The sequence below is a fragment of the Chanodichthys erythropterus genome, chromosome 17, assembly GCF_024489055.1.
Source record: "Chanodichthys erythropterus isolate Z2021 chromosome 17, ASM2448905v1, whole genome shotgun sequence".
In the NCBI taxonomy this organism is placed as follows: domain Eukaryota; kingdom Metazoa; phylum Chordata; class Actinopteri; order Cypriniformes; family Xenocyprididae; genus Chanodichthys; species Chanodichthys erythropterus.
In genome coordinates, this window is record NC_090237.1 from 12,859,204 (window position 1) to 12,931,292 (window position 72,089).

The 72,089-nt window shown below is 36.4% G+C and overlaps 2 protein-coding genes across 2 annotated transcripts; one reads left to right on the forward strand and one right to left on the reverse strand.

Moving 5' to 3' along the window:
- Window positions 1–24,367: 24,367 nt before the first annotated feature.
- On the reverse strand, window positions 24,368–37,698 carry LOC137004560 (A disintegrin and metalloproteinase with thrombospondin motifs 15). Its single transcript, XM_067364995.1, has 8 exons — window positions 36,775–37,698; window positions 34,090–34,222; window positions 32,046–32,213; window positions 31,630–31,913; window positions 30,928–31,105; window positions 30,671–30,846; window positions 28,202–28,377; window positions 24,368–26,471 (listed from the first exon to the last, which is right to left on the reverse strand). Exons 1-8 carry the CDS (start codon window positions 37,696–37,698, stop codon window positions 25,700–25,702), a joined length of 2,811 nt encoding a protein of 936 aa, XP_067221096.1. The 3' UTR covers window positions 24,368–25,699.
- Window positions 37,699–40,957: 3,259 nt separating this feature from the next.
- Window positions 40,958–55,372, forward strand: LOC137004622 (A disintegrin and metalloproteinase with thrombospondin motifs 8). The gene is made up of 9 exons (XM_067365117.1): window positions 40,958–41,908; window positions 43,738–43,977; window positions 45,212–45,344; window positions 45,425–45,592; window positions 50,122–50,414; window positions 50,833–51,019; window positions 51,094–51,266; window positions 53,015–53,190; window positions 53,274–55,372. The coding sequence occupies exons 1-9, from the start codon at window positions 41,216–41,218 to the stop codon at window positions 54,004–54,006; spliced, it is 2,796 nt and encodes a 931-aa protein (XP_067221218.1). The 5' UTR covers window positions 40,958–41,215; the 3' UTR covers window positions 54,007–55,372.
- The last annotated feature ends 16,717 nt before the right edge of the window (window positions 55,373–72,089 follow it).

Here is a 72,089-nt window from a genome sequence, read left to right on the forward strand (position 1 = left end):
TATTTTTTTACATGCACAGTTGAACGTACAGCCTTGCAAAATATACTTCACTTGACTTGTACACAGGCATTCAACGCATGACCAGATTTGAGAAATCTCTCGCCACGAGTTACAACCCATGTAAATATATTTATATTCTTTCATGCTAGAGTTGTACAAATTAGGGTACTCTTTAACCTCTTTGCACAATCTGTCGTCTATGTAGGCCTTGGTTGTCGCTGTAGCTTGCATGTGCTCCGGTCTGTTCTGTTTTTGAAGGTTTTCTTCGACTACCTTGTGAATCGACGCCCCCAGGGCACAGTTGCCACCTTGTGGATAAACTAATTAAATGATGACGAAATTCGCATAACGCGCACTGTACGCTGACCCTCGCATACGTGTAAAAAGTGAAGTATACTTTTGTCTTAAGAAAGTATCTCAGGTTTGGAGTAAATGTCTGTCACTAAGGGTGAGTAAATGATGACAGAATTTTTGGGGAATTTTTCAACTGTCCCTTTAAGTTGATATTTATGTATTACTGTAAATGAGACATACTTTTGTTTGAACAGCAAGACCACAAATTATTAGAATTTCCACTCTTGCATTGAGTGTTCGTGCATTTTGGGGGCAGAGCAAAATGCTGTTCTGCTGAACTTTCTATTGCTCAAAGAAACATATTATGTGTTATGCTTCCACAAAAATATTGAGCTGCAGTAATGAGAAAATTAATTCAAATCTGCATACTAGAATGATTTCTGAAGGATCATGTGACACTGAAGACTGGATTAATCATGCTTAAAATTCAGCTTTGCATCACAGGAATAATATACAGTACAGTCCAAAAATTTGGAACCACTAAGATTTTTAATGTTTTTAAAAGAAGTTTCGTCTGCTCACCAAGGCTACATTTATGTAATTAAAAATACAGTAAAAACTGTATTATTGTGAAATATTATTACAATTTAAAATAACTGTTTTCTATTTGAATATATTTCACAGAGTAATTTATTCCTGTGATGGCAAAGCTGAATTTTCAGCATCATTACTCCAGTCTTCAGTGTCACATGATCCTTCAGAAATCATTCTAATATGCTGATCTGCTGCTCAAGAAACATTTAATGTGTACAATTGTACAAAATATTTGTGTACAATATTTTTTTCAGGGTTATTTGATGAATAGAAAGTTCAAAAGAACAGTGTTTATCTGAAATCTAATCTTTTGTAACATTATAAATGTATTTACTGCCACTTTTGATTGATTTAATGCATCCTTGCTGAATAAAAGTATTCATTTCTTTAATTTCTTTTCAAAAAAATTAAAATAAAAATTCTTACTGACCCCAAACTTTTGAACGGTAGTGTATAATGCTACAGAAGCTTTGTATTTCAGATAAATGCTGTTCTTTTGAACTTTCTATTCATCAAGGAATCCTGAAAAAAAAAGTACACAACTGTTTTCAACATTGAAAATAATCATAAATGTTTCTTGAGCAGCAGATCAGCATATTAGAATGATTTCTGAAGGATCATGTGACACTGAAGACTGGAGTAACGATGCTGAAAATTCAGCTTTGCATCAGAGGAATAAATTACTTTGTCAAATATATTTAAATAGTACACAATTATTTTAAATTGTAATAATTAAAAATTAAATTTTTTACTGTATTTTTAATTAAATAAAAAAATGTAGCCTTGGTGAGCAGACGAAACTTCTTTTAAAAACATTAAAAATCTTAGTGGTTCCAAACTTTTGGACTGTACTGTACATTTTAAAATAGAAAACAGTTATTTTAAATTGTAATAATATCTCACAATATTACGATAATTAATATTATTTTGATTAAATAAATGCACCCTTTATGAGCATAAGAGACTTCTCTCAAAAACAATAACAATCTTACCAAACGATAGTGTATAATAAAATTAAATGATCATTATATAAATTCTTCGAATCTGTGCAGAACATTGGTAACATTTGTGGTTGACACTTCTCAATAACTACGGCCTGATGTTGCAGAAGATCACATTTATATGCACACAGGAAGGAATGACAGCATGACTGTGATTTAATTCACATACAGCATGATATGTGATTCACTTTCACAGGCTGATTATGCAGTGGATGTTCCATTGACTCATTCTGTTGGCAGTCCAATGCATTTGTGATTTCTGGAATGGAAATCCCCATTTCAGCCCAGTACAAAATATATGAATTTATTCGGCTTACCCATATAGTCACAATTACAGGTCTATAATTCTATAACTTTTTGTGGCTGATAATTAAACATTTTATACTCCTACTTAGCTCTGTAACCTTTAAATTTAATTTTGTCACTCCAAATTATCTTTCGCAGTTAAAAACAAGGGAGTAAGAGGTCATTTCAGGAACCTTATTTTAGATTCATAATTAATGTGCATATGTGTGGTTCATTTAACAATGTCAAAATCTTGAAAAAACATCCAGCTACAATCTAGCTTAAATAGACCACTTTACCTGAACAAAACCGTTAGTGGAAAACACATTTGTGATAACATCATTGCTGGAGCGCTTGAAAATTGGCTTGATCTCTGTTAAAAATGAAACTCATATAGAACGCCCGAACCACTGCTATAAAATCTAACCGCACATCCCCTGCTACCTTCACTGTGAGCTTGATCTGAGCCAACACAAGACTACATGTGCAAAAGTAGTACTACGTCCTTCCTTATAGACCAAGGAAAAGAGAAGGAATGGGAATATGACCTTGCAAATCAGCTAAGAACACAGCTGAGTAGCAGAAGTAGTGTAAATGAGAACTTGTCTTATGTAATGCTATATGATTTTGTTTCTGCTTAACAACTCAATTTGCGTTGTCTCACATCATGCTGATACAATCTTCAGGAATGTATGTCACCAAGATGGATTACAAGCAGTCATGCATGAATATGTTATGTATGGCGTTTCATTCCAGGATTTGTGAAAATCATACGGTCAGAGAACTGGAATTTCCATAAGCCAGTGAAAATCAGATCAAACAGAAACCTTTTGGCAATGCAGCTTAAATGGCAATCAAGCCTAACCAGTAACAGTCATTTATTGCTGCAGAACTGAATCAGTTAATTTCATTGCATTTCTTTCCATAAATGTTAGACTAATGTTTTGTAAAATGTAATGTTTTGTTTTCAAAAATGAAAATTTGATGTTTATCTGCTTACCCTCAGGGCATCCAAGATGTAGGTGAGTGTTTCTTCAGTAAAAACAAATGATGATTTTTAACTCCAACCGTTGCGGTCTGTCAGCCGTATAATGCGTGTCAATGGGAATTCCATCTATAAGAGTAAAAAAACACATGCACAGACAAATCCAAATGAGACCCTGCAGCTTGTGACATTGATGTCCTAAGGCACGAAACAATCGGTTTGTGTGAGAAACCGAACAGTATTTATATAATTTTTTACCTCTAATACACAACTATGTCCAACTGCCTTCCACATCCGGTTGGTGAGGTCAGAAAACGCGTTCTGATGACGGAAGTGATCTCTCGCGCTTTGTTTCGTTTCGTGTCTTAGGACATCAATGTGTCGTCACGAGCCGCAGGGTTGCATTTGGATTTGTCTGTGCATGTTTTTCTTACTCTTACAGACGAAGTTCCCATTGACATGCATTATGCGACTGACAGACTGCAACGGTTGGAGTTAAAAATCATCATTTGTGTTCTACTGAAGAAACAAAGTCACCTACATCTTGGATGCCCTGGGGGTAAGCAGATAAACATCAAATTTTCATTTTTGGGTGAACTATCCCTTTAAGTGTTTATGTAATCTTGATCGAATTACAAAAGTTTTAAACCACCCCTTACAATCCGAATGAAATTTTTATCGGATTTGGCCAATTCATTCCGATTGACATGGACTGTGCTACTAGTCCGATTACAAATTACAAATGTAAATGCAGCTAATGTTTAGTCCTGGCAGAATAGATCTGCTACTATTGCTGCTGCTGCTGCAGAGCAAGTACGGGACTTGATATAGCCAATACTTACACAACATGCTGCTGTGAGCATGTAAGACATGCTGCTGCTGCACAATAGTTACCCATAGCAGATCTATACAGGTGGAGCTGGGGAAGGTGGAGGGTTTCTGAAAATTGCGCTGCAAACTGCTACAGCAAATACTGCCAAGTATTTGAAAGTGGAGCAGCGAGCTCATTGGCTGCTGATACAGCTGTGCCCTATATAAAATGATGTGATTGCAAACAGATTGAGTTCAGCCTGTGCCATCATGACAAGACTTTGTGTGTATCAGGGTTTCCACAAAAATATTAAGGAGCACAACTGTTTTCAACATTGATAATAATAAGAAATGATTCTTAAGCACCAGATCAGAGTATTAGAATGATATCTGAAGGATAATGTGAAAATTACAAGAAATAGTTTATTTTTAAAATACATTCAAATAGAAAACCATTGAGACCGAAGCAGAATTACACTGAACATACACTTTTTTTTTTTTGATGTTGTAAATAAGACATAGATTGTTGGAGTATGTTAGAAAGAAATTCTATTTCGGTCTTACTACATCAAAATTTTACATTTATTTCAGTGTTTTACTTTCCTTTCTTTTTAATTATTTGCAAAATTTGCTAGCAAATCCTACAGCAAATTTGTTTCAGTGTATGTATGGTCTAGGATTTTTTTTTAATTTTTAGATTTAGCATTTTAGAAATTCTAAAGATTTTCTTACCTTACAGAGTTACACAAAATTATGATTTTTTGATTGCCGGAATACAATTATTACAGGATAAATATATTTTATTTAGTAGACGTAAAAGGAGTTTCTTTGAATGAGACATCATTTGATATTTTTATGTCAGTTTATTCACATCTGCCCAACTCTAACATGAGATGAAATTTGTATTATAGTTTACAATAATTAATATTAAATGTAATTAAGTTTAAATGGATAGTTAACCCAAAAATAAAAAAATGTAATCATTTACTCACCCTCATGTTTAAAAAAAAAAAAAACCTGTATGAGTTTCTTTGTTCTGTTGAACACAAAAGAAGATATTTTGAAGATTGTTGGTAATGAGACAATTGCTGGTCTCCATTGACTTCCGTAGTAAGAAAAGAAAAATACTATAAATGTCAGTGGGGCTCTTCAAATCTTTGGTTACCAATGCTCTTCAAAATATTTTCTTTTGCGTTCAACAAAACACAGAAACTCATGAGGGTGAGTAAATGATGACAAATTTTTCATATTTGCTTTAATAGTAATTAGATAACACAAAGTTTAGAGTAATCTTTGTATGGTCTCTATGTATATAGAAACCATACAAAGATGCATACTGTACCTGAGGGCAGTCAGATAATACCTTAGTAAATATTTCCTGCATCTTAAAGGATTATGGTCTGAAAGGGATGTCAGTCATAGAGACAAGGCATCCTCAGGTCTCATGGTGGACAGATCAGAACATTTTCACTCTCTCAGGCTTTCAGAGTTCAGCTGTTTTTCAAAGTTTGGCCTTCTCAGCCTGTTGGGCCTTGTTTGAGTTGAGTTCAGGGGCCTTTGTGTTTACTGAACACAGAGGTATTCTGAGCATGAGCTGGCAGAAGAATCCATCTCTCATTCCTGGAGTCTGCAGCTCAATGACTGTTTAGAATTACTTGAGCGTTGAAAAAATGCTTTCTCCCTTTCCTTATCTATAAATATCATCAGAAAATGGCAGATACAGTGTAAGAGCTGACAAATTGATTGATTAATTATATAAATGCAGGTCTCAAGAGTCAGTTTAATGTTAGTCTATGGTTATACTGTACCTAACCTAGAAAGAATGTCCCTAGAATTCCTAGAAAACAAAAAACAGATGAGGAGGAATCATACAATAATGTTAGGGGAATATTCTGTGTTTGCTGGGATGGTCAACCCACACCAAACAGCTAGATGTTAAAAATGTCCATCAGATACAACTCTTCTGATAAGGTTTTGCTGCAAATAAAAATACATTTGAATTTTTTTTATAAACTAGTTGATATAATATAATGGCTTAGCAAAGTAGTTCTCGCTAAACTGCACAAAGCTGCTGTGTAGAAGTCAGTCATGAATGAGGCTCAGTTTGCCGGAATGAAGAACAGTGGGTTGTACCATAAAATTAGCTCAAATGAACAGTAAAGTTGTCACAATCAGACTTACATTCTGCAGGTTGGTATAGTTTGTAAATGGCAGCTGTTTACCATAAAAGTTAATACTTTTTCTCTCCCATGTGGGTCATGATCTTAACAGCCAATATTTGGTAGTGAGGTAATTGAGGATCAATGCTTTGGCTTTCACAGTGTAATCAGCTCCATGTGCTGTTATGGATATGTGCTATGTTGGATTAATTCCAAATACAAAGGCACACGTTCCTGTTCTTTCAGTCATGGTCATGTGTAACGTATGCAAGAGAGTAAATGTGAAATGTGCGCTTATGATGAGGGATGAGCAGTGAACCCTCTTGGTAAATTTAAATAAAAATTTTGAAAGAAAACCAGCTGCATTATTATAAAAATCTTGAAGCTGCTGAAATTCCACATTTCGAGACTAGAACTCTGTCTCATTTCAAAATAAACAAAACACAGGTACATCTTCTCCCATTAGAATTAAGATGAGGTCATGATGATATTATTCCCACAATGAGCACTTTGTTTTTGGTCTCTTTTGTTTAGGAGTTGATGTGCACTGAGGGTCTCTGGCATGTCACTCCTCACACTGAAGCGTAACCAAATCACTGAAGTCGACACACTGAAAAAAGAAGACATCCCAGAATCAGTATTTACAATAACTGCATGCAAGCACTATGGTTACAGACTAGGAGAAAGGACTTATTGTTTTGGCTCTGAGCAGGTGTGTTTCGCAGCAAATGGTTTGTACGACATGTCTTGCATTCAGTTATTTGTGGGTTGCAGATTATCCATGTTATCGACATCCACATCTGCATCAAAAAATCTATCTATCTACCTGTATGTTTCTGTTGTTCTACACTGTAAAAAAGAACTGTTGGTTTAACTTAAAAAAGTAAGTTACCTGGTTCATTGAAATTAAAAATTTTAATTTAAAACAATGAAGGCTATTGGTTTAGTCAACAGTAACTAAAAATATTATGTTGTCTGAACCAAATTAATTATCTAAGTTGATTTGACAAAAGAAAAAATGTTGTGATAACAAATCATGAAAATAATTGTTTACAATGTATCTATTATATCTGTGGTTCTATTTGTATCATTGTATCTATAGTTCTATTTATCATTCCATCTGTGGTTCTATAGTTCTGTTTATCGGCCTATCCACCTTATTCCTACGCCCCATGACACTTTGTGCAAATTACACTGTGTGCAGAATTATTAGGCAAGTTGATTTTCTGATCATATTTTTTTTCCAAGCACATTTTACCAATTCCAATCCACATCAATCTTAATAACTACTATTTATATTGTTTTTAATCATTTATAAGTGATATATAATTGTTCATGAAGGCTGGAAATGAAGAATGCCCTATATTCAGGTGTGCAGAATTATTAGGCAGGTTTTCTTTTACAGATAAAATGAGCCAAAAAAGAGATTTAATTCAGACTGAAAAGTCAAAAATTATTAAATACTCATGAGAAGGACGCAATACTAATGTAATACTAGAAATTGCAAAGTTAAAGCATGACCATTGGACAGTGAAATGCTCATTGGGTCAGCGGGGTCATACAAACACAGCTGGAGAAGAAAAGACACGTTAACTGCAAAATAATTAAGAATTAAGGTGAAGAATTAAGTGTGAAACCATCAGGAACCCTTTAGTCTCCAGCGCCACCATTTCCCAGAAATGAAACCTACCTGGAGTCTTCAGAAGTGTGAGGTGTCAGGATCTCAGAGACTTAGGTTAGGTGAAGAATCCTAAAAAGCGACCTGCTCTTAATAAGAATCACAAGCTGAAGTGTTATAAAGTACATGAAGACTGGGTTTTTATAGGCCTTATAGACAGACAGCTTGAGAGTGACTCCTGAAGGACCAGCACCACATCCTCTTGTACCACTGTTTGAAGAATTTATCTTCCAGAATCTGGCAGTAAGGTGTGGGAGTTCACTTTTAGTCCATCTCTTATCCTGAAATGTCCATCTTGCAGAGATGGACTAAATGATCTTCCAAAACTTACTGCCAGATTTTGGAAGATAAATTCTTCTTTTTCATACTATTACAGTGGATTGCAAAGGGAAAAAAGAAAAGAATGCAGCGACTGAAAAGAGCTCTTGCCATAGATATTCTAGTTATAACATGTTACGTTAAAATACCAAGCGTTACGTTATTCTCATGATGTCTGAAAATAAAACATGAAGGAAAATCGTCAGCTCATTCAGTCAAACTGACGGATAAGCTTTATTTGTAGGGTAACATTAAGTCTTTTTGAATAGAAGTTCACCAAACCGGAAGTGCCACTTATAATTCAAAATGCAGTGGGCTCATCAGGAATAAGGTGCACTCTAAAAAATGTTTGGTTAAAAACAACCCAAGTTTGGTTGAAAATGGACAAACCCAGCAATTGGGTTGTTTTAACCCAGTGGTTGGGTTAAATGTTTGCCCAACCTGCTGGGTAGTTTTATTTAACCCAACTACTGATTAAAAATGACTATATGGCTGGCTTAAAATGAATCCAAAATAGGTGATAAATTAAAAATCAAACACATAATTACCAGAGGCAACAATGATAATCAAAAGGTGTACATTTATTAATAAGCAATTTAATAAATGTTTATTGTTTATTGTTCATTATCTTATTAATAAATGCTAATTTACTAAACATATTAATAAATGTTAATTTCCAGCATATTTTGGGTTCATTTTAAGCAAGCAATACAGTAATTTTTATACAACAGTTGAGTTAAATAAAACTACCCAGCACGTTGGGCAAACATTTAACCCAACCACTGGGTTAAAACAACCCAATTGCTGGGTTTGTCCATTTTCAACCCAACTTGGGTTGTTTTTAACCCAGCATTTGTGGATAAAACGTATGGATACAGCAAGTCTACATACAGAATCAGGCACAGGCAACATTTTTATGACTTGTTCCAAGCAATTTATCAAGCGCTGGTGCATGATTGATCACAAAAGCTGTCTTTTGGAAATAACTGCAGTTCTAAATAGACTAGCATGTAGAAACAGTTTCTTGAGTGGTTGAAATGAGTGATTCCAGTTCATCTTAGGCATGTAGTGGCCAGGTAAGACCCAGCAGTGCTAACAGATAGATGACAAGATTAATAACTGCTTTACATGTCTTACATACAATATTCATATTCTTTGACATTATTACCAAGTTTTGAACTAGAAACCCTTGCATGTTGCGTATATTATGTATAGGCCTACTGTGTATTCCCATTGGCATCTCCACACTGCACATGCACTGTATATATTTAGCACAAATAAGAATCAGAATAATCAAAAACAGACAGTGATTTTGGACGTAATGCCCTGAAAAACAGTTTGAATAGATGCCAAAGTTTGCAGCGAGTGTAAACACTGTGTGTATGGAGGAATGAGAAACAGGTGATTGTAATTAACTGCTGGGTTTGGAGGTCCAGTGAGAAAGTCCTTTGGTGGGGAACTGAGTGAATAGTAGGTCAGAATGTGAGTGATTCCTGGCGCTGAAATCCTGTATCTCCTGGGTCTTCCTCTGGGTTTAGTATTGTAGTAGATTGTTGAATGGCTCTGGAACAAATAGGATTACCATCAACAGCTGTGACATGAGCAGGCTGAAGCAAAGAAGTTGTTGAAATGTGTAGTTGTTGAAACCTGGTCAAGTGTCAGTGGAATTTCTGGCTGCTCTTGAGTTTCTTAGTGCTGCAGTGGTAAACTTTTGTGATACTCAGTAAATCTTACCTGCTACAGATAAGTTTTGTGAGTTGATGTAGAAAAAAGTACTCATCAAAGTTTTTTCTTTGGAATAGAATCAAGACACATACTGCGGTTTCCACATAAATTGCTTGAAGGATGATGTTTAAATGTATATAATGATCAAACTGACATCATATACATACTTTTTTGGGTCATTTTAGATCATTTTGATCAAATTGGGTTCTTGGAGAACCATCGTCTCATATAGTATTCTTTACTAGTCGTTCTGTCAGATTGGGAGAAATAAAAGATCTGAGAATTTTTATTATGTTCATAAGTCCAGATATTAGTCCAACTATAAAAGATAACATTTAAATTTTTGCCTCACGTTAATTGGAAACAGCTGAGAATGATTGACTGCTGTTTTGTTGACAGTGTTTCTAGAAGACATTGCTCTGAGAAAATTGCTGTATTTTCTTTGAACTGTTGCTTGATCCATTTTTCGGAAAAGTCTTCAATCTCACTCAGATGAAAACTAAGAATCCACAACCAGAGATTTATTTACAGTTAAGCTAAACAAAATCCAGAATCCAGCACACATTAGTGTAATAAACTACGCATGAATCAGAATAAACAAAACAGACAGTAACCAGGAAATGACATGCTGAACAGTAGATTAGTAGATAGTAGATTAAAGCACATTATAATCATTCAATTAGCGAGTCTTTGGAAGTACACAAATGTATCAGTAACAAAGCATCCATTGAGAAGCAGCTTGTATCTAATTGTTTCTCAGGTTTCCAAAAGTCTTTCTGGCCTTTTCTTCAGAAATTAGTGTGAGTTCTCGGAAAATCTGATTCTCAAATTATCCTACAATCTCAAAAAAACAAGCCAAGTTTCCACATACAGTCCATGTGACAATTCCTGGTATCTTAGTTCAAATGAAAACGTCTTGATAATGCTTAAAGTCAAATTGAGTTATTTATATGGGATAATATTTAAACTATTATTGACTCATAATAGTATAAAAATTGCATTGTCTTTTGTTGTGAACTCCTTTACAGTTTGTTCACAGTGTAGGCTGTGTTTACATTAAACTGTTTACTCCAAAACATACATCAAGCCAAATCTAGAGGAATGTCAGCAGAATGCCATCATGGAGGTCTGTGTGTTTCCTCCGAGCACCTGACTTAAAATGAAAAGTGTGGTAAGGAGCACAGATGGATATCCCACAGACATATTTGTGTTTCTCTTGAAGCGATTAGCCTTTTATCCCTGTTGATGCATTGGGAGCAGCTGAACTTTGTAGTTTCATAATAGTAATGTAAGCTGAAGGGTTGCAGGCTGTAGTCATATTGCAACAGTGTGCCATTTACCTCAATCTGTCTCAAAAAGTGTTTATACTGAGGTTGAATAACTGTTATTTCAATGCCTAAAGTGAAACACATACATTTAGTTTTAACTATGTGAGATTGTTTGTCTTGTCATAGATACTGCGGTATGAAAAGCAGTGTTAAACGGAGGGTCAGAAGGACATGGGGATGCTTGCAGAGGGGAGTTCACCGAAAAATAAAAATTCAAATTCATGTCCTTCCAAGTTTGTTTGACTTTAAAAAATAGAAAGTTTGAAGATTGTGTTGGCTGCTCTTCTCCATGTAGTTATAATCAATGTGAACTGATGCTGGATTAATTTAAAAACTATAATAATTAGCTTCCGGCAGATGGCTGTACACATTTATGCCAAAAGAGTAACCTCTGCGAATCGTGTAGCCGCAATCTATGAAAAGCACAGATGGGAGTTGAAAGTACTGTGAATGATCTATTGACAACGCGCAAATTCGATGTCATGTCAGGCACAAAATCGGTTAAGACATGCTTTTTTGGGGGGTGGTAAATAATGGCGCTAATACCACTAAATGGGCCGATGCAAACCTTAGTAAATCACATTGCATGATTCATTTAAATACTCTCCACTCATAAATTTAATGGTCTGACAGAGAAACTCCTACGAATGAATATGCAATAGGGTCAGCTGGAAAAATAACTGTGTCCATGCCTTTTCATCGCTTATTTCTTACTGCGTATCTTTAGTAAATCAGTGACAATAATTTTTATTGCCAAAAGAGGGTTTGTGCTAGTGCAAGCTGTTTGTCTTCTGAAGCAACACAATAGTTTAGTGTGATGAAAAGGCTGAAATTAAGTCTTTATTTTCTGAAAATCTTAGGGTAATTCAACTTAAATGTTCTTTTGCACTCAAGTAGTCCATCAAAATAGAGATTTACTGCATCTGTTTTTCACAAGCATGACAATAGAAGTTTATCCCGTGTTTGACTATTCAAACAGATACTGTTTGTTAGATGTTCCATCAAATACTTGGTTCATGAGTGCTTTGGACTGATGAGTTGAGACAGCTGAGATATGTGTGGTGTTAGATGCTGATTTCCCTTGGCTATAATCCGTAAAGGAGAATATGGGATTTCAGACAGAGCAAATGCTGGAAAACAAGAATCCATCATTTAGACATCAAAAATCCTCTTGGCTTCAAAAGAGATCAGAAGATATTGGCTCAGCCTGGTGGTGTTGAAAACACATCCATACAGCTGAAAATAAAGGGTATAGCTGTGGCTTTTATGTTTAGTGTTAAAGTGGCTCATGAATGATATGGACCACTGGGGTGACTAATTATCCTATTACTAAGCACAACCATCCAGGTCTCAAGAGTGCTCTTTACTCTTCTGTATTACCAATACATGCAGAAAAATTAAAGAACTGATGTAGCGACTTCTCTGAACTATAGCATGTTTCGAAATGCCTTTTAAATTTGTTTAGCCCTGCATAATCCTTTAACCGCGATTATAATGACAAACTTTAAAGTGTTTATGTTATATTAGCTGATCTGTCTCAATGAAGACACACAGCTGGTAAGCAAATGAGGGGGAGAAGTTGTGACTTATGGTCTGAGAATGTCAGCCCTTGTGAAAAATTAAGTGTGCTTAGTTGTATTGAACGTGCACTTGTAGTGTGCTTCAAATCTTAGTTTTTTTTTGGGTTTTTTAAACGTACTTGTTTTTTTATTGGCAAAATTTGAACAGCTTATGAAACTAAAAAAAACAAGACTTTCTCCAACTTCCTAGGTTGTCCATAAAAGCCTGTATACTGATTTTTTTTTAAATATATATATCTCCCAAGAGCATCTCTTCCGTTCTGTGACACATGAAATGAATGCTTATGTTCAAGATAATGGCGAAAGAGCTATTCTGTATTGTAATGTCAATGTGTCATGCAAAGAGAAGGGATTCATTTAAACTATTGTCTCAAATATACTTTATATTCAAAGTATTATAACAGTGTACACCGTAAACCCGGCTAACTCAAAAAAATTGAGGTAATAAGTTACATCAAATTTTTTTAGTTATGATGTTCCCAATTTTAAGTAAGCAGAACTATCAAGTTTTGAGTTTGTAGTACTCCTGCATGAAAATTGCTCCTAACTTGAAGTACTGAGTTAGCTAACTCATACATTTTGATAGCAATTAACATAAAAGATTTAGTTAATTCATGTTTTTTATCTTGAGTTCGAGCAAATCAAATGAGTTATTTACTTCACTGTAAGCCCTAAGAAAAGTTAGTTAGTCTAAATTAAAAGAAATGAGTTCATACAACTCAAAACACTGAAACAGTTCAATTTAACTTAAAATATGTCAGTGCTGTGAACTCAAAAGAAAGTTCTAAATAATTGAACTATTTTGTTTAATTTAAGTTTGTCCTACTCAAACCAATTAAGTATTTTGATTGTGTTAGGGTTTACAGTGTAATTTTAATTACCATCTCCCGACATGATGCCAGTGAATTGCAGAGATCGTGCAAAGATATCCACATCGCTATCATCTGATGCTTTCTTAACTGCTGTTTTCTCAGTTCTGTCATTTTTGTTTTGTGTTTATTTTATTATCGTGAGGAAAGTGCACAGCACATATTTACATATTCATCTAAACATCATTCTCAGCAGCATGGACGGCGTCTGGATGTTTGTTAACTGTATATTGCTGTAAATGTAGCTTCTTTGACAACCCCCGTAGGGTTGTCAGGTTTTCACAACAAAACCCGCCCAATTGCTACTCAAAATTAGTCCAAAACTAGCCAGTCGCATTTCAGGAGGGTCCCACGGCAAAAATCACTTTCCGAGTGTAAAATCCACGCTTTTGGTGGGTTTCCTCTGGTAAAATTTGCATTCCAGGGACTAAATATCATGTTATTTGGGGTCGCTTCAACCCGCGGACATGAAAAACAACCCGCGGCAACAGTGTAATAGTGTAAAACACTGCTTTGCCATGAGTAAATGGGGGCCTTGAATCAAGTTCTGTCTCTTGTTTGTTACGTACAATTGCAAGCATGCGCAATAAGTTTCTGGGTGCAGTTCACTTAACAGCCACCAGTGTCGCTAATAACAAGGGTTTCTGATTTCTACATAAGTGTACACTTTAATGACTGTTAAGTACACTTTTTAAGTGCACTTTGTTATAATGTCAAATTAGAAGTTTTACTTTAAAGTACATTTTAAATCATTGTTTAAAAAATCGTTTGTCAAGCTTTAAAGAAGTGCACTTATTTTGATGTGCTGATTAATATACTAAAGTGCAAGCAAAGTTCTTGATTATTATTTTAAGTGTAGTGTGGTATTTGATATAACATTTTAAAGTTAATATATTTTAGATATACTAAACTGCAACTTCATCATTTCAAATGTGTCTTTATGACACAAATTTCAATAGAAATAACATATTTTAGTTTGCTATAAATGCTTATCAGTACATTTGGCAGTACACTGTAGCCATGTTTCAAAGACAATAGAAGAAATTATGAATATAACAATGTACTTAAGTCCTTCTTAAGTGTGTCAAGAAAACACTAAGTTCAACTAATTGCATTTAATATAAATTTCAACAATAGTGTGTTTTCATTTAATTGTAAATAACATGCATTTAATTCCAAAAAGTCCAAAAACATTACATTCAGTTCTTTTACAGTATATTATTTCCTCAGTAAGTACTCTTTTTTTTAAGTATGTAAAGTATGTAGTGTACTTTGTCATAACTTTGTCAAATTTTAACTATAGATAAATGAACTTCATTGTTGTTTGTAAATGGAAACCACAGCGTTTACACAAATTTTGAAGGTCAGCATGGGAAAATATTGCTGGGAAGTGTTCTGGGAATGTTATAGGTGCATACTGGATCCGTGCCGGTACTCATCTCACAGGGATTGTATTAATGTACTTGGGCATATTTGAATCCAAGTATGTGTACCATGAATGTGCTGGGAATGTGGTGGGAGTGCAGTGTAAGTCAATAAAAAAAATTTGAAACAAATGTTAATTTCTACCAAACTAAAAGCATTGAAGTTACAACTAAATATTACTGTATATAGTTTTTTTATTAGGAATGCTTTGAAAAGCTGCAGGTTAAGCAAGTGAGATGTTGTCATGCTAACAATCTGGTTTTTGTCTGACATTTAACTCACTTCTTATAGTTTTTGTGTTAACATTGATGCATAGCCCAAAACATTGCCGTGATTAAGTCTTCCCTGAAACCACACACACCTACTTGAACACATGCAATATTGGTTTCTTTAGTGTGGATGGCCTCTTAAATTTTACTACTCCCGCGGGGTACTGAATAATACAGGTCACCTACATCAGAGAAATCCGCTGCAGCGAAGACAAATACAACTCTGTGGAGCCGATGAAGTTAAGCTGTTGTGCAAGAGCTATGATTTGAGCAGGAAAGCGTCTCGAGGCCTCAGGACATGCATTACCTCATGCACTGACAAACCATTGATTGAGAACACTGACAAAACACAAGGCGTACCTGACACAGGTGTATGATTTGTAACCTTCTGAAACTGCAGATAAGCCCACTGAAAGATGTCAATGAGTAATGTGAAAGTTTTTCTTTCTTTTTTTGTTTGTTTGTTAAATATTTGTTTGTTTCAGAATACCATTTATAATAAAACTCGGTTGTGAATATACATAATTATAAGTAACCATTTTCAAATAATTTCAAATTAGATATAACCAAAAATTGATTTGTGGTTCGGTGAAGGAGTCACTGAGTGATTCAAACCACTAACTCATGAGCAAGTTCATAAATGAGCAATTTCATAAATCTTTGTGATTGACTCATTAAAAAGAACCAGTTCATAAGAGTCATTTGTTTGTGAAACAGACATATTGTGCTGTGTTCATTGCTGCATACAGGAAATTTGGCCGTGCATTCTAAAAATGTAATCAATCAACGTGATGTCATTAGTATTTGTATGTTTTTTTTACGTAAAGTGTGGTTCTTTTAGGCCTACTTGCGTTTCCATAGACACTGAAACGTACAATATTGATGTATTGACAGCACTAAAACAGATGAAGAACCTTACAGGTTGCATGAAAAAATTGCTTCAAGAAGTCTATCCAAACATACAAAAATGTATGTTTTGTACCTGTAAATGTTACATATTAATAAATACGTGTTAACAATTGCTAAATTAATTGATATCACATCTAGAGATGACATGCAGAACTGCATATGGACAGGATTTAAGTTGAAATCCATGGTGCAATTTTAAAAAAAATTTTTTTAGCAAATTTGGGGAATATGAGACCTTATTCTTGTTATCTGCTTTGGGAAACAGATATGCAAGGACTACAAGGAATCTAGCTACATTTTATAAATGTAGTGAATGGTATGTTATATGGTATGGTATATTATTATTAGAGGTTCAAGTTGTAGAGTCGTAGTCTAAGTCGTAGAGACTTAAAACTTTGAGGGCTGGTAGTACTACAACATCAGCAAGCCTTGCACGATCGGCCAGACAGGGGTGCGAAATTGAAATTGAAATTGAAATTGAAAAAAAAAATCAATTCACGGTCCCTAAGGGGTGCCAAAACGTTCAAAGTGGCCGGAGCCACTTTTACTAAAATAGCTATAACTCTTGAACGGACTGAGATACTTTCACCAAACTCAGCAGACCTATGTAAGAGCTCATTCTGTGGTCGCGTGAAAAAGGATGCTGCGACTGGCCACTTGGTAGTACTATAACAGCAAAAAAAATCATGAAAATAGCTAAAACTACTTCACCGTTTGTCCGATTGACTTGAAAATTGGCATGCAGTGCCTTTGTCCGAGGTGCCATGATTGTCTATGAGGGCATTGATGTATCTCAAAAAACATGTTGGTCATCGGCCAATGAATTTTGAGCAGCTATCAGACAAGGTTAACAGAGGCCGCTCCGAACGAAATTCGCTGGGCTTGTTTGACTCATGACCCTAGAGGCCTGTGAGAAATTCAAAAGAAATCGGCTACTGGAGGCGCCTTCACATTTTTCACGTGCGTAAAGGATTGTGTATCACGTGATTTTTCACAAATGCCCACGACATTTGTACCATATGGTAGAACTCATTCTGAGCTGCTTTGCCTCTAGGAATGCCGCTGTCCATCGAATTGTTCGTTAAGTAATTGAGATTAATTCAAAAACCAACTTTGGTGAACTAGTCCTAGTTTTTTGGCTTAACCTTGTTAATTGTTAAAAAGCTTTAAAAACCATATATTTCCTATGGTAAATTTCCTGTATTGGCTGTAAATGGTCCATTTTCCATCTATGATCGAGATGTTTACAGGCTTGCTAAATAAAAAAATACCATTTTACGAACCCCGATAATTGCTGCTCGCAGCTACATTTATTATTATTATTATTAAAAAGCAGAAAAGAACATTTAAAGAAAACTAGATAACACACTCATGCCCCTTATTTGTAAGTTCTTTTTTTAAAGCATCTGCATGTTCAGTAAGTCCTTCATGTTTTCACATATGAAGTGCTTTAAATTTGCATCACCGAATTGTTCTTTGGGTTGAAGATGTAAAGATGACCATGTGCTGTCTGTGACCCAACATATCACTAATTAAGTATATTTTCCCATACTCAGCAGAGCCATCTGGCTTCATTCACAGAACAAGGGCACTATGGGAAGGGAGTGTTATCAAACAGCAGGAGAGATCAGTTTGCTGGATTCCTTCTTAATAAGGCGTCTCTCGACCATATTGTTAAAATCAGTTGAAGGGTGAAAGCCACATGATTTCATTACTCCCATCCAGTCATGGCAGAGCAAGTGTCTGGTAAATTGCCTCTTCTGCCAACACAGATCTTGGTTCACTACCTCTCTTTACACTGCACTCTTATCAGAGCCTGTGTCTGTACAGCGTGTGAGGAGAGGGGGGTAATCGGCCACTTGTCAACTTGCCATGCACACACAGCAAATTAAGATTTAACCCTTGCTGTTCTCTCTTGTGTGATTAATTCAGGCACATAAACAAGCAGGCCTGACCATTGAGGAACTGTGCCTTTGTTTTGATGCAGTTGTTGCCCTGATTAGCTACTCTGGAGGCCATTCATTATGTAATTGTGCGTATAATTTAATGCACATGTGAGTTAATATCCTATTTTGATGAAGAACTACTGCTGTCAGTTTGAAAAAGGCCAAGCATCAGTGGAGACAGTCCAAGGGATCAAAGCTTTGGCATTGATTGTGGATTCCTGGCATCCACTGGTTCCATCTTCTTAAGATAACAAAAGGCAGTTTTGTTGTGTAAGGGCAAGAAAGACCGGCTGGCCAGAGAAGCAGCCATGGTTCACATCTTCAGATCATTGCTGGAAGAGAAGCACAGGATCCACTGTGGATGATCCCTCCTGACATTTAAAAATATATCTGAAACCTCCCTCAGTTCAGGCTAATCAAAATATTGTATTTCTTGCTCACTAAAACATTTTGAAATAAAAAAGAAATGTAAAAGTCTGTTATACACACTTTACAGAGGTTTTCAAAAAAGGTTCTTAATATTTTTGGTTTTTGGAGCACGCCTTGTTAAAAAAAAATAAGTACACTTTAGCATACTTTTAAGAAGGCATTATACTTTAAAAGAATATACTTAAAGGTTTAGTTCACCCAAAAATGAAAATTCTGTCATTAATTACTCACACTAATGTCGTTCCAAACCAGAAGACCTTCTTTCATCTTCAGAACACAAATGAAGATATTTTTAATAAAATCTGAGAGCTTTCTGTCCCTCCATTGACAGCTACATAACTACCACTTTGACTCTTCAAAAAGTTCATAAAGAGATCGTAAAACTAATCCAAATGAATTGAGCGTAATTGAAGGTAGTGCTTTTGACTAAAGAGACTTGATTGCTTTATATGATGAACAGAAGATGTTTGATGCACGAGAACAAACCTCTTGCAGAAGCTCAAATGGCTGCATATGAGAATGAATCTCATTGGTTCTCACGTCAAGCAAACATGCTTGGTCTTCAGTTTAATGATGTGTGAGTTGATGAATGTTTATATGTGAATAAAAGCCTAAATTCAGTCTGTTCATCATATAAAGCGATCGAGTCTCTTCAGAAAAATTGGACTAAACCACTCAATTCATATGGATTAGTTTTACGATCTCTTTATGAACTTTTTTAAGAGTCAAAGCGGAAGTTATGTAGCAATTTTGTAGAAATTTTACGTTCTCAGACCATTCTCAGAACATCCCCACTGGTGTTAAAGATGTTAAAGATGCTAGTAACGTTCCCAGAACGTTCAGAGAAGGTCACGACGTGGAGTTCTTTGAAGGTTTGGGGAACGTTATTTGGTGGACCTTCAGGGAATATTCAGGACGTTCTGGGAATGTTTAGGGGACTGTTACTGTAGGACATTCTGTTAACTTCCCAAATGTCCTCTTTGTAACGTTCTTGCGCGACCATAAAATAACCAAAATACAGCGTCCCCCTAAACTCATATCGGGAACGTTATTAAATGATCAATAGAGGACCGTGTGGGAACGTTCAGTTAATGTCCCAAATGTCCTCACTGTAACATTCTTATGTGACCATAAAATAACCAAAATGGAATGTCCCCCTAAAGTCATATAAGGAACCTTAAACTGCAGCACTTTCATTACCAAAAGAGGACGTTTTAGGAACGTCCCGAATGTTCTGTAAAGGTTCGGAAATTTTGTCACTTTTAAGCAATGTTGCACAAGGTCCTGAGAACGTCACCTTCTACGTGGGGTCAGTGGAGGGACAGAAAGCTCTCAGATTTCATAAAAAAGATTTGTTTTCCGAAGATGAACGAAAGTCTTATGGTTTTGGAACGACATGAGGGAAATATATTTTTAAGATACTATAAGAGCACACTGAAAACAATTAAGCACACTTTTTCACATAGGAGCCCATAAAAACATGGTTTTAGTTTTAGTTTCAGTTGACTATAATAATCCTGCATCTCTGGTTCCGTCAGTATTTTACATTAGAAACCTCTTTCATCCTAGCGCTCACTATTTCCACTTACACTTTCAATATATCAACTATTATTTCCTTCTCCACCGCAACAGTAAATTTAGTTGTCAACAACAGGTGCCATTTGCTTCAAATTCAGCCTGGGCAAATGATGATGGCTGCACAATTTGAGGGTATTTCTGTGTTGATGATCAGGGAGTGCCTGTGATCTCACCAGTTGCAGTTCTCTGTACCTTGCTCTGATGTCTCTAAGGTTTCACACACATTAGGCACAACCCTTATTTTGATGTGCGTTATACCTTTTCACCATAGCAACTTAAATCTGCAGTAACCCTGGAAAATCCCTAGTTATGCCCACTAACTAATGCAGAGGGTGAGGTCGATGTGGTGTTTTTGCCATGTTTTACTTTCCAAATAAGTATTTGCAATTGCTTGTGATGGAATATTGAAGAATTTTGTAGAATACCCTATCCGGACAACATTGGACCACATTTACGTTCATTGTATGGAAGAAAAATAAATAAATAAATAAATGGACACATTCCTCAAAATATCTTCTTTTATGTTCTACAGAAGAAAAGATTTCATACAGGTTTGGAACAACTTGAGTAAATGATAACTCGTTTTTTGGGTGTACTGTCCCTTTAAGATACAGCTAAATGGATTGTTTACATATATGAAAATGTAAAAGTTAACTTAAAAGAAAAAAATAAATAAATGAGCTTATCTGAAAAAAATTTTGGGGCTTCCCTCACACAGCAGTGGCCTCATTGGCAGCTTCATGTAATCTCTAGAATTAGCATTTGAGCTTTGGATCATTTTAAACATAAACGGTTTAATGTAGTGGAGATTTCTTTGCCGTTTTTTTACAGTCCAACAGCTCATTATGTAGGACCCCCGTAACAGAAGGTCCTGTTCATTTTCTAAGCTTGAACTCTCAAATGACCTTGTAAAAGCAGTGTCTCGAATGACGTGGATTTAAAACAGCTCTCTGAAACAGGCAAGTGAAGCCAAAGAAAGAAATGTGGCCCCTTGGTTCATGGAGCTTTTTTTTCTTCTGCTTAACTATTGCTGGCCGCCTTCACGCTTGGCTTTTGATTTGTATGGTGGTCCGAACAAAGAATTAATGGGTAACAATAGGTTAAAAGCTTACAATAAGGATACGTCATCCGCTAACATTCACTGAATGTGTGAAAGTAGACATAGTGAGTTCATTTTAAAATCACCATCAAGTTTTCATTTCAAGGATTTATGAGACTGAATGCACAACAGATACAGATACTGACTAGTTTGACAAAAAATCCTTTGAAATTCTGTCTAATATTTGCCACATAATCACTCACTTTAAAATGGATCCAAACTTCCTTGTGCCATCTTGAAGCATTAACTTCAGCAACGCTGATCATATAGATTTTCATGGGTGTTCTCAAAGTTCAAGAGCAGTCGAGGTCAATCCTGTGGAACAATAGATCCAAAGCAGCTGAGAGTTTTAATATCGTGAGGTTGAACTGTTTGGATAGGAGAGTTACCATTTTTATTGCATTTCAGTCAAACATGGATAAACCTTGAAGTTTATTTCAATGCATTAATGTTTTCCAGATTCATCAAGCTAAATAAAAGTGCATGAAGAGTTTTCTGGATTAGTTAAGTACTAAATAAATGCTTTAAATCTTGTCGTCATGCACATGACTATTAAATGGATTGTGTGTACTGCTGAAAAACGTTGACTATTTTTTTTCTCTGTAGGTGTTGAACGTAATCCTCATTATTTGACCTGAAATGTGAAGCTGTTAGACTCTTTTATTACAGCTATGCTGTGTGTGTGTGTGTGTGTGTGTGTCTGCATCATGAAGTAAGAATAATATTTATTAGTAGTTCATACGACCACATGGAAACCCATTTGCTCCCTCGCATCCAATATCTTCAGCTGTAAAAATGTTGCTTTTGCCGTCAGTGGAAAAATAATTTGTTTTCACTAATGACACCACATTCGCATCATTTACAAAATTATTCAGACTGAAATGTTCACTGTTGGAAAAGTTTAGAATATTTTTATTTTAACTAAGAATTTATTTAGTTGTTGTTTTGATTATATTTCATGTATAATGTAAATTTTATATATTTAAATTACAATGTAAAGAACATAATTTCATTATAAAATGTATGTTTAAGGCTGGAAGCTTACGCTGCTATTTTAACCAATAATCGGAACAAAATACAACTGAAGGATGACGTGAATAATTCAGTTATTTATCTGACTCTAATAAAGTTGTTATTATTCTTTAACCTCTTTAAAAGTAAAGGAAAACGTCTCAGGTTACAGATGTAACCCCTGTTCCCTGAGTAAGGGAACGAGACGCTACGTCAATGATGTGATGGGTTCCCATCACGTCATTGACGTAGCGTCGATAGTTCCCACAAAAGGGAACATAGGATTTAACCTGATCATTTAGTTAACGAAAGTTACAATTACTTTAGCTTTCAACTTTACCAGTGGTAAAAGGAAAGATTCTCAAAGCCTTGAAAGCAGACTATGGCAAAATTATTAATAATTTATTTATAAGCTGTCAGATGAGACCAACCATGACATAGTTACATGTTAAAACACACAAGCAGATAAATAGTATGTATTATGAAAGCATGTGTATCCCTGGCAAGCGACTTTGCCTCCCCAGACAGAACCATCCTGTATCTGGATTTTCCCAGCAGTCCTCAATCTGCATACTGATTGCACCAGATATAGGCATTAGCATACTGTGATAATGATGGGCATTGTGCCATGTTTAATTCAAAAGAGTACCTTTAAAGGGACTATTGATATACTAGGTCAGTAAAGAGTTGCACAAATATTTGCTGCAGGCCTACAAAGGTGTGCATTTAGTTGTTTTAATTTGTAAAAACTATATTTTATTTATAATATAAATAATATTTAAATTAAAATATGCAGTAGTATATAATTTCAGTTAACCTTGGTTTAAGACGGTAGTGCTTTTGACTTTTTAATACTGTGATTTCAATGCCAAGTGCTTGCTGCGACTAATTTTATAATCCGGGCAGGGGGGAATTTCATTTGTTATGAAATCACTGAGTTGGAAATAGTTGAATTGGAAATAGCTGACCACCACTGGTTTTAATTGACAGGGGATGTGCAGGGCTGACAAAGAGAAATAGTCCCATTTAATGTAACTGCTTAAGAATGCAGATATTTTATGGTTTCCATACATTTGTAGGTTATACCTGAAAAAGTGTCCAACATTTCCAATGCACTGCATCTATCTATCTATCTATCTATCTATCTATCTATCTATCTATCTATCTATCTATCTATCTATCTATCTATCTATCTATCTATCTATCTATCTATCTATCTATCTATCTATCTATCTATCTATCTATCTATCTATCTATCTATCTATCTATCTATCTATCTGTCCATCCATCATTCTATCGATCTATTTATCTATCTATCTATCTATCTATCTATCTGTCCGTCCGTCCGTCCGTCCGTCCGTCTATCTATCCATCGTTCCATCCATCCATCCATCCATCCATCCATCCATCCATCCATCCATCCATCCATCCATCCATCCATCCATCCATCCATCCATCCATCCATCCATCCATCCATTCATTAAATGCTAAGAATACACCAGTAAGAAGTAACCTGTGGCTTAGTCCAGGGTTGCCAGGTTTTCACAACAAAACCTATCCAATTGCTCCTCAAAACTAGCCCAATCACATTTCAGGGGGTAAAATTAGCATTTTTGGCAGGGCTCCCTGGTAAAATTCGCATTCCGGGGGCTAAATATCGCGTTATTCTGGGTTGATACAACCCGCGGTAACAGTGTAAAAGTAGCCCAATTCTGTGTGTAAACCATGGACTTGGCAACACTGGCTCAGTCTGACATGTTTAACATTGGAGATGGTTGAGCTCTGTCACACAATTGTAGAGGATTATCAGGCCTGAGGTACTCCGTTTTTTGCCTGGGAAAGACTGAACAGTCGTTTCAGCAGAATTCCAGTGTCACTGAATGCTATGGGATTGTCCTTGATGCTTCATCCAGCCTTTGGTGTAGAGATTACCTATAGCGTGGTGTGACCAAACGACTTTTCAGCACAGTTTGAGGCTTTTCGTTAACATGATTCATACACACTTCCCCAGAACCCAATAGAGAGAGAAGAACCCTTTAAACATTTCATGTAATTCTGTATTTATTTGTGCACAGTTGATGGATGTATACATAGTATACAATGAATTCCAATAGAAAAACATAAGTGCCTTTTGCTGTATTAACATCAAAAGATGAGAGAAAGAAATTTGAAATGAATGAGATGCTCTCAGCAACAACATCTGGTTTACAGGGGTTGTTTGCACAAATGACAAAGTATCTTCATAAATCCAGCAGAGAATACATCTAATTCATTTACAATAAAACACTTGATTTTCCACCCAAGAAACATGGTGACTTTACTAAAATCACAGTGGCTATAGCAGCTGCATGTGTAGTGTGAATACAGTTAAGTATTTTTCTGTTTAATATTTTTCTTTTTCCCCCTTTGTATACTGTGGACAGTTTAGCTATTTAAAATGGAATAAGAGGTTCAGTCATTTGGCATCATATTTTAGAAAGTGTCCCACTTCACCTGTATTCACCCCTGTGAAAAACTGGATTTAGTACTTGTAGGGCAGCCTTACAATATTTGCATCAGTGTCTTTTAGCAGAGTTCGGTTTTACGAGACCCAAAGACTTTCTTATGGTATACTTGGATAGATAACTGAACTGATAAAGTTTATTGCCATAAAGTATATTTACTGATTTATTTATAGTATTTTATCTGTTTTATCCCTTTGTGTACAGTACTATTATATTAAACATTAACATTATTTATTTTATTAATGTAAATATTAGTTCAGGATCTGCCCAAAATGACAGGGTGCGATACTGATTACTTTTAATAACCCAAACTAAAAGCCTAATTTTGGCACCATTGTTTTGTCTTCTCTAAACTTGTAATCCTAAATTCTGCTTGTTGAATCTTTAATGATTAGGAATGCTTTAATCTACTGACTAGCTCATCTTAATATACGAATACAAATGATCAATAGTGCATGGACCAAGATGCCCTATTTTTGCATACAATATGCTTCACATTTAGATCAAGTTATTCACATGTATATAAAGTCTGAATACAAACAAACACTTTTGCCACAAATCTGATATGTTCACTTTATCGACAAACCACATGCAGAGGAGATGCTGTAAAAGTCTGTTTTTGTGACAGTTAATGCCATTAACATATTTTACAACTGTAAGTGGTCTGTGTTATTTGGTTGCTTTAAAACACCCTGTCCTTTTCGAGGTAGGTGATATCTAACTACACCTAAAAATGTAACATGGTAAAATTTCTCATTGCCTTGGTAAAAGACATCATTTGTCTTTACTTATTGACGATATTCCCATTACAGAAAGTGAGGCACCACAGAATGCACAAGTAAAAAGTTCACTGCTTTTGCTTTTGCTCCATAAAATGGGTCCCAGAACATACAGAATGGATCACTAGCAGGGCCGAACAGTGCAAAAGTCCAGCTCCTGTGGCTTTTTTTTGCTTGAGCAGTGGTCTCTAGGTAAAAGCAGCCCAGCCTGAGTGATGCATCGTAGTGGGCGTCTCTTATAGCCTTTTCCGCAGGTTTTAGAGCATGAGGACCAATCGCCGATGCTCCACGTTGGGCAAGGGTCACCGCACACTCTCATGGTACTGGGCATTTGGGTGCTGTCACAGCGTGTGGCTGTTTCCCCATCCGAGTCCAAACACTGTATCAATCTACTTTGGACGCCGTTCCCACAGGTTACTGAGCACTTATTCCAATCCGCCGCAACCCACTTATAAGACGGCATCTGATAGGCCGGCTTCTTCAGTTCCACTTTATTGCTGTCTTCCAGCACGCTGTTATGCGTAGGGTTCCTCTCCTCCTTCTTTAAGACCTTGCCCTCCTTATTTGCCACAGTCAGGTAGTAGGAGTAGCGCACGCGAGGCGGTGTCATTTTACCCACTGACAACAGTTCCACGGTGAGAGACTCTTTGAGAGGTCTAGTGGCCTGCAGCATCTCCACCGATGTGGTGGTACCACTGTAGCGCAGCAAACTTCCCTTTACGATAATGTCTTTTTCTACCGCTGAAACCACAAAGTTTCCATTCAGCAGATATTTGCCTTGGCCGTTCTTTACTGCTAAATAGTTGTCATCGTTTATCAAACCACGGTAACCGCGCTGCCTTACGTCCACGTTTGCAGCTCCGACCGGTAGAGTCACCACAAAGTTATATCCATGCCTGTAAAATGAGATCACATGATTGGACAATATTCAGAAAAGGGCTGTCAAAGTACCGACTTCGGTACAAAGTCAGTACTAAAATTTAAAAAACGTGATGATAACAGCATTTCCCCCTAGCATTTTGAGTGTTGTTGAGCGGATTCTTAAACACCTCTGATTGGCCATTGTGTTCACGTGCTCAACAGATACATCTGTGATTGGATACAATAATCAACGCTTCAAAAACATGTTGTAAACAGACATCTTGTTGTAAACAAAGTTTTAATTGACGAGAGCGTAAAATTTCAGTACCGACTTGGTACTTTGAAATCGGTACTTTTGATTCATGAATATGAATTTTTGATGCCGCTCAGAAATTTAAATTACAAGTTAAATTGGAAGTTGAACTGGAATGACAGGCGAAATAAAGAAGTTGAAGTGTAATTTACGACGGGTCATAGTATTATGGGAATTGATGTGTTGTTCCACATTAGAGACTATAAAAATTTAATGATTAAATTAAAATAAAATAAATTATTACATTAAAACAGCATGTTGTTTCACCAACATATTAAGTAATATTAATTAACTATATGTAATTACTATAGGGTTAAATTTACAGTTTGGGTAAGTTACTTCTAATTATGCATAATTTAAAATTAATATAGTAAGTACATGTAATGTGTAACTACATCACCAAAATAGTGTTACTGTTTTAATTCTGCTTCTTTAAATCCAAATTCAAATTTAAAATCAAATTAACACCAATTCAATTCAAATTCAATTTAAATTCCAGTAAAATCAGGAACACAAATAGAATTTAAAAGCATTTGCAATTCAATTCTGAATTGAATTGAAGTCTGTACCGAAACTGGATGCGTCAAAGTGAACGTTCTTTCCATTTGTCCTGTTGTCGACAGACTGTCAGAAACTGAACGGGCATCTGTATACTGTATCCAGTGTAGAAAGCGTCAGTGATTATAATGGGTTCCATTTGCTTTTGATGCGATGCTCACATCCAGTGTAGGCAAATGTCACTCATTAACTGAACAACAGTGGGCGGGGCCTATGGTGTGATGTTGTATAACTATTTGTCGATGTCATGCTCTGGAGGCAGTCTTATGCAAATGTATTTGCCCATGTGACGTCTCAAATCCCGCAGTGTCAAAACGAGCTGTATTTGGAGCTTGATTAAATAAATGTGTTGTTTATAATCTCTCCAACAGTGTAGCATTAGCCGTTAGCCACGGAGCACAGCCTCAAATTCATTCAGAATCAAATGTAAACAATATAACAGTAGACAATACTCACATAATCCGACGCATGCATGCCGCATGCATGACGAACACTTTGTAAAGATCCATTTGAGGGTTATATTAGCTGTGTAAACTTTGTTTATGCACTGTTCAAGGCAAGCGCGAGCTCCGTGGGCGTGGAGCACGAGAATTAAAGGGCCAGTAGCCCTGAATCGGCTCATTTATAATGATGCCCCAAAATAGGCAGTTAAAAAAATGAATTAAAAAAAAATCTATGGGGTATTTTGAGCTGAAACTTCACAGACACATTCAGGGGACACCTTAGACTTATATTACATCTTTTTAAAAAAAGTTCTAGGGCACCTTTAAGCTATATGAAACGTGCAGAATGTTTTAATGGTACAAAGATCTTTTGACCCTTATATGTTAAAAGATCAAGGCAAATTTGACTTCTTATGTCAGACCCCTTTATTTTCCAAGATAAAGCACTTACATGGGTTTTGTGAACATTCCAGAGACTTTCTTGCAGTTTTGGTTGTCACCACCACACACACCACACCTGTCAAACTTCTTGTTGGAGCTCAGTTTGCCATCACAGCCAGCTTTGATGCACTTTCCTTGAACACAGACCGCTGAGGTATCAGGAGAACAAGGGGTTCCGTCCACCACCTGTCACACAGATAACATTCACCATCACTTCACCATCGGCCTTTTTTTAAGTATGGTAATTTAAAGGTGTTGAGTTATACAAGAGTAATTCCCAGTAAAACCTATGACCTTGGTGTTGTTAGTGGCATGTTCTGCCAGATGAGCAACAGGAACACTTCTAGCTCTCCTTGTCAATGTTTCATCAAGCCAAACAAACTTATTTTCATCCTCCACTGGATGTTTTAATGTATTTAAATAGAAAAAATATTTAAAAATGAGAATTAAATATAATTATTATATGGCAAAGCTGAATTTTCAGCATAATTACTCCAGTCGTCAGTGTCACATGGGCCTTCAGAAATCATTCTAATGTGCTCAAGAATTATCAATGCTGAAAACAGTTGTGCTATTTTTTGTCTGTCGAAACGGTGATACTTTTTTAGTATACTTTCATGAATAGAAAGTTCAAAACAAACAGCATTTAATTGAAATAGAAACCCGACCCGACCGTGCACGACCGTCACTCCAAAATAACAATGCACAATCACAGTGACGCCGAGTGTGTTAAGCATTTACCTTATCTGAGAGAAATGTAGCAGAGCGTTGATCCGACAGTCTCTTCATAGGAAGATTACAAACGGCGATTGATGACACACAATGATTCTCTGCTGTTATTTTTGTGGTTTGCTTCATGATGTGAGTACAGGACTCTTTTACTTCAATGCCCCTTGATGGTAGACAATACTTTTATTATTTGCTCTATATGTTTCGTCTCCCTGCTTCTTGAATCTTGCACCGCCTGAGCTGACTGGAATTCTTTTTGGTTGTCAAGACAATGACGTAGTTTAGGGCAGCTATATTCCGCATTAATTTACACTGAACCAGAACAGTATCAGAGTCGCCTTTTAACCTCTCGACGATGCTGAATGACTTCTTTAGTTAGCAAACAAATTGCTTGAGTGGGTGTAAATAGGGCTTCTTTTTTGACCTCTATAGTTCAAAAAAGAAGCCATATCTAAACATGATCCAGAAGCACAGGCGATTTCTCTGGGCCAAGGCTTGTTTAAAATGGACTGTGGCAAAGTGGAAAACTGTTATGTGGTCAGACGAATCAAAATTTGAAGTTCTTTTTGGAAAAACTGGGACGCCATTTCATCCGGACTAAAGAGGACAAGGACAACCCAAGTTGTTATCAGCGCTCAGTTCAGAAGCCTGCATCTCTGATGGTATGGTGTGGCATGAGTGCGTGTGGCATGGCAGCTTACACATCTGGAAAGGCACCATCAATGCTGAAAGGTATATCCAAGTTCTAGAACAACATATGCTCCCATCCAGACGTTGTCTCTTTCAGGGAAGACCTTGCATTTTCCAACATGACAATGCCAGACCACATACTGCATCAATTACAACATCATGGCTGCGTAGAAGAAGGATCCGGGTACTGAAATGGCCAGCCTGCAGTCCAGATCTTTCACCCATAGAAAACATTTGGCGCATCATAAAGAGGAAGATGCGACAAAGAAGACCTAAGACAGTTGAGCAACTAGAAGCCTGTATTAGACAAGAATGGGACAACATTCCTATTCCTAAACTTGAGCAACTTGTCTCCTCAGTCCCCAGACATTTGCAGACTGTTATAAAAAGAAGAGGGGATGCCACACAGTGGTAAACATGGCCTTGTCCTAACTTTTTTGAGATGTGTTGATGCCATGAAATTTAAAATCAACTTATTTTTCCCTTAAAATGATACATTTTCTCAGTTTAAACATTTGATATGTCATCTATGTTGTATTCTGAATAAAATATTGAAATTTGAAACTTCCACATCATTGCATTTTGTATTTATTCACAATTTGTACAGTGTCACAACTTTTTTGGAATCGGGTTTGTACATCAGAAGCAGGATTTTGGTCCATTGGGATGTCATGTGGGCGTGGCTAGCTCAGCAATAGAATCCAAGCGACTAACAGAATGTAGTATCACTCGTCTCTTTGTTGCAGCTGGTTAGGACATGGTTTTCATTGTGTAACTATTGTAAGCTCATAGCTGTATAGGTTGCTGATACCCTGGTTGATTCTCTCTTCCCATGTACAGCATGAGTAATTGTGACAAGCAGCCCTGCACAGTGTCACTCCACACAACCATATCTGAGAGATAAGCTCCCACCATTACTTTTTAAAAGTATCTTGTTCACTTTGAAAAAGGGATGTTATTCTTTCCATGAGATAAGAACTGGCTCAGAACCTCTTCTGCATATAAACCACTAATGTCAAACAACTTTGAAGTATTTAAGTGGAAATATCAATATATTTACCTTTGGCGCAAGGACATAGAAGTATCCGGTGCCATTGGCTCGGCAAATGAGCTTGCATCTGTCCTTAACAGAGACTCCAGAATATTTCGGGACCCAGACTACAGACGGACTCAGTCTGTTAGTGTTCAGACTGATGCCATTGAACGACTCACACTGCTCCTCTCGAAAGCTCTTTCCTGTCACAAAAAATCATCGTCAGACACCAATATTGACTCATTCATGTTTTTTAACATGAGACTGAAAGATATTTCGTTTACCTGAATCTTTACAAGGCTCTAAGTTGCAGGAGCGATACTTCACTCTCAGTCCTTGACAGTACTTGCCCCCGTTTTCAGGGATGGGGTTGTTACAGTCCCTTTTGGCGAGCTGCACCCCTCCCCCACACATACGGGAACATGGACCATACAGACCCCATCGACCCCAACGGCCGTCTACCTGCGGAAAGAGTTCACACGGTTTAGAAATGATCTAAGGTTGGCAAAAGTACTGACTATACCAAGTCGGTACTGAAATTTAAAAAATGCGACGATACCAGTATTTCTCCCTAGCTGTTGAGCAGATTCTTAAACGCCTCTGATTGGCCATTGTGTTCACACACTCAACAGATACGTCTGTGATTGGCTACAATGATCAACGTTTCTAAAACATGTCGTAAACAGACATCTTTGGCGCTCTTTACCGAGCGCTTACACAGATACACACAGGATCGCACAATGAAGAGCATGTCTATTTGCCATCGCAGGAATAAATTACATTTTAAAATATATTACAATAAAAAGCAGTTATTTTAATATTTAATATGTAATATTGCTGTTTTTACTGTACTTTTGATCAAAATGAATGCAGCTGTGGTGGGTATAAGAGTATTCTTATTATCCATGGATGACTGGCATGTCCAAAAATACAAATCGAGTGCATTTGTCTGCAGTCAGATATACTTAAGTTAACACATCACTCACCTTGTCTTTGGTAGTATTTTGCTTATCAGTACAAATTCCCCGGTAGCACAGCTTGTTGATTCCACAGGTAGTACCGTCAGCCCAGGGAAAGTGGCGAGTCTGGCACACCAGCTGTCCTTTAGCTTTCCCAGTGCACCACAGTTTGGAGCAGGCCTGCATATACGGGCAAGGCTTAGATCCTGAGCCGAAGGCAAGCTCGCACTGACGGCTGAGTGAGTAGCTGACACCCGGAGGATCCTCTGGAAGAGCCAATAGCTTTTGGGGCTGATCAAGCAGACAGTCGCCTAGAGAGCAAAGAGTGCATTTAGTACTGTATGTTGGTGATTTGTGTAGCTGAGCATATCCTTGATGTATTTGTTCAATGTTACTGAGATACACGTCAGAGTTGATTGCAACAGAGCAGACAGCAAACTAACCATGGCCAGAATCCAGGAAGTCTGTGATGATGGCAGCACTGCAGACAGACCATGGCATGTTGTGGTCAATCTGGATCAGTGTGGGAGACATCATATGGTCGTCCCTCAACTTTCCAAACACCTCCTCACAAGCCTTCACATTGTCATGTGGCATACTGAAGACATGGCCTGGATAAGAGCCAAAGAGCCAAAGAAATAGTCAAGCCATGTCATTCTTTTTCTGTTTCTATCTATCTATCTATCTATCTATCTATCTATCTATCTATCTATCTATCTATCTATCTATCTATCTATCTATCTATCTATCTATCTATCTATCTATCTATCTATCTATCTATCTATCTATCTATCTATCTGTCTATCTATCTATCTGTCTATCTATCAAGCTGTCTGTTGTCTGTCTGTCTATCTATCTATCAAGCTGTCTATCCATCTATCTATCTAGCTGTCTCTCTGTCTATCAATCAATCAATCAAGCTGTCTGTCTGTCTGTCTGTCTATCTATCTATCTATCTATCTATCTATCTATCTATCTATCTATCTATCTATCTATCTATCTATCTATCTATCTATCTATCTATCTATCAAGCTGTCTGTTGTCTGTCTGTCTATCTATCTATCTATCTATCTATCTATCTATCTATCTATCTATCTATCTATCTATCTATCTATCTATCAAGCTGTCTATCTATCAAGCTGTCTGTCTATCTGTCTATCTATCAAGCTGTCTGTTGTCTGTCTGTCTATCTATCTATCAAGCTGTCTATCCATCTATCTATCTAGCTGTCTCTCTGTCTATCAATCAATCAATCAATCAATCAATCAATCAATCAATCAATCAATCAATCAATCAATCAATCAATCAATCAATCAATCAATCAATCAATCAATCAATCAATCAATCAAGCTGTCTGTCTGTCTGTCTATCTATCTATCTATCAAGCTGTCTATCTATCTTTCTATCTATCTAGCTGTCTGTCTATCTGTCTATCTATCAAGCTGTCTCTATCTATCAAGCTGTCTATCTATCTTTCTATCTATCTAGCTGTCTGTCTATCTGTCTATCTATCAAGCTGTCTCTATCTATCAAGCTGTCTATCTATCTATATCTATCTAGCTATCTGTCTATCTATCAAGCTGTCTGTTGTCTATCTATCTATCAAGCTGTATATCTATATCTATCTATCTAGCTGTCTCTGTCTATCAATCAATCAATCAATCAAGCTGTCTGTCTGTTTGTCTGTCTATCTATATCTATCTATCAAGCTGTCTATCTATCTATCTATCTATCTATCTATCTATCTATCTATCTATCTATCTATCTATCTATCTATCTATCTATCTATCTATCTATCTATCTATCTATCTATCAAGCTGTCCATCTATCTTTCTATCTGTCTGTCTGTCTGTCTATCTATCTATCTATCTATCTATCTATCTATCTATCTATCTATCTATCTATCTATCTATCTATCTATCTATCTATCTATCTATCTATCTATCTATCATTTCTGTCCGTCTGTCAGTCAGTCAGTCAGTCTGTCTATTAGTGAGTATGTCTATCATCAAGGTGTACAATGACTAACACAAAACAATATGTACAACAAATATGTTCAAAGTGTTTCATAGGTCTGTACAAACCATATAAGGATGGCACTCATGGACCAGCCCCAATGAATGTTCTTTCAGCATCTGCTAATGTTTTCCCATCTGTCTTTTATTAAACCTTTGTTTTCACAGGGATCAGGAGATGTGGAAAACTCTTGAATGCTGTTGTCATTGTTCTTCTAAATTAATAATAAAGTATGACAGGGCTTTTTGTTTTGAAACAGCTGGCACAACATTCATGTTTAAAGATCAAGGAATCAGAGCTAGAATTTCAAGAATGGGAAACCTCATCAAAATCCCATACCCTAAAGGATTCAACTTAATTACACCACAGACAGTCTCAGGGTGGCATGGGACAGAGAACTCAGATAGGGACCTTCAGTTCACCTTTTTTTGCACACAAAAGTCTTACTTTGAAACCAAACATAGCTCTCACCTAGTTCATGCGCAGTGGTGAAGGCAGAGGGGAGACCATCATCTTCAATAACTGAGCAGCTCCTCTTAGGATCACACATGGTGCCTACATCAGCCATTCCCAGAGTGTCACACGTGGTGGCCCCACAAATGTCCTGTGAAATCAGTGATTGTAATGTGACATAACAAGCATGAAGTGTTTCAGGAGCAGTATGAGGATGACAGCTACTTAATCTCTGAAATCATTTAAATCTCCAGGCTTCCTCATTGATTAGGTCTGATCCAAAGCATATGAGTGTGAACTGTCTATTTCCAATTTGTCAGATCAGAATACAAGCTTATTGGCTTTTGACATAATGAGAAGCACAGGACCAGCAAAGGTGGCCAAGAATGCCTGTAAACAGCTGTTGTTACGACATTGTTAAGAGGACCGATGGAACCATGTGGGAACATCAGCCACCTGGAGTCTTCAGGGATAACATTTGGGAACACTGAATACAATCCAATGTTGTCTTGACATAAATGCTACAACTTTCTCATGCTGTCAAATATAAGGAAAGAAATGGCCATGAGAAGATACATCTGTTCAGCTTAAAGTTGTGCAGCTATGTATGCTTTTTAATACTTAAAATAATAGGATTTTTACAAAATATTTAGCAGCAAACAAGTAATATAAAGGCACGAGTTAATTTTGCTGAAATAACAGGTGCAGCGCTGGCAGGTATCTTTGCATAGCAGACCGCAGTAGTGACAGCTGACTTAGATCACTTCTCTGCTTGAGTCATTATTATATTTTGTGTTTTTTTTGTTTTTTTTTACTCCTGATGTGTGCGTTCAGCTTTCTGATGATGTAATGGTGCTTTTAAGTTTATATTGGAATCAAATGGTAGAAAATTCAATTTTCTTTTAGGAGCACTCCCTAGCTTTGACATGTTTCCAGAAATGTTTTACTGTTTTCTATCCAGACGGCATGTCATGTTCGTTTAGAAAGGGTTTCTGCAAAACCACTGAAGGATGTAAACTCAGCTAAGGAACATCTAAGGAAAAGTTATGTAAGATATAGGTCAACGACTAATCAGGATATCAGAGGTGATAAAAAGAAGAAACTAAAAATCTAGTTTAAAGCGTGTGTTCTTTAGTTAGAAATGTTGGTTTCATACATTTTTGAAAAACAGAATATTCTCTGCAAATATTTTGAGTACAAGAAAAAGTACTAAAATACTTTCCTTGAACAAATTTTAGTGAACTTAATCATTAATATATATATAGTGCTGCTTGAAAGTTTGTGAACCCCTTGCAGAATCTGTGAAAATGTGAATAATTTTAACAAAATAAGAGGGATCATACAAAATGCATGTTATTTTTTATTTAGTACTGTCCTGAGTAAGATATTTGACATCAAAGTGTTTACATATGGTCCACAAGACAAAAAAAAAAAAATAGCTGAATTTATAAAAACGAACCGCTCAAAAGTTTGTGAACCCTTGATTCTTAATACTGTGTGGTTACCTGGATGATCTCTGACTGTTTGTTTTGTGATGGTTGTTCTTGAGTTGCTTGTTTGTTCTGAGCAGTTAAACTGCCCAATATTCTTCAGAAAGATCCTCCAGGTCCTGAAAATTCTTCAGATTTGCATCTTTTGCATATTTGAACCCTTTCCAGCAGTGTCTGTATGATTTTGAGATCCATCTTTTCACACTGAGGACAATTGAGGGACTCAAACACACCTATTAAAAAAGTTCAAACATTCACTGATGCTCTAGAAGGAAACACGATGCATTAAGAGCCAGGGGGTGAAAACTTTTGAACAGGATAAAGATGTCCAACTTTTTCTTATTTTGTTAAAATATCTTTTTTTTTTAATTTAGTAATGCCCTTCGGAAGCAACAGAAGACGCTTAAATGTTTGCCAGAAGACAAATTAAGTACAATATTCCTTGATCTTCAAATTCAAAAGGTTTTTACATGTTTCTTTCTGGAGCATCAGTGAATGTTTGAAACTTTTTTAATAGTTGTGTTTGAGTCCCTCAGGTGTCCTCAGTGTGATCTCAAAATCATACAGTGTCAGTCACTGCTGATTCAAATACGCAAAAGATGCTGGAAAACTGAAGAATTTTCGGGAACTGGAGGATTTTTTTCGGAATATTAGGCAGTTTAACTGCTCAGGACAAACAAGCGACTCATGACAACCATCACAAAAAAAAAACAAAACAAAAAAAAAAACAGTTGTGGATCATCCAGGTAAACGCACACAGTATTGAGAATCAAGGGTTCACAAACTTTTGAATGGGGTCATATTTATAAATTCAGCTATTTGTTGGTCTTGTGGACTTTATGTAAACATGGTTTATGTAAAATATCTTACTCAAGACAGCACTAAATAAAAAATGACATGCATTTTGTATGATCCCTCTTATTTTGTTAAAATTATTCACATTTTCACAGATTCTGCAAGTGTTCACAAACTTTCAAGCAGCACTATATATATCTATAATGATTTTTTAAATCAAAATTATATTTATATTCTACAGTAACTTATTAATCTTGACGGTTGAGGGTCTCAAGGGTCTTAAAATGGCTTCCTGCATTATGTTCATCAGAAGGGATGTATTAAACTAATTTTGTATAAATTACTTTTTTTTTTTGGGCGGGGGGATTTATTTTATATGACTTAATAAATATAGCATTGACCCGTGAGTATTCCTTACCTGCTTAGTAAACAAAATAGCTGTGTCCCAATACTCTGGGTGTTTGTCGTTGATCTTATTCAGCTTCTTCTGCCAGGTGCAGAAATTGCGCAGGGTTAGTGCCGCGTTACTGGATACTTTGGGTCCTTTTTCTGCCTCATTAATCACTATAAGCTTTACAACCACTATACTGATGGCGTTCAAGATACTGGGGTGTTTGTACAGCTTTGCAGTGACAGACATGAGAGTCAAAAGGTAATGCTTCAAGTCGTCACCGTGGAATTTTGCCATAGACTCATCAGCAACAACCAGGACCTCTACATATCTCGGTACAGAGGCGAATCTTTTCGATCTGCTCATGCTTTTCAACACAGTTTCTGTGAAGTTCTTCGTATGTCCCTTCACATGTTTGTACTTTTCTAACGACTCCACAGCGCCCGGGTTTAAACCAGATGTAACTCCGCACCGAGATGTTGAGTTCGGAGCGTGCAGATGTCTTCTCCTGCGGATGATGTGCGTTTTTTCAGCATCATCTGAGATCAGTCCTGGTGCTGTGTTGGTCGACCTCCGCTCTATGAGGTACTCCATCCCGTTATAAGAAAACGCTCCTCGGACACCTCCACAGAGACTGAGAGCTGCGTAAGAATTCCTGTCAGCATTAACATCACCGGAGTAAAAGCATCTTCTAAAAGAAGGTCCTACAAAAGCACTTGAAGATGAGGTGTCATATTGAAATGTGCCGTCAGGAGCCAGAAAACTTGAGTCAGGCAGAAGATTAAGATACAATTCCTGATTAAAAGCGTTTATTCTGTAAACAACTAGTTCTTTGTTCAATTTGTCATTTTGTCGAACAGGTTCACAAAAATCAGTTTCCATACAGAGGTATATTTTCGTTAAAAAAAGCATATGCAAGTGACAAAACAAAACAACGGGGAAACTCGACATCGTTGTTGTTGGTGATTTATATATCCCTCAAAGTGTAAATCACACCGTGATGCTCTCGGTCATGGTTCTGTACATCCGTCATATGAATTAAGCATTGCCACAATCTCCATCCATCGCAATGGTGTTTCTCTCTGTGAAACCGGCTCTCTCTCTTTTATTCTTTTGCGTCATATGTAAACATTGCGGGTTGTAATATAAGTTTTTGGGAGGTTCAGATGAGAGCTCATGCTTCATGTTGAACACCGCAGACACTTCTGGCTCTCTAAATATGAGCATCAAGCCAGGCGCGCTTCAGAGGTTACCTCCCACTCCATAGAAATGCCTGTCATTTGTAGAGGTGTGGAATACTTGGCAAATGACTTTGAGGGAACTGTGTCAACGGGCTTGTTTTTGATAAATAAAATATTTTTGAATTAGCTACTCATTTTTTTTTTTTTTTTTTTTTTTTTTTACTTTTTGGTTGAAAAACAATACAAAAAGTACAATAAAAAATTATAATAAAATTTTCATAAAATGTTTTTCTACAATCATTTCTGAAAGCATGCTTAATAAATAACAAAGGTAATGAACAAAGATTCGAACGAGACTCCAACTGAACCGAATCCCCGAAACAACTGTGGGGTAAACGCTATGAAGTGTCTGTTCAATATCCGTTTAATTTTAATGCGTGTATTCATGTTTGTTTTTTTGGAAAGAAGTATTTTATGGTTTATTTAGAACTGCTCGTTATGCTGCTTTAGGCTAGTTGACTTATTTTACGTAACAAGAACAAGCTACATACATGGACCTTCTTACGGACATGACGTTAACACAATGACATAAGACTACAATTTCCCGCGCAATCCGACCCGACTTCTCAAAATTTAAATGAACATTTTAGGCCTGCCATAGTGCAATAAGGTAAGAACACAGTTTGACAACCATTTTTAATGTGCTTGCTCAATTGCATTTTGATTTTTACCTGCAATATTTAACGTATAGTGCTGCTTTAATGGATATAATATTGCATAAAATTTGAATAAATTAGCCAACATTTTTTAATTGATAAAGTTGAAGCTATTTTTATTGCCATTTGACAATAAGAAAGAATACAAATTTAAGTCCTCAACAATTTTGTTCATAATATTGTTGCAACTCTTAACAAATGCAACAAACTGAATAATTAGCTATGCAAATTATTAATTAATTAATTATTAATTAATTATCTCGCCAGAAGAGAACTGGCCCCCCGACTAAGCCTGGTTTCTCCCAAGTTTTTTTTTTTTTTTTTCTATTCTTTTCTCTATTTTTTTCTTTTTCTATTTGCCACTTGTTTGCCACCTGATGTCACCTGGTGGAGTTTGGGTTCCTTGCCGCTGTCGCCTTTGGCTTGCTTAGTTGGGGACACTTGACATTTGATATTCAATAGTATTCTTGACATTTATTGAACAGTGCTTTTGATCTGCCTGCACTGACACTATTATTTAAGAGCTGCTGTGCAGCCAAATTATATACCAGTTATCACTGTAAAGCTGCTTCGACACAATCTGCATTGTAAAAAGCGCTATATAAATAAAGGTGACTTGACTTGACTTGACAAATAGTAAAACATTTTTGCAGTGTTAACACCTGAGCATGTAGCCTAGTCTTTCCTCATTTAAGCCATCATGGATTCACTTAAGTGGTGCTTCCTTTGAATATTTGTTACTAGAATCCATATAAACCAATCACATCCATTGATTGAATCCAAAATTTGCATATTTTTATATATATAATTTCAGGCTCTGAAAGTTTGCGTGCTGCTGGATGCTCAAAGTCCTTCAAATTTCCCTCAACCTTCTCTTATCAGTTGATCTTCACACATGTAGTCATGTGGTCATGACAGGGCTTTGAAAGCTCTCCATGGAAGCAGCACAAACATTAGATGACTGTCCATTCTGACACCTACATGAACTGCCAAATGTTCACATTGCAGCTTCTTTGCCCTTGCCCACAGTGGAATAAGTCACATTTGATATAGACTAGCCTGTCTGGTTATTGGAAAAGCTCCATCGGTTTGCTGCTTTAAGAATGCACATCAGGACCATTCGTGACGTTTGTGACCCTCAGTCATTACTGACCTAAATGCCATACAGATTCTGTATAATCTTGCTTGGGGCTTGTAGAGAATGGACTTCTCTTTATGCTATAAACCAATGAATATCTTGTTTTTGTGGCGTATTGTGTATTTTTAATTTTTAATTTCCACTCTCGATTGGTATGCATAAAGAGTTTTGAATCAGATTAGTTAACATAAAATGCTCATAAAAAGGTTGTTTGTTGTAACCCCTTTGGTGGAGTTCAATGCCAATAAATGAATTATAATGCAAATGTTGTATTGACAAAAGGCTACAGATAATGGAACAAAAATGGTATAGAAAAATAATAGGTACATTAGCTGGTGCAAAGAGGAACAACTGTAGGACTACAATGAAACAGATTATCTTTAAAAGATTACATAAGCTTACATTTTAACCTAATCATAGTTCAACTGTCGTGAATGTAGTCTTTCAATTGATTTCTACCTCAAAAATCATCGTCGCCCTCTGGTGTCTGAGTCAGAGAATATCTATAAACTGTTTCAGACTGGTACGAATCATGAATGAAGCGAATGTGTGCGTGTGTTCACATCCATGTACAATGTCTTACTGCCACCTTGTGGAGATTGAACATTATATCCCCTTTCTACATAGTCTACGAGTTAACTACAAAGACGAACATTTTTTAGAGCACTGTAAAATAGTAAATAGTGATGTAGATGATGCTTTTAAACAATCTGGATACAACCTACTACGTTTTAGGCTCCTCTTGAGCAGATTTCCAGATTGCTCTACTCAGCACAACGGTGATAATTTATCAGTCAGCACTTGTGTCTTTTTAACATAAAAATGCTGTTATTATTTATCACTTTATCAAGCATTAAAATATAACAAATATGTAGGCCTAATTAAAAAAAAGTTAACTTTTATATCATTAAATATTTGACTTTTTTCAGGAACATATTACTAGCACATCAAAATTAGAAATACACAAATATTAACTACCCAGTTGACAAACTGTTGCTATTTAGGAAGGGGTGTGCTTCTCAGTTTTCATTGGGCAAACCCGATCCAGAGGTTTTTCACGAGGGCACAGTGGGAGGAGAGACTACAGCAGCGCTGGATATCAAAAATAAACCTCTCATTTCTCAGAAAGTATAAATACCAGCGCCTCAATCCGTGAGACAGTCCTGGACGTTACAGCTCACGCTCCTATTTAACTTGAATTCAATTTGTGTACCTAGTGATAGCCTATTTGCATTAAATAATTACTTATTCAGTTTCAAAATACATTTAAGCTAATGAATGCATGTGCTGGATAGGGATTTTAAACATTTATGATATTAACATTTTTCAGACAAGGAATGGACCATTGATTCAACCCAGTTTCTGAAAGTTTATCATTAGCCTATAGTAATCAATTCGTTATTTTCTATTTGGAATAGCTGCATTTTAATAAAATGTGGTCGTGTTTAGTCATATCTACTTTAATTGTTTGCCTCTTCGCTGAAACCTCTGCTCACTCATTTGAGACTGAGGAGATTATACCTGTACGGCTGACTGGAAGAACCGGTGGACGAGTGGCAAAGAGGAGTGAAGAACAACCCAGCTTCAGACTCACGGCTTTCGGCAGGAATTTCACACTTAATTTGACACCGGACAGCACCTTTATATCGCCAGCACTGAAGGTATATCGCATCAAAGTCAATCCACAAGAAAGACTCGAGTCAACCAGCAACCTGACAGATCAGTCCTTGTTGAATCAAACTGAAGAGACTGGAGCAGAATTATTAAAAGGTTGTTTTTACACTGGCTCTGTTGACTCCAATGAGGACTCTATTGTTTCTGTCAGCTTATGTCGTGGGATTTTAGGATCATTCATCACAGATGGTAAAGAATATACAGTCGAACCTAAACTTTTCGGCTTGGGAACATATGGAAAGTTAACCGAGCAGCTGCATGTCATTAAAAGAAGACGTTTTACAAAGTCCCCGCAGGTTTCTAAACAGCTGTCAGATATCAGGGATGATAATCGAAATTCGATGGTCCAGATGCCGTCTAGGCGCAGGCGCTTTGTCTCTACGCCCAGGTTTATTGAGACTTTGGTGGTCGGTGACGCTTCCCTGACACATTTCTATGGAGACGAGATCAAGGTAAGGGCTCACACGTGTAAATAAAGACATGTTTCGTTTTAGCAGTTTTGACAGCTGGAAAATCTAGATTAAGTAGCTGGTCTAAGATGTTTAATAGCTGGTGCAAGATGATCCAAGCGTGTCATTTGCTGGTTGACCAGCTATCATCTTACAAAAACCACTTTAAGATGGCATGCCCAACTGGTAGCTGGGGTTTGCTGGTCTAAGATGGTCTAAATGTCTTTTTAATAAAAGCTTGCTAAAAATAGCTTAAGTTTTGACTTAAGATTGTTTGCTGGTCTTATCTGTTTTAAGGTGGTCTTATCTAGTTTAAGATGGTCTTCCAGCTTGTGTTTAACACTCTAGCTAATTGAAATTTGCCCAAAACCCTGCTAAAACCAGTCAACAGACAAGACAGACTATTCTGGAAGTCCATCTTTGGTTTACAAATGCTAATTCATAGGCTACCCCACTCTTTTAAGTCAAGTACTTGTTTTAATATCGAAAGAAGGATCAAATTTTGAACATTAACAGCTATTTAGTGTACCTTGAGGGACATGTTAAAATGTACATACCATAGACTGTACAAGAATGAGTCACAGTTCGTATGAACGGTACTTTACTGATCTACACACCCACTCATGATCCACCACCCCCTGAAATTCTCCTTCATCGAGTCATCGAAAACAAATGATTGGAAAAGTCTAGAGTGTGAAAAAATGCACTGTCCGGGTCAGTATCATGAGGCAGATAGCAATCCAGATGTTGATTTTGGGATCCAAATTTGCAGATGGAAACACAATGCCTCGTAAAGAAATCCATGGACAACCAGCTGCTTTACTGCTGACGTCAGGGCTTTTCAACAAACAAACAAACCACATATTAATGAAATAAATCTCCAGAATAATCCTTAGTGTTTGGCTCTAGCAGACAATAATTCCCCCATTTAAAGAATATTGAATGAGGTATTATATACTGTAAATGGGCAAACAGTACAGGTACACATTTTGATAAACCTCCTAACAGTATTCAATAATCCTGTCTCCTTTATCAAAATATTAACTTTTTTCCCACTATGCATTGTCTATTGCAGTGTACTGCATTTGAAAAAGGTGGAGATATTATTGTCCACAATAACTTGGAAAAATATGCAGAGTAAAAGCCGTTCCATTCCAGCAGTTCTGGACTGTCCTGCCAATGATGTCATGCTTTTACACTTAAAGGTGCAGTAAGCAATTTCTGAGAATCTTTGTTGAACACTGTTGATATTTGAAATCAACCCAAACAAACGCACCTCTCCCTTCATTGCTCCGCCCCCAAAATGCATGAACATGGAGTGCAAGAGTGGATGTCTCATTATTATAGCTGAAGCGAAGCAAAAAAAGATGACGAATGAACGATGAGAAAACACAAAAAAATGAATATACACTATACAAATATATACAAGCAAGAGTTCATTGTTAGTCGCCAGCAGCACACACTCAAAACCAAAGTTGCTCATGTTTGGAGCAGAAATAACGCAACCTCCGCATTCGTTTTCAGGCCTTCTTGCTTAGGTCTCTCCAGCGCTGGAAAGCTTTTCTAATATTAAACAACCCTTCTTTTTCCAGTTATATTCCTTGTTTGTAATGTCTCTCAGCCATCTCTCTTTCTACAGTCTTCAAATCTCCCTCTTGCTCACTCTCTCTCCTCCACAATCATAAGTGTATACGCCCCCTACTGCCGATTTGCTACAAGTTTTTTTGTGGTGCTCGGTCCAGTCAACTGCATTTCTCAAAAATCGCTTACTACACCTTTAAAGTTCTGCTGCACAGTTGGCGAATAGCAAGCTGTTGGTTTTCTCTCTTTAGCACTACATGCTGACCTTGATGTCAGTGGCTGCTCAGATTTACAAACATCCCAGCATTAAGAACTCCATCAACATAGTGCTTGTGAAGATGCTGATCGTGGAGGACGAAGAGGTCGGACCGTCAGTCTCCAGCAATGGAGGCGTCGCTCTGCGCAACTTCTGTGCCTGGCAACAGCTCTTCAACCCGCCCAGCCACAGGCATCCGGAGCACTATGATACTGCCATACTTTTTACTAGAGAGGTGAGCAGTGATTTATTATATATTTTATGGGATCATGATGAAGTGAGATTCTTGACCATAGCTGAATTTAGAATCCCTTGTGAAAAAGAATGCTTTTTTAAATGGTGAAGTTGCAATTTATCACAATTAAACATACAACTACATTTAAAATTATAACTTTAGCATGTTAGTCAAAACATCAAAATAAGTGTATTAATAAATAAGTTTATTAAAACATAATGATTTAAAGGGTTAGTTCACCCAAAAATGAAAATTCTGTCAGTTATTACTCACTCTCATGTTGTTCCAAACCCGTAAGACTTTTGTTCATCATCGGAACACAAATTAAGATCTTTTTGATGAAATCAAAATATGGTAGTAGTGTAAGCTGTCAGTGGAGGGACAGAAAGATCTCAGATTTCATTAAATAGATCGTCATTTGTGTTTCGAAGATGAACGAAAGTCTTACGGGTTTGGAACAACATGAGGGTGAGTAATAAATGACAGAATTTTCATTTTTGTGTGAGCTTACCCTTTAAAACGTACTTTTTTTCATTTGGCTTTATCGCAAATTGCACTTTTTAAAAGTCTGTTAAGAAACAGACTCGCTTTAAGTACAATATACTAAAGTTGCATTTATTTCATCAATAAAATACACTTTTAAGATTTGAAATACACTAAAAGTGCACATTCAATCCAGTTAAGCACAGTTGCTTTTATTATACCACTAAAAATTGTGCAAATGACCGGGTTCAGCAGCTTAAGTATGAGCTTGACCTGTCAAAAAAGTGCATTGAAAAGTGTGTCAAAAAGTTTATGGTGCATAACTCATTACTAGAGCAGACGTTATAGCATATTGAAACTGAAAACGAGACTTAAAAGACAGACTACAGACAGCAGCTCCTCTGAAAGGTGAACACATGTGAGACCGGCTCTCGCACTGTGCCAAGGCCAGATGTGCCTTGAATCATGTGTGTTTTGTGGTCTTTTGCTTTGGAAACATTTGTCTCCGTCTCGGATCTCTGGGCAAAGGATGGAAAAGACTCCAGTCATGTTTTTGAGATACATTTTCAGACGCCACATAGTTACATTTTCTCACTTCATAGGTCTGCTGTCTGCCAAAACTATTTATTTGCTTGGTTTTATGATGGAAACACTGGCAATATGTTTTTTTCTCTTACTATTAACCAGAACCCTGGAACAGCAATAAGAATTCTGTTTTTTTGTTGTTTTTTAATCTTAAACTGCCTTTCAGGACATCTGTGGACATCAGAGCTGTGACACATTGGGTGTAGCTGATGTCGGAACTATGTGCGACACCAAAAGGAGCTGTTCTGTTATTGAAGACAACGGCCTTCAGGCAGCTTACACGACTGCCCATGAGCTAGGTGTGGATGTCCTCTGGTAATCACTAAGCAATTTTTTAGTTGATTTGACCTTTCATAATGTGATTTTGTTCTTATTTCAGGCCATGTTTTGAGTATGCCGCATGATGACACTAAGAACTGTGAGCAGCTTTTTGGACATCTAGGCGAGCACCATATCATGGCCCCTGTTTACACTCAGCTCAATAAGACCTCGCCTTGGTCTCCCTGCAGTGCTTTGTACGTCACAGATTTTTTCGACAATGGACATGGTATGTGCACAAAATTTTAGCTGGGTCAATGACGTGACACTCTTTTTTTTTTTGTTCAGATCCATTAATGGTAACAATTTATTTTAGTTCAATTCTCACTTTTAAGTAGTTGCCTATTCGCTTGCATATTACTAGGATATTGGCTGTCTTATAAAGTCAAGTCAAGTCAAATGTATTTATATAGCGCTTTTACAATTGGTAATTGTTTCAAAGCAGCTTTACATATTAGAAGCACAGAAAAAAGGGAAGTGGTTAAAAATAAACTGTACAAACAAGCGTGGTAATATGTAACATATACAAGATGGTGCTACATTAAGCCAATGTCGGCTGACTTCCAGGGGTGGAAAAAAACCCCTAGGAGAAAAACCCAGCGTGCTAGCACTGGGAAAAAAGTCCTAGGAGGGAAAAAACCCCTTGGAAGATATGAAGAGTTTGGTTCCAAAACGCGATAAACGCCATTTTCAAAAAAATTGAGTTTCCGCCAAAATCAGTATTGTATCTGGTCGGTATTGAAAAGTCATTTATCAATTTTGCGCAAAATGTGATATCCGTCATGTTATTCTGTCATGTTTTCTCCCTTTCTTTCCAAAAAGCGACAAACGCCAGTCTCCTTTTTCTGCAGAACGTGATATATCCGCTCAACCAATCACAGCGCACCATTCCACCCACTGTAAACATTGAAGGCTTTTTTAAAAAGCCGTTTTAATACCAATGTACTCGGCAAATGTGTTTATTTAACCGTGCGGTGGCGCCAGATACTCGTTAATCGGTGATGACAAATAATTTATAACATTAACAAGATCCGTTGAATTCATTTTGGGAGCAACGGCTGAATGTATTTTTAGTAAAATGCCTGTATATAAAATAAATATTGGCAAAGTTTAGACTCAGTCATATATGTGAATTAACTTGCTTTGTTGTGTATTTTCAATTTGAAAAATAACTTTTATGTTGATGGATTAATTGTATTTTGGAAAAAAAAGGTCATGGATTTATTGCATTTTGGGGAAAAAATAATAAGTTTTTATAATAAACTTTTTAAAATCAAAATGTAGATTTGAATTTTTAGTGTTTTTATAACCAAAAGATGCTATGTGAAAGTTTGAAACAGAAATTAGTGGTTTTCATCTTGCCACTTTCTTTGTAAAGAAAACACCTTTTTACTCAAATTAATCAAAATGGAGTTATTGCGTTTTGGAACCAAACTCTTCATATATATAATATATGTAAATGTATATGGAGATCAAAATCTGAATTATACATTTTTATTATAGAGATTAAAAATAGATTATATATAAATATATGTAAGCGGATACGGGGATTAAAAATCTGAATTATAGATGCAGCCAGAACTGGATCTTTAGGCCCATTGTCTCCTGGGCTACGTTGTAGTCAGGTCCAGACGCAGGTTCTCCATCTGATCTGGATACGGCCTGGACCCAGCACCCGGCAAACCTCAGGATAAGCAGAGAGACAGATATTAGCGTAGATGCCATTCTTATTCTGATGTACAGAACAGTATTAATATTCTGCATGACCATATTCTACACCCCTTAATCCTACCCAATACCTAAATTTTAAAGTCCAATGTGGAAATTTTAGCGGCCACTAGCAGTGAGGTTGCGAACTGCAACTGACGGCAGCTCACCCCTCCCTTTCGAAGCAAAATAGAGAAGCTACAGTGGCCATCTGGCCGACACAAGTCAAAGATGTCATCGTCTGAGACAGCAGAGAGTATGTTAGCCAATCAAGCAATGACGTTTCTTCTTACTTCTAACAAAGAATGGACGCTGCTTCTAATAAACCAGATGAGTACTACTACTTCTTCTTTGTGCGTATTCAGCATAGTGATGATGCAAGCTGCCTCTAAAAACACAAACGATTTAGAAGAATAACAACATAGTGATGAAACACGCTCTATTGAGTGTTTGTCCGTTTAGCCCATTCTAAGGTAATAAAAACATAACTGTTCATTATGTACATCACTGAAAACATAGTTATGTATATTATATTGCATTTCTGTCAATAGATCCTCCCAAATTTTACACATTGCACCTTTACAACTTACTAACTATTAATAAGCAGTAAATTATAAGTTTATTGGTGCAGAATTTGTAGTTAATAGTGAATATGTGTTCCCCATACTGAAGTGTTACCCTACAGTAAACAGCATATATACTTGAATACATTTATTCTATGATGAACGTGTTTTTAATTTATGAATTAAAATTAATTTGAATATTTCATGGGTTATAAAGTCAAAAATGTCTGATATCGTAATGAAGGAAAAAGAATTAAAAGAATGATATTCATGAAAATAAGTTAAAGGAACACTCCACTTTTTTTGAAAATAGGCTCATTGGGATAGGATCATAGGATCATTGCGCCTGCTGCACCCATGATATGGCAGCAAAGTTCCTTGATTATTACACCGGAATGAGAGTATAGTTCCTAGCCATATCAGCCTAGAAAATCGCAACTTTTCATTTTCCGTCGGTCTTAGTACATGATTTAACTACAGAAGAGTCAAGTTGTAAATAGGAAAAATATCGAAAATCTTTGGTGATTTTTAAGCGCGATGCTAACGGTCTAATCAGATTCAATGAACTATGCTAAGCTATGCTAAAAGTGGTACCGCCAGAACCAGAGATTGGCTGAATGGATTCGAAAACGGTAAAACTCAACTGTTTAACTCTAGGGGAGTTGGAAAATGAGCCTATTTTCAAAAAAAGTGGAGTGTTCCTTTAATTAACTTGGCATCATTTTATTATTATTTATTAGAAAATGTATTTATTTATGATTATTATATATTATACAATATTTATTATTTATTACAAAATTAATATTTAACAAAACATAAAACAAATGATATCATAGAGATATTATTAATGTTATATTAATGCAGACCCTCAAGATTAGGGAAGAGGATTAGGGCCAAGCAGTAATAAAAAAATTAACCATCTCGAGATTAAAGTTGTTAAATTTCGAGAAAAAAAAGTCGAGATAAAATGTTGAGAATAAACTCATTAAATTATGAGAAAAAAGTCGTTAGATTATGAGAACAAATTAATTTAATTGACTTTAATGACAATTTAATGACTTTGTTCTCAACATTTTATCTTGCCTATTTTTCTCGAAATTTAACAACTTTTTTCTCATAATTTAATGACTTTGTTCTCAACATTTTATCTCAACTTTTTTCTCGAAATTTAACGATTTTTTTTCTCGTAATTTAACGAGTGTATTCTCAACATTTTATCTCGACTTTTTTCTTGACATTTAATTCGTTGTTCTCGTAATTTAACGAGTTTATTCTCAACATTTTATCTCAACTTTTTTCTTGAAATTTAATGTGTTTTTCTCATAATTTAACAAATTTATTCTCAACATTTTATCTTGACTTTTTTTCTCGAAATTTAACGAGTTTTTTCTCGTAATTTAACGAATTTGTTCTCATAATCTAATGACTTTTTTTCTCGTAATTTAACGAGTTTATTCTCAACATTTTATCTCAACTTTTTTCTTGAAATTTAATGTGTTTTTCTCATAATTTAACAAATTTATTCTCAACATTTTATCTCAACTTTTTTCTTGAAATTTAACGAGTTTTTTCTCGTAATTTAACAACATTAATCTCGAGATGGTTTTATTTTTTTATTATTGCTTGGCCCTAATCCTCTTCCGTACAAGATTGTTTGTCAGGGTCAATACATTTTCTATACTATTATTTGATTATTATAAAATAACTAGGTTAGTACAATATCATGTGGTGCGACTCTAAAATGTAATGATATTTATGAATTAATAACACTAAAAAATACTATCTGTCTTGAAAAGTACATATATAACCTATTTGAAAATAATGATGAAGATGTCTACATGTGTTAAAGGTGCAAGTAAAATATATATATGGTTACACCACATTACATTTTTTGAGTCATTAAATTGAAATTTTCAGCAATATTTTTTTTAAAACCAGCAAGGAGTACATTTGTAAGAATTTCGATCCCAATCCCGATCCCCAGTTTCAGTAAGTGCAAATTTACAAAAGTACAGGAAACAGATTCTTGTGAATGCCATTAAAAAGTCAGCCTAACTTATGCAGTGAGCTTCGGGGGTTCCCCTCGTTTATAGTCGAACACTTTTACATCATCTTTTGCTTGTTATAATGTAAATTCATAATTTTCAGTTCCTTTCCATTGAGTCAGAACGAATGCATTCCTGTCACTTCACTCCAACTCATAAAAAGGGAATGTAACAAATGTTTTCTTTCCACCGGGCCACGTCTCTTTAGTATTGGTCTCGCACATTTCCTTTTTAACTGCTGTATCATTTGAAGTGGGCAGTGGCCCATGTTCCCCACGTGCATTTCTGCTCACTCGTGTTCCTCCTCAAGGCTCACTCCCCCAGATGTGCATTCCTGCAAGTCTCCCTAAATGTCAGCTCCAGGAGCCTAATGTTCCTACTGTTACACAATCCTTTGATTTCAGGATTTACTACCCTCTAACTCTTCCTCTGGATAATAACAGGAGACTGTTTACTGGACACCCCTGAGACGATAGTGGCCTTACCCACTGAGCTACCAGGCATAACTTACAGCCTGGACCGCCAGTGCCAACAGATATTTGGAGAGGAGTTTTCGCATTGTCCCAACACTTCAGCCAGTGAGGTGTGCGGACAGCTCTGGTGCCAGCAAGAAGGGCAGTCTCTGTGCACAACCAGGAACGGGAGCCTTCCCTGGGCGGACGGCACAAGCTGCGGCCCCAACAGGACCTGCCTGAACAGTGTATGCATGTCCTCTGAGGAAGTCATGAGGCCTAAGGTATTTGAAGCTACTCTTGCGTAACAAAATAAATAAAGGATATTTTGTATTATATTATTTTATCAGTATTAAATTTGCATTTATTTGATCAAAAATACAGTATAACAGTAATATAATGAAACATTATTACAATTTATATATTATTACAATAAAGCTCTTTCTGATTTAAAACAACTGTTTTCTATTAGAATATATATTCAGTGTCACATGATCCTTCAGAAATCATTCTTATATGTGGATTTGGTGCTCAAGAAACATTTTTTATTATGATCAATGTCAAAAACAGTTGTGCTGCTAAATATTTTTGTGGAAACCAACATTTTTCCAGAATTCTTTTCTTTATCATGAATGTCAGTCGGGTGACACTAAAATCACACGCTCAGGAGATTCATTTGGTTGTGTGGTTCTTCTGGTTCAGCCGGCTGTGGATGGAGGCTGGGGTGAGTGGGGACCATGGCAACCGTGTTCCAGATCATGCGGAGGCGGAGTGATGTTCTCCTACCGAGAGTGTAGCCAGCCATCTCCTGAAAACGGTGGAAAATACTGTGTGGGCCAGAGAGTGAATTACCAGTCCTGCAACAAACAGGCCTGTGAGAATAACCAAGGTAAGTTGCTCTCTTCATTGTCAGTCATTTCATATTGTGTTATTATACTAGGTAACTATTCTTTACAATTGCAGGAAAAAGTTTCAGAGAGGAACAATGTGAGAAGTACAACAATCCCAATCACTTTGATGTGCATGGAAATGTGAAGCAGTGGATACCAAAATACGCTGGAGTGTCGCTACGGGATAGATGTAAACTCTTTTGCAGAGCACGAGGCAGCAGTGAATTCAGAGTATTTGCAACTAAAGTAAGTTGCACATTATTTTTGAAATCTATAATGTGAGCACACTTAAATTTGCATTTATACATTTGGCAGATGTTTTTATCCAAGGCAGTTTACATTGCATTCCTAGCAGGGCTTGACATTAACTTTTTTGCTCACCAGCCACTGTGGCGAGTGGTTTTCTAAAGTGAAGCATTTTCACTGGCCACAATTTTGACATTGATACCATGAGAAAAAACTGCCATATAGATATTTTTAATATCTCATAATTTGGCAGCAGGTATATTAGGCTGCTGTCACTTTAGGAGCTGACGCACAGATCCATTATACTGTTATACGTGTTTTCTTTCTCAACTGTGTACGTTCACTTAAAACATAACTGATTGTGTTTATGCAAATACTCGCCAAGGCCGGCATTTTAAAATCATTTTGTCTGTATTTGACTGTTTAAGCGCAATAAACAGCGAAAAAGAACTCAATTTAGTACTGAGAGAGAAGTGGCTTTATGTGCGCACGTTTTGGGTGTGAGGACAAAATCTGCGGAAATAAGTAAAATTATGTGCAATGCGTGCAATCCCACGCTCAAATTCAAGCCCTGTAACACCAAGAATATTCACCTGGAGCAAATGAGATGAATGAGTGAAGGGAGGTGGGTTTGTGTGTCATCGGAAAATGAGTATTGGAAGTTTCAGATGTTTCAGAATCAATATGTATTGAAAAATCTACACTTCATTGCACCTAGTTTATTATTCCAGATGTCTTTGGGAAAATTGAAAAATATATATATTACACTGTATATAAAATTCAACCCACCAAACTGCGTTACACACCACTGCTGAAATCCATTTTTTATTTTTTTTATACACAAATACAAAACACCATCATAGTAACACACATCATTAAAATAATGCAATAAACATTAATTTAACAACTTAATATGTAACACAAAACCCTAATGTACACAACAGATTAGAAAAAAAACTAATAAACATAGTTATTTCAATTAAAAAACATCAAATGTGAGCTGTTACACAAATTCTAGGAATGTCAATTTATGTTTTTACAGTTTAAATTATGAGATGAGTTCTTCTTTTTCACTTCCAAAAATGTATATTTAACAGTATTTAAAGGATTAGTTCACTTTCAAATAAATTTTCCTGATAATTTACGCACCCCCATGTCATCCAAGATGTTCATGTCTTTCTTTCTTTAGTCGAAAAGTTTTTGATGAAATCATTCCAGGATTATTCTCCTTATAGTGGACTTCAATGGCTTCCAAACGGTTGAAGGTCAAAATGACAGTTTCAGTGCAGCTTCAAAGGGCTTTAAACGATTCCAGACGAGGAATAAGTGTCTTATCTAGAGAAACGAACGGTCATTTTAGAAAAAAATGTAAATGTGTATGCTTTATATTAACAAATGATCGCTGTATGTCCTACGCCTTCCTTATTCAACTTACAGAACGAACGCAGCGCCAGTTCCATTTTTTCCGTAGAATAGGGAAGGCGTAGGACATACAGCGTGAGCTTTTTGAAGAATACAAAAGTGCGGTTTTGGCGGAACCACTTGGAAGGCGAACATTTGTATATATAAAGCATATACATTTTAGTATTAGTTTAGTGAACTAATACTTTAACTGTAAAATTACTTTAAATGTCCCATTAGATTAATTACAGTTTTTCAGCATGTAGAGTGAGGGAACTTAGCGCTAACCAATTAACAGGTCTTTTACTGTTAAAAATGATAAATATTTTACATTGTTTCAATCTCAGGTAATTGATGGAACCCCGTGCGGTCCAGATACCACATCATTCTGTGTGCAAGGCCAATGTATCAAAGCTGGTTGCGACCTGGAGATCGATTCGAATAAGAAGCTCGACAAATGTGGCGTGTGTGGCGGGAACGGTCAGAGCTGCAGGATGATATCTGGCTCGTTCAGTAAAGTCGTGTAAGAACATCTCACTGCTGTTTTTAATGAAAAAAGTTTGTTAATTTTGGCCACATTAATTTAAATCTCAACTGTTTTTCTAGCCATGGATATAAGGACATTGTGACGATTCCAAGTGGAGCCACTAACATAAACATCAAACAGCAGAGCCATGGAAGTATACCACACGATGGCCATTACTTGGCTGTACGGAGAGAAAATGGTGATTATATCTTGAATGGCAACTTCTCGGTCTCCACAGTGGAGCAGTATATTCCAGTGCTGGGGGCTGTGCTCAAGTACAGTGGCTCGTCCACCACACTCGAGAGACTTCAGAGCTTCCGCCAGCTACAGGAACCAATCACAATACAGCTGCTCTACACCGCTGGGGAATCCATCCCACCGAAGGTCAAATACACCTTCTACATTCCTAAAACCATGTCTTTCAGCAAACCTAAAGACAAAAAGATTGCTGGCAAACTGATCCATCCCTTTGGAGTGCCACAGTGGGTCTCGGGCGAGTGGTCTGAATGCTCCAAAACGTGTGGTTCAGGATGGTCCAGGAGAAATGTGGAATGTAAAGACAATGCTGGCTTCTATTCAAACCACTGCAATAAAGATCTCAGACCTTCTGATATCAGGCCCTGCGCAGACCTGCCATGTCCCATGTGGCAAATAGGACCTTGGTCTTCATGCTCACAAACTTGCGGCCACGGTGAACGCCAGCGTAGGATGCTCTGCATTGATTACACTGGGAAGGTTGTGGAACTGGAGAATTGTGACCCTGCCAAGATGCCTCAATCAGTATCTGAAAAGTGTTTCTACCAAGAGTGTTGAGGACATTATGCAGGCTTTCAAATTATTCAGAGGTGATAAGACGTTCCTGTGAAACAATATACAGATTATCATTTGACCGTGCTTCAAGTCGGAGCATAAAATATTCAGCCTTAGATGGAAAAACGGTTGAGCTGTGTCGAGTGATCTTGGTCATGAATGTTGCACGGACTGATCACTTGGGCTTTGGTTTTCCAAATATATATTAATAACCACTATTGAAGATTTATCCAATAGATATCTACCTCAGCAAGCAATGCTGTTTCCCTAACTTCTGTCTCCTATTTGCTTTTTCAGATCATTCCATATCAATTATTTTTCATAATACACCAATCAGCTAAGCTTTCACATTCATCTCAGGCTGAATTTTTAAAATAAGGACAAAAATCATTTGGTTCCAAACATTCAAAGCTTCTAAAAATTCAGATTTGGAAGGAATTTGGAATTACAAAATGGAATTATTTTAACTTGTAATCTGAAAATGTTACTAGGAACTGTCACTCGCTAAGCCACTAAGAAGGTGCTATCATTTTTTATTGATTTACTTTGTGATTTGGTCAATAATTATTGATTTTACTTTTTTTTTTTTTTTTTATTTATGGCTTGCATGTATCAGAGGTTATTTTCACTTTCAGAGTTGAAGTGTAGCAAGAACACTTGATTAAAGCATGATCATATAAATCTATTAGTTCATGTATATTGAAAACTGTATCAGAGGAACACAGTGGTTGAGCCTAATTTATTTTCTGGAACATTAATAATTACAATTAAATGTTAGATCTAGTTTAGAAACTACTTTTGAAAATTCCTCAACAGACATAATGTTTGTGTCCATTCAGAGGGTTATACAATGGTTATGTAATTTACCATTTACTATCGCTGTTCTTGTATTAAACACTGTTTTATTTCAAAAGTGCACATAGCAAATTGTTGTGAATTGCTACGTGAATGAAAACATGGAGGTTTGGAAAGATCCGACCTTCCAGTGTTTTCATGCTTCTTGAGTAGATATGTCTGCTGAAGTTTTGAAAGAGCTGTGTAGTTGAACGTTATTGAGAAGAAAAAACAGTAGTACTGCATAAAACTAAACTGAAAATAGGTTATGCTCCTTTATAACAATTGCATATGAATGTTAATATGGTTTTGGCAATTCCAGTTGTGTATATTTCATATATTAGTCATATTAAAATGCGGCAAAACATATTATCCCTTCAGTGAAGGATTGTACTTTGTTACTTCTTCATTGTAAAGCTATTTATTTTTGTAAATTTTTATTGTATAAAATAGATACAAATAATGCAATGTTTTCCAGATGCTGCTTTCTTTTTGTTTTGTAACTTATCAATGAAATGTCTGAAAATAAAAATGCCTAAACATTACAAAATCTTCTTTTTGGATGAATGTATTTAATTAAGGCTACCAGAAGGATAAGTGCAAAACATAAAGCATCAGATATTTAAACTTAAAGGATTAGTTCACTTTCAAATAAAATTTTCCTGATAATTTACTCACCCCCATGTCATCCAAGATGTTCATGTCTTTCTTTCGTCAGTCGAAAAGAAATTAAGGTTTTTGATGAAAACATTCCAGGATTGTTCTCCTTATAGTGGACTTCAATGGACTCCAAACACGCCTTCCCTATTCTACCTACGGAACGAACGCAGCGGCAGTTCCATTTTTTCCGTAAGTAGAATAGGGAAGGCGTAGGACATACAGCGTAAGCTTTTTGAAGAACACGAAAGAATGGAAGGCGATCATTTGTTTATATAAAGCATATACATTTACATTTTTTTTCGAAAATGACTGATCGTTTCGCTAGATAAGAGCTTTATTCCTCGTCTGGTATCGTTTAAGCCCTTTGAAGCTGCACTGAAACTGTCAATTTGATCTTCAACCGTTTGGAGGCCATTGAAGTCCACTATAAGGAGAATAATCCAGGAATGTTTTCATCAAAAACCTTAATTTCTTTTCGACTGACGAAAGAAAGACATGAACATCTTGGATGACATGGGGGTGCGTAAATTATCAGGAAATTTTTATTTGAAAGTGAACTAATCCTTTAACAAGAATGACTACAAAAGTGCATAGACCAGTATGACACGAAGGCTCTAATTTTCTTGATATTACAGAGAACGGATCTGCATGCTAAGATGTGGTTTGTAAAGTTCAGCTGGATGTCAAATACAATAAGATTCCTGGCTAGCTATAGTGTTGTTGACTTCAGTAAGGTTGAGCTAGAGGCGGCATTCCTTCATCCAGTACAAAATGTCAAAGATTTCCTGAGATATATGCTGAGATTGTGAGGTTGTTGGACTGGAATAACTGTGTATCATCTGCACAGCAGTAATAGGAAAAGCATGAGACTTTATAACAGGGCACAAAAATGTTACAGGGTGAGAAAAAGAGAGGGCTAAGCACCGAACCCTGAGGTTCGCCAGCGGTAAGCTGGAGTGATTCAGACACCTCTCCACTGTACAAAGCCTTGAAGGATAGGTCTAACAGACAGATACTTAAAGGTTTAGTTCACTTTCAAATTAAAATTTCCCAATAATTTACTCACCCCCATGTCATCCAAGATGTCCATGTCCTTCTCTCTTCAGTCGAAAAGAAATTAAGGTTTTTGATGAAAACATTCCAGGACTTTTCTCCATATAGTGGACTTCAATGGCCTCCAGACGGTTGAAGGTCAAAATTACGATCCCAGACGAGGAATAAGGGTCTATCTAGAGAAACCATTGCTCATTTTCTAAAAAAAATAAATAAAAAATTATATACATTTTAACCATAAATGCTCATCTTGAACTAGCTCTCTTCTTCTTCTTCTTCTCTATTAGAATTCTGGCAGTGTAGACGCTGCTAAGTGTATTAAAACGCTTTGAAGCTGCACTGAAACTAATTTTGACCTGCTACCATCTGGAGGCCATTGAAGTCCACTATAAGGAGAAAAATTCTGGAATGTTTTCATAAAAAACCTACATTTCTTTTCGACTGACGAAAGAAAGACATCTTGGCTGACATGGAGGTGAGTAAATTATCAGGAAATTTTAATTTGAAAGTGAACTAATCCTTGTGGCAATATGGATATCTAAGAAAGGTTAAACTGAGAGCCAGGAAAGGTTTGAAACATCCTTACAGACCGTCAGCATTCAACAGGCTATAGTGTCTCAAATGAAAAATTGAAATCATGACTGCTTAAAGTGCCTCTGAAACCCATCACTGCCAAAGAAACCTGATGGTCTACTAACACTAACACTGTGGCCCTAATGTGCGACTTGGAGTTGTAAGAAACACATTTTGGCACGGCATTCAACTAGTAACAACAACTCCAAACTTCGGTCTCTAATCAGATTGGATTTTATTGGGCCAACATAGCCTCGGAGATTTTTCCCTAATTTTGAAGAGGTACTCTTTCCTAAAAGAGGGCCCCTTTGAGAGAATGTTTGTTTGATGGAAAATCCTATTCCTCAGAGAAAGCACATGTCTGAGAGGCAGCTGCTCTCTATCTCTTAGAAAGGGTTTTGCATGAGTTTGGCTCAGAATGAGATGCATCTGCTACAATTGTTACATAAATTCGCACTATATCTTCTGTCTAGCTCTTCCTTTCCACTGATAAAATGAACAGAACTGCACTTTTAAAACAAAGCGTCATCTCTAATAGTTTCACATATTGTCAAACTTGACTAGTAAAGCGCTGTTGTACTGTCTGTTTAATTTGTAATTATTCATAGAAGTATATACTTTCATATGGGCTGAATGCTTTTATATCAACATGATAGTGTAAACGAACTTTTTCGTGAACTGTTAATTGTTTCTCAAGACATCATGTTCTCATAAACTGCTGCATAAGAACAGGCTGCATATGTTGTGCAAATCTACCTTAAGGATGTGGAACAGAACTTTCAACCGCAGCTCCGCCCAAAATCACAGAGCTAAACACACACATTGTTCTAATATCTGGGTGTTATTTACAGGTTACTATTTAGCCAGCACTTTTTATCCAAATTGAATTATCCACATTACGTGCCTGACTTAGTAAAACTCGCACAGTTGAGAAAATGAATCAGTGGAAATGTTCAGAAACCAGGCCAATACAAATCCATTGTGTCTCACTGTGAGCCAATGGAAATGGCCATCAATAAAAGAAGATTCATTTATTTTCACCTGTTGTTATCCAGCAGACATCATTCTCTAGGGTGCACATCTTCGAAAAGTGTTCCTTTTTAATTACATTAGTTGTTACAAGCTGTTCTAACATGCTTATGTGATTACTGGCTGTTGTTTAGCAAGCACTTTTTTTAATCAAAACTGAATTACGATGCTCTGCTTATGTGCCTTGCTCAAAGGCTCAATGGTGAAGATTTGTATTGTGAGCACAGAAAAACTCTCACTAATTGCTATTTTCATGTAGACCCTTTAGTGTAAAGATTCCAAACACACCCTTATTTGTTCCTAAACAAGGCCACACAGTGAGCTAATGCAAAATGCATATATAAATCTGGCCATTTTCAAGTGCTAGGCAAACAGCATGAGAAAAGTTTATTTTTGCTATCCAGTGAGGTTTAGAAAGATGTTTGCACTCGCATTCATCTCAGTGGCACTTTCTGAAGTGGTAGTTTATTTAGTGTTCAGTTCTGTTGCCAGGAGCCAATCACCTGAACCTAAATGCCATGTGATTAATGACTCCAGGGGTGCAGGAAAATGACATCATGACATTGCTGATTGCCTGATGGCAACCCTTCACTTTGACTATGCTGGGCTGTGATGCCAAAGGCAGACAGGGAAAAATATGTCAGTCTTCCAGAAATATTTTTACTTTTTATATTTATATACAGTATTATTTAAATGCTGCTTCCCAAAAATGATATTTTTGAATGGCTGTCAATGAAGAAAGATGCTCTATGGAGCCAGATAGTGGGCTAATGAAGGCTCTGGGCTGTCTGAAATGAAATAACAACAATGCAAAAGAAAGGTCAGCGCAGGTCTTCTTGTGTCTTTTCTGAGCCAGAGGAAATTACCATCTATCTATACACAGGTGTTGGGCAATGAAACTGAAACACCTGGTCTTAGACCACAATAATGTATTAGTATGGTATAAAGCCTCCTTCTGCAGCCAATGCAGCATCAATTCGTCTTGGAAATGGCAGATACAAGTCCTGCACAACCTTTTGATCCATTCCTCTTTCAGAATAGTGTCCAGGTCACTGATGCTGGTGGAGGAAAACGTGTTTTTTGGCTTGTTCCTCCAAAAGTGGCTCTAAAATATTTAGATCTGGTGGCTGTGCAGGCCATGGGAGATGTTCAACTACACATTCGTGTTCATCAAACCATTCTGTCACAAGTCTTGCTTTATGTATTGGTGCATTATCAATGCTGATATGACACCCCTACAGGGTACAATGTTTAAACCATTAGATGCACATGGTCCTCCAGAATGGTTCGGTAGTCCTTGGCAGTGACGCCCATCAAGCGCAGTAGGGAATGCCATGATATTGCAGCCCAAACCATCACTGATCCACCCTGTGCTTCACTCTGAGCAGCAGCAGTCCATGCTCTTTGGTTCTTCTAAATCCCACAGATGTGGGAAAGACAGTGAAGGTGGACTCATTAGAGAACATGGTTCACAATGTCCATAGCCCAAGAATTGCATTGTTGGCACCAATGAAACCGACATTTGGCACTGGCACGGCTGACCAAATGTTTGGCTATAGTAGCCTGACCATGAATATTGACTCTGTGGAGCTCCAGATGAACAGTTTGGTGGAAACAGGAGAGTCAAGGTGCGTATTTAATTCTGCAGTGAGCTGGGAGCTGTGGTTTTATGTTTTTTGGATACAATCTGGGTTAGTACCTGGACATCCCTTTCAGACAGCTTCCTGTCCTCACAGATGAGCCACAAAAACAGATTCAGTATACCTCAAAATGAATAAAAACAGTGAAATGCAAACACAAACCTGGGTAACACTTTATTTTACAGTGTCATTGTTACAAGTTACATTTAGTTACTGTAGTAATAACTATAAATTATGCATAATTGCATTCAATTAACCCTAAACCAAACCCTCATCCTAAACCTAACACTATAAAAAGTACATGTAGTTAATTATTATGACTCAGTACTTAAATGTATAATTACATTGTAACAAGGACACCTTAAAATAAAGTGTAACCCAAACCTGCAATAGGCTAATTAAATATGTTAAATAACACAAATATTTAATCTCATTTTATTAACCAGTGTCTTTGCTGCTGATCTTCAATGATCCAATTCAACTATACTAATAAGCAAAAAATTATTTATTTTTTTATTGCTGAAGTAAGAGTGTTGAACATTATTCTCTTGTGTCCTATTCTTCTGCAATCCAAAATGGCAGCACTGCTGAAAGGTTTGAGCTGCGCCCTCTACAGAAAATGCATTGTATTTTTATACAGTATTTTTTTTTCTGTTTTCTTAAATTACAAACAAAATGACAAAAATAATCAGGAATTAAACAGTAACAAAACAATTAAATGATAAAACGGTCAAAACCCATAGAATTAAATAAAAAAATATCCTAATTTAAATAAACCGAAAAACACTGTTATTTTACAGATATTTCCTGATTTGAATTAAATGACTGAACAGAACATCAAACACTAACAGATCTCTCAAGATCTCAGCATCTTCACTTATTACAGTCAAGACTTTGTTTCTTTTATACAAAGGTTCTTATTGAGAATTAACAGATTTAGATGCTGATGTCTTATTGAAAAAAAAATAAAGCGCTTGCTTTAATTGGGCACTTGACCCTTGACTTATTCACGTTAGCTTTTCTCTGGCTGTTTTAACTGTGTGTTTCTAATGTATGTTTGTTATAGCAAAACATGCAGGAAAAACTCTGATCAGATGATTTTGGGTGCTTGTTGATGATACAGTTATCATGAAGTGGCCTGATTCACTGATATCACATAATGTCAAATTTCTAATAATTTTGTAAATAATTGATAATTAACTGTTAATTTCATATGATTTACTGTAACCTTGTGATATTGTGCAATCATATTATGATAACCTGGTATTCAGATTTTTAAGTCATTTTGCAGAAAAAGTTTTCAACCATTTTTTTTAAAGATCTGGACTGCAGGCTCGCCATTTCAGTACCGGGATCCTTCTTCTACGCAGACATGATGTTGTAATTGATGCAGTATGTGGTCTGGCATTGTCATTTTAGAAAATGCAAGGTCTTCCCTGAAAGAGACAACGTCTGGATGGGAGCATATGTTGTTCTAGAACGTGGATATACCTTTCAGCATTGATGGTGCCTTTCAAGATGTGTAAAGTGCCCATGTCACATGCACTTTTTAAATTCAAAAACATACAAACAAGCCCAGCCCAGGTGAGAAAATGTAACACAAAAGTAATTTAACACATTACTTTTACATAAAAAGTGACGGAATTAATTACTTTTTAGGGAGTATAACGCAAATCGTAATGCATTACTTTTAAAAGTAACTAACCCAACATTGAATATAATCACACAGACATCATCATCAAGGATGTGCATCTTCTTAAAACCACACAGAAGTGCACATGAAATAATAACTTGGACAATTGAAGTATGATGTTAATTGTGGAAATATTGCATCATAGCATCAGTTCAGAAGGGAATGAATGGCTTACCATCATCCAATGCTGGCAGGCAGACCAATGCTGATGAAAGGTAAGCTAGGCCGTTGAGTTTCCCCATTATAACTCTGGTTAATCCCAGGAAAAGGGAGTATGGAAAATCAATTGAATCAGAGCACCTCTCCACAAGTTCAATATCAAAGGAGCATTTTAATATGCAGCATTTGAAATGTTCTAGCTAATCAGTACAACAAATACTTCAAGCAAAACAAAATGTACAATACTATTTCTTCTACCCAATCTGTTACCCAAAAAGTAGGCAAATTACAAAATAAATTTGCTTTTTTATATAACAAATGAAGCACATAAAAAGCTGCAGTGTTTTGTAGAATACAGTGGACTGCATCATGCATGTAATATTACCAGATTATAAATCAACCATTGTTTATATCCTGTTTATACTTGTGCAATTGATATGACTCTTTAAAGATGTGCTGGCCTCAGTAAAGTTAACAACCGTCTCTGTGGCCAGATTTGACTTTTGGTGGAAAAATAGCTTGGAATTACTTCTGCAAACCTTGCGGCAATAACTTTAACAGCTCAATCAGTTTAATTAACTTTCAAGCTGTTGTTATCTGAAAGTGTGGCTTTCTCATTGACCAACAGCCTTTATAATTTACAACACCGTCTGTGTGTCTTAAAGAGACAGAGCCAAAATTTGCATTCAAAATTCTGTACAATTCACATCATCTTAAGTTAATGCTCGCATTCATTTTTTATTTTTTTTCACCTAATTATTGTCTATGTAATTTTTCACGGCTCTGAACCTAAAACCTTACAGACATTATGCTATTCTAAATCTGCCAGAAGGAAAGATTTACTTACAAACACTTCAGCTTTGCAAAATTCCTATTAAATAAATATCTTTGCACAGACTTCTGGAAAATCCTGATGATGATTTTGGCTTTACTTTCTCTTTATGATCACACAATAAAAATGGTTTATAAGCTCAGCTCTTGCCTGTGTTGAAAAAGTCATTCATTTATTAAATTCCATTAATGAGAATTATTCTTTTAAAGCCCTTATTTGAATTGTACTCTTTTTTATGGCCACACATATATATGTGCATGTTACCCTGCAAGATGTTTTCAAACTTTTCCGTTTAGAGTTTAAATGCTGCTTTATTGTAGTCATTAAAATGTGTTTATATATTCACTTACATTTTATACAGCAAATTGCAGAAATTAGCATGGTGATTTCCATTAGCTAGAACGCTCTAATCTTTTTTAGTCAGAATCTGAGCCTGAGACAGAAGTGAAAGGTCAGGCTTTGATCAGGTTTTAATTCTTTGCTCTTGTCCTGGTATTTCTTTTCCTTGAGTAGTTACAGATTTTGTGTGTTTGTGTGTTGATGCACAAAGTATTTTCTTTTAACCCGCATCTCATTTTTACAACTGTGTCCTATTTAAACAACTAATACCACAAGGTTACCTCAGGCTTAGTTCCACTCTATGAATATGCACAAAACACTCATACATCTTGGTCAGTGCTCATCATTATGAAACATAAGAGATTAATAACAAAGACATTAAAAATGCATTTAATCAATTTTTACCTATTTAATGGTGTGTAGCAAGAATATGTTCTACATTTGCTTCACTCTGTCAAATGAAAGAAGTGTGTTTGCTCGGTGCCATGCGAACAACACACTAATGAAATAAAGGCATAAAACAGCAGGAACCCTTTTTATTTAGCAGCTCTAATTGAAAACGTGTGTATTAAAACACATTATAGAGTAATTTTATATTAATAAGGATTTTTTTTCCTAATAAAGACAGTTTAAAACACTCATAGTACTTTTATGTTTTTTCTTCTGCTAAAATTCCGTTTGTAATTAATTTTACAACTTTTTATTGTTTTTTTTTTTTGTAAATTTGTTGATTAGAGCGTACATCTAATGAAAGTCCAAAATCCAGTATCTCAAAATATTAGAATATTTACATCTGAGCTTCATTAAATGACCATCCCTACAGTATAAATTCTGGGTATCTCTTGTTCTTTGAAACCACACTAATGGGGAAGACTGCTGACTTGGCAATGGTCCAGGAGACAATCATTGACAGCCTCCACAAGGAGAGTAAGTCACAGATGGTCATTACTGAATGTGGTGGCTGTTTACAGAGTGATGTATCAAAGCATATTAAATGCAAAGTTGACTAGAAGGAAGAAATTGGGTAGGCAAAGGTGTACAAGCAACAGGGATTCAGATTCAGATTCAGATTCAGATATCTTTATTAGTCCCCAAGGGGGCAATTCAGTTCTACAGCCAACCCATCCAATAAGGGTTAAATTAGAATTATTAGCCCACAATAAATATAAAAATTACAAGTTAAAAAATGTATACAAACGATCGCACCCTGACACACACATACAATACAACACACCACACACATTCACCTGCCAATGACAGAACAAAGTAGAGGAATACCAGAGCCATTTGTGTAGTTATAGGTTCTCATTCAAGAATCTTATAGCAGAGGGAAGGAATGAATTTGCGTAACGATTCGATTCGTGGATGACCATAAGCTTGAGAATACTGTCAAGTAAAGCCGATTCAGACACTTGGGAGAGCATCACAATGAGTCGAATGAAGCCGGAGTCAGCACATCAAGAGTCACCACAGTCAGACATCTTCAGGAAAAGGACTACCAAGCCACTTCTGAAACAGAAACAACGTCAGAAGCATCTTACCTGGGCTAAGAACTGGACAGTGAACAGTGGTCGAAAGTCCTCTTTTCAGATAAAAGTAAATTTTGCATTTCATGTTGAAATCATGGTCCCAGAGTCTGAAGGAAGACTGGAGAGGCACAGAATCCAAGCTGCTTGAAGTCTAGTGGGAAGTTTCTGAAGTTAGTAATGATTGGGGGGCCGTGACATCTGCTGGTGTTGGTCCATTGTGTTTAATCACGTGCAAAGTCAATGCAGCCATCTTCCAGGAGATTTTGGAGCACTTTATGCTTCCATCTGCTGACAAGATTTATGGAGATGTTGATTTCCTTTTCCAGCAGGACTTTAGCACCTGCCCACAGTGCAAAAACCACTTCCAAGTGGTTTGCTGACCATGATATTACTGTGTTTTATTGGCCAGCCAACATGCCTGACCCCTGAATCTATGGGATATTTTCAAGAGAAAGATGAGAAACAGTCGATCCAACAATATACAGAAGATCTGAAGGCTCAGTAGTGCCTCAGCAGTGCCACAGGCTGATCACTTCCATGCCACACTTCACTGATGCTGTAATTTGTGCTAGGAGCAAGTCATTTGCTGTAATATGTGCTGCCAACCAAGTATTGAGTGTACAAATGAACATACTTTAAAGAACTTGAACTTTTCTGTTTTGAAAATCCATTTTTTTATTGATCTTAGGAAATATTCTAATATTTTGAGATACTGGATTTTGGACTTTCATGAGCTGTACGCTCTAATCATCAAAATTTAAAAAAAAAAAAAAAACTTTTGAAATGTTTTACTTTACATGTAGGGAATCTAGAATATATGAAAGTTTCATTTAAAAAAAAAAACTTTTTCACGATATTTTAATTATATGACCAGCACCTGTATATATATTTTTATTGTAGTCATTTAAAAAGGCATCTGAAATAATAAACAAACTGCAATGTAGTGTTGTCAAAAATATCGTTTTTTCAATACTGAGATATCTGAAATGCTTCCAATACTCATTTTCCACAGAATAGATAAGCAATACCGGCTGCATTTTCTCACTCTCTCATCTCTCCGATAGCGAGATGACACACAAACCTGCCCCCCCTCACTCACTCATCTCATTTGCTCTGGATGAATATTGTTGGTGTTATAGGGCTTGAATTTCAGCATTGGGATTGTTTGTATTGCTCCTAATTTTACTCATTCCACCCAATGCGCGCGCACATAAAGCCACCTCTCAATACTAAATTGTGTTGTTTTTTGCACAGGCAGTCATTGCCTAATGGTTAGAGAGTCCACGGTTTGCTGTGCGCACTAACTTGGATGGGTTAAATGCTTAGTACAAATTCCAAATATTGGTTACCATACATGAGAAAATAAAAACATGTGTAATGGTTCTGTGTGTCAGGTCTTAAAGTGACAGCAGCCTAACATGTGGCCAAATTATATTATAATATTAAAAATATCTATATGGCAGTTTTTCCCCCTGGTGTCAATGTCATAATTGTGGCCAGTGAAAAAACTTTGAAAAACTATTAGCCACAGTGAGCCCTGAGTAAAAGTTAAGATAAAAGCAAAATTTATATTCCAAATGGTTACCTGTGACAGTTCAATATTTAAATGTTTAAAAAAATACTGATTTTTGCTGTGATGCAAAAGAAACTAACAATTCTTGAGATATAATGGACAGGTGGTTTCCATCATGCAAAGACTTATAGGAAATTCGTTTTCGTCTTTCAAATTTCATTCTGGATTAAAATGTCATAGTTGATCAGCCGCAATAGGGTAAATGCAATGATGAAATGACCGAAAGTGTGTGCACTTTCAAGCAGATTCATTCCACTGCAGTGATGAGAAGCAATGGAAAACCCAACCTGACACGACACCAGTAAAAACCCCTGTGACACCTGTGACATTTTCCAGTAGCCATTATTTAATCCAACACGTGCAGCACATATGCAGCACATCATCTTTTGAAGACTGCGACAAATTGCATATAATTCACTGGAATACAGAGCAAGGAATGCCATGTGCCTCATATCATGCTTCAGGTATAGGGTATCCCCTTAAAAACAAACTGTTTAGAACAAAGGAGAAAAATTAATGTTATAGACAGACCTGGCCAGTTTTTGGACTAAAGTGTACAACTGACATCCGTTTAAGTGTTATGCAAGTTGATAGTTCAGGAAAGATATCAGATTTAAGAAAATTAAACATAAATTTTGATCACATATGTTTCACACAACATACAGCAAAGGTTAGATGTTTTAAAAAACTATTGTTTATGGCTCACACATCAAATTGTTAATTTTATTTTATTGTTTTTCTTAATTTTTTAGTATTGGCTGCCCTCTCACAGGCCTTCACTTTATGGGGCTGAATATTCAAACAACGTTTGTAGTAGCCTAAGACCACACTGAAATACACTTTCATTTGGCATAACTAATTTGTTATGATGGCAGCCTGGATAATTGTATAAGCAACTGAGAAGAAAGTTATTCATCTGATCAGTACTGTGCTGAAATCAGCCCACTGTAACCATGTTTTAGATATGTATTTTCATTTACATGTTTGTTTTAATCAAGGACTGGAAAAACGATTTACAAGCAAAAGTTACAGTTTTAATGCATGCAATAAAACTTTATGTTCCCTTAAATCAGGATAAACTGTGCCACATGAAATTATACAGTTTCCCTTCCTTGGAAAAGAAAAACTTTTTTCCTAGAATAATGTGGAGATATCACAAACTAAGCCTGATAAATGGTCATGGATAACAGTCTACCACTGGTCAGGTCATGCACCTCACAGGACTAAAGTATTGGACTTAATCAAAATAAAAGACGTGATCCCACTGTGAGTTACTTTAGGCTTCTGTAAGTCAGGGCTGCAAATAAGGAAATCTGGAAAGCTAGTATTAGTTAAGATGTTTTCAATTTGTTATACCATGTAAAACAGAACTGGTGTAATTTGACTGATAAATATAGTCATTTTTAGATATTTAAAATATGTTTTTAAAATGATCATAGAGCAAACTACTGTAAAACACACAGTTGCCCTAAATTGTAAATGAACATTGAAGCCAAAGACACACACACACACACACACACACACACACACACACACATGTTTGTTTTTGTGAATTGTGGGGACTTTCCATAGACTTCAATGCATTTTACACTGAACAAACTGTACATTCTATCCCCCTACCCTGCCCCTACCCCTAAACCTAACCCTCACAGGAAACTGTGCAAACTTTTACTTTTTCACAAAAACTCATTCTATATGATTTATAAACCCATTTACATTGTGGGGACCGCTGGCTGGTCCCCACGATGTAGGTGAACTCAGGTTTATATTACATCATGGGGACATTTGGTCCCCACAATGTAATATAAACAAAAGCACACACACACACACACACACACACACACACACACATTTTTGACCTTATGCGGACATTTTTTTTTTGTCAACATGAGGAAAACAGCTTAAAATAAACATATGTAATGAAGTGTTTTGAAAATCTAAACATGCAGAAAATTTTCTGTAATGGGTAAGTTTAGGGGTAGGGTTAGTGCAAGGGGAGAGAATATACAGTTTGTACAGTATAAAAATCATTACGGGAAGGGAAGTAGGCCTACTATAAAATGTGGAAAACGTGTATGTGTGTGTGTTTTGTGACATATCAGGACACAAATTTGTATAATGACATGCGTATGACATAGGTATTACAAGGAGAGGGTGACTTATAAGGACATTACCCCATTTTTCAAAAGGCTAATAAATCATATAGAATGAGTTTTTTTGAGAAAGTAAAAATGTGCACAGTTTTCTGTGATGGGTAGGTTTAGGTGTAGGGTTGGTGTAGGGGGATAGAAAATACGGTTTGTACAGTATAAAACCATTACGCCTATGGAATATCCCCACAATACACAAAAACAAACCTGTGTGTGTGTGTGTGTGTGTGTGTGTGTGTGTGTGTGTGTGTGTACTTGTATTACTATCTTTGTGAAGACATTTCAGGGATTACCAGTACACACACACACATTTATTAAGAGAGACATATTTAAAATATTAGAATGTTAAAGTAGGCAATTTGTTTTATAATCACTTGTTCACATCCTGACAGCAATCAATAATAGAAGTGGTCTAAATATTAAAACATGTACTTATACCTTCTGTGGAAGTCTCAGGACCAAAAAAATAAAATAAAAAATACAATGTCCTACCTGCCTGTCAAAGTATTTCCATACCTCTGCGCACCCTGCTCGCGCAGACATCACAGTCATCAGCGCGTTCTGTAATAAAGCTGTGCTAGAGAGGTCACCAAGTGCCACAAACAAACAGCAGAAGCCTTTTACAGTTCCTCCTGAAGCAAAACAACTTATGCTGTATCAAAGACTATAGAATAACTCAAGACGTGTCACTCATAGACATCATGATGTCTATGGTGTCACTCGTTTTGTTTTGAATGGGAGAAAGTGTAACGCGCAATATGGCGGAATAAGTCCCGCCTTCTAAATAAGAGCCAATCGGGTCCGTGTACGTTTTGATAGTTTGTTTTCCAATTTGAAATGAAATACACAGAAACGAGAAAACGGTCGTTTCCCGTTTTTTCGTTTGTTAAAAAAACCGGGAAAACGAGATTTTGACTCGATTTTCGTTTTTTCGGGTCACGGATAGAAAACGGAAACACGACTTCAAAACTCGTTTTCCACATGTGGGCGGTCATTACACGCCCCTTTCAGCCGATTGGTCAATCAAATCTGAGCCAGTGACGTCATCTTCAGTTCGTTCAACAAAATAACAGTCCTCTGCCGCTATATCAGTAGATGTCATAAATCGGCTTTCTTCTGTGCAACCTAACGCGTATTTCACAGAAATATTTATTTCAGAAATGTTAATCAGCACACAGACTGTTATAATGCTGTTTGTAGTTTAATATGCATAGTGAAACTGCGCTACCCACACAGAGGAGCGGATGAAAAGCACAGATTAAAAAAACAAAAAACAAACAAACAAACAAAAAAAAAAACCTACAGTTTTTATTTTATTCTATTTTGAATAAATAGAATAATTCACAATAAATAAGTAGTGTAAGCAATTTTGAAAAACGAACAATAGCTCATCTCTCTTTGTTTATTTATTTTATATAGCCTAACATTGCCTGCTGAATATAGGCTAATGTTAATAACCCTTTGGTTAAAAGATTGAGGGAATAGCCTGTAAAGATCAAACATTAAAGATCAAAATTACAGCTACATAGCTATTTTAGCTATGACAAAAATAATATATAAATGTTAAGCCAAAACGAATTAATTTAAAGCTGAACTGAAACAGAAACCGGCGTTAACTACCTCTCTAATTTGACACAAATCCAAATGTTTCAATATTCACGATTTGGAGGCTAAACTATATTTATTATTTAAACGCTTTTATTGTAGCCTACACAGACTACTTAAAATGAGCAGTATAACTTTTTATATATTTGGTTGAATGTATGTTATTTTGACAGTTAACAGGCTGTGATGTCAAGTTACTAAAACTGATGTTGTGTGAGCGCGTGAGGCGCCGACGCGTTCACTTGAATTTTCTTATAAAAGCGGAAACAACTTAAAATACTCAGACATTTATGGTCAAATATATGTAACACCATTCGAATCTGTGAAGGGTTAAATAGGCCTATTATTTTGTACGCTCACAATAAAAACAAAACATTGCTCGTAAACAAAGAAATGTTCTGCCGTCTCTGTTTCCTTTCTGTGAACTTCTCAAAAATGAACCGACACTCATATTGTCGCATTTTTTCCCCTTTCATTTTGGTAATATGTTAATTACTTAAGTGAAATAAATTTCGCGCACAGACATAGGCTATTTATTCCTTTTATATAATTGAATCCTTTGTTCTCCGTTCACAGAAGCGCTTGCAGGTGCGTGATGATGATGAATCCTCATGTTCTGTTGTTTATTCTGCTATTTGTTCATGTAGGCTAAAACTAAACCCCTGGGATTTGTTTAATGATTCACAGACATTTATCAATTCTATTTTCGTTTAATTCCAATTTAATATAATCTTGTCGGTTAATGTAACGATGATCGCACCAGTTGAAAGTCAGGGGAAAAACAGAAATTATATTGACAAGGCAACAATAATTTTCGTTTAGTTTAAGTTTTTCAAAACATCCACAGAACTGCATAGCTACAGTAAATTTTCCCGCTGTTTAAGCCACGAATATTTACAAAATAAAATAATTACAAAGATGATAAAAGATAACAAAATAATTACATAGATAATAAAAGTTAAAAAATGTTTAATATACGAGAGTTTTTGTTTTGCTGTTGTCCACTAAAGCAATTGACGCAGAATCGCCAATAGCCGTTAAATCGAAATTGAAAGTAAAATGTTCAGGGCCATTTATAGCTAATTCATTCAAAAGCGAAGGAAAGACAGAAAAAGTGAGGATAGCAAGTAAACTGTGACATATAATAATGTTCACTGTGTTCATAAAAGTGTTTAATTTAAGAGATAAAATCTGTATGGCCATTTATAAGCTAAGGAAAACTAAAAAGCCCCCGATGGTGATACCGTTATTAGGTGTTGCCACCTAGTGGATAGCCTATTTTCTAATATGACTGCATAGTCTACTGCAAGGAATGCGTCTGCTAAATGATTGAATTTAAATGTATAAAATGTAAACAAAACATTAAAATAAGAAAAAAAAAAAAAAAAAAATGAGTGCGGTAGCCACTGATCTATAATAGAAAATAGTCTATCATTATGTATAGCCTATTGATCGGTGGTAGTAGCCCAAAGGATGTCATGCGCTTGGTAACAGATGTAGAGGCATTTACATTTTACATTTTAAAAACACAATGCCAGCTTAAAAACAGACTTAATTAAATTTACTGTAGGTTTTTTAAACTTTTTTTTATCTGTGCAAACATATTTCTGTGAAATACGCGTTAGGTTGCACAGAAGAAAGCCGATTTATGAAATCTACTGATATAGCGGCAGAGGACTGTTATTTTGTTGAACGAACTGAAGATGACGTCACTGGCTCAGATTTGATTGACCAATCGGCTGAAAGGGGCGTGTAATGACCGCCCACATGTGGAAAACGAGTTTTGAAGTCGTGTTTCCGTTTTCTCTCCGTGACCCGAAAAAACGAAAATCGAGTAAAAATCTCCCTTTTCCGTTTTTTTTAACAAACGAAAAAACGGGAAACGACCGTTTTCTCGTTTCTGCGTATTTCATTTCAAATTGGAAAACAAACTATCAAAACGTACACGGACCCAATCGCCAACTGGCAAAGTCACCGCGTCACTACAGCGGCAGTTAGAATCATAAGACATATAAACTAGACGCCCCATTGGCCGCTGGACCGCAAGTCAACGGCGCCGCCATGTTGTGCGGGGCAACGTTCGCATAACGCTCATAACTGGAATTGAGAAAAATGCCTGCTTCGTGTGCTGTTTGGGGCTGTGGCTGTACAAATCGCGGCACAATTAAAAACCGTTTACGGGGAATGACTTTTACAGGTAAGACTGAACATTTTGTTTCTGGTTGTATTTGATGATTATATAATTGAGAGTAGTTGGCCACCGGAGTCAGTCAGACAGTAGATAATAGATAGCGATGTCACTCTAGTTAGCTGTGAAAGTTGAGACATGAGTTTACATGATTTCTAATATAGTTTTAGCTTATATGTTATTTTATCAACAACATTTCCTAAAGTTAAAATATGCATCTCTATTTTAT

What these genes read in the sequence shown, in the direction of transcription:
- LOC137004560 (XM_067364995.1), bottom strand. Translation starts at nt 37,698, where the DNA reads ATGTCGAGTTTCCCCGTTGTTTTGTTTTGTCACTTGCATATGCTTTTT. An exon ending in AGAGCCTTGTAAAGATTCAG is followed by an intron (nt 30,847 to 30,927) that starts GTAAACGAAATA and finishes TTTTTGTGACAG; the next exon opens with GAAAGAGCTTTCGAGAGGAG. An exon ending in GGAATGTTCACAAAACCCAT is followed by an intron (nt 26,472 to 28,201) that starts GTAAGTGCTTTA and finishes CTCATTTTACAG; the next exon opens with GCATGGATATAACTTTGTGG.
- LOC137004622 (XM_067365117.1), top strand. Translation starts at nt 41,216, where the DNA reads ATGTGGTCGTGTTTAGTCATATCTACTTTAATTGTTTGCCTCTTCGCT. An exon ending in CCATACTTTTTACTAGAGAG is followed by an intron (nt 43,978 to 45,211) that starts GTGAGCAGTGAT and finishes ACTGCCTTTCAG; the next exon opens with GACATCTGTGGACATCAGAG. An exon ending in TTTTTTCGACAATGGACATG is followed by an intron (nt 45,593 to 50,121) that starts GTATGTGCACAA and finishes GGATAATAACAG; the next exon opens with GAGACTGTTTACTGGACACC.